This window comes from Myxine glutinosa, chromosome 9, assembly GCF_964187855.1.
Source record: "Myxine glutinosa chromosome 9, kmMyxGlut1.1, whole genome shotgun sequence".
NCBI classification, from domain to species: Eukaryota; Metazoa; Chordata; class Myxini; order Myxiniformes; family Myxinidae; genus Myxine; species Myxine glutinosa.
Genome location: NC_136269.1, coordinates 103,548,799 through 103,620,887, shown reverse-complemented (window position 1 = coordinate 103,620,887; position 72,089 = coordinate 103,548,799). Strand labels below are relative to the sequence as shown.

The following is a 72,089-nucleotide window of genomic DNA, read 5'->3' as shown; positions in this document are numbered from 1 at the left end:
AGTCAGTCAGTCCGTCAGTCCGTCAGTCCGTCAGTCCGTCAGTCCATCAGTCCGTCAGTCCATCAGTCCGTCACGCAAAGAACAGTTTTCCGCACTTTTTTTCTAAACGCTTAATGCTAATGATTTCAAGCTTGGCACATGGTTTCCTCATGATAAGTTACAGATCGGGTTCGAACTTCACGACGTTTCGATCATTTTTGACAAAGTTATGGCACTTTGAACTTTGGGAATTCTGATAATTCTGATGATCCTTAACTCAATGCCATTTTAAGTTTTAATTTCCTTTAAAAAAGATTTTCTCTGCAATAATTGGACCGACTGAGATAAAATTTTCACCGTAGGGGGGAATCGGTCTGTAGAATATTTTAATGGTAATTATGACGTCACAGGTCACGTGGTTCGGCCGCCATATTGTTTTTCGTGAAAACACGAAAACCCCTTTTTCTCGGCAACGGCTGAACAGAGAGGCCAAACTTTGCAGGTAGAATTGCATACCCATAACGAACAAAAAAGTCAGCAAGCATGACGTCATGCGTCACATGGTTTCAGAGTTATAACGTTTTTAAGCATGAACCTTTAAAACCGAGCTCCTCCCTCATTTTTGATCCAATCGAGGGGAAACTTCACAGATCTGTTCAGCATGTCAGTCTACTAAAATGTCCTTTTGGAATTTGCGATAGGGCACGTGGTTTGGCAGATATCATTAATTAAACGAAAATATATTTTAAAAATGGATATCTCTTGAATCGCTAGTACCTCAGACCGTGCGTTGGTAATTATATAATTCACACAGTGCAATACGTGCAGGCCGCTCCACGGAGCGACCTTGGGGGCTTATCAACGAGGCGAGGCGTGACACACATGTGTCTCAGCATACCTCAGATCAAGTTTGAAAACCAGCATCAACCGTGCATAAATTTGCATATTCGATCATTTTTGACAAAGTTATGGCACTTTGAACTTTGGTAGGGGACATGTATTGCAGCGCAATACTCAGAATGCTTGTTTAGTTATGTTTAACCTTAAAAGGATCGACAACGGTTTGGACAATCTCCACCGAGTTTTGCAAAAATGCTTGGGATACCCCAGGGTCAGGTCTAGGGCCCAATGGAATTCCCCTCTCCCCCAGCCCACAAATATGTGGAGACATGTGTTTTTCACTTGTACACAGGGAAAAGTGTCCCTGCTGAAAAGCCCCAACTGAATAGCGAAAGTGAAAAAAAAACTCAAAAGGAAGGAAATTAAAGCCATTTAAAAAGGATAGACATGGCCATGTAGCAGGGTAAAGATAGGGGGAAGATGGGGGTGGGGGTGAGGGAGAGTGAGGGGGGAATGGAGAGTGGAGTGCAGGAGAGGGAGTTGCGAGGGAGAGTGGAGTGGAGTGGGGGGAGAGAGAATTGGGAGGGAGAGAGGAGTGGGGGAGGTAGCGAGGTGGGGAGAGAGGGAGGGGTGGGGTAGGGAGAAGGTGGGATGGGGGAAGAAGAGGAGAGTGGGGGAGCAAGAAGGGATTAGGGGAGGGGTGGGGGAGGGAGAAGAGAATGGAGTGGGGGAGAGAGTGGGGTGGGAGAGGAGAAGGGGGAGGGTGCGGGACGTGAGGGGAGCGTGAGGGGAGTGAGGGAGGGAGCAGGATGTTAGGGAAGGGAGAGGGGAGTGGGATGTGAGTTGAGGGAGGGGGAGTGGGGGGGGGAGGCAGGATGTGAGGGGTGAGGGAGGGAGCGGGATGTGAGGGGAGGGATAGGGGAGTGGGGGGGAGACAAGGGAGTGGGAGAGGGATGTGAGGAGAGGGAAAGGGGGTAGGGGAGGGAGCGGGATGTGGAGGGAAGGGGAGTGGGGGAGGGTGTGGAATGTGAGGGGAAAAAGAGGGGAGTGGGGGAGGGAGCGGGGGAAGGGGGTAGGTAGGGGATATAGATGCAACATTTCTCTCCTGGAGGGCACAGGTATTGCTAGTAAATTAAGTTCCAAAAAGTAAAGGTCAAGCTCATACTTTCAAAAAAAATCGCAAATCTGCAAAAGAAGAAGTTTTCACAATTGACAAATGCACGAAGTCTTTCACAAAACACAAATCGGAGATTTCATTGGAAAATGTGTAACAAAACAATTGTTTGGGAGGATGCCATGCAATAATCTCAATTGCAGGTTACCTGAGCATTTGGGAATCAGAGTAGCATATCAACCTTTCCATAATGGACCGGAAGCAGCCGTTTGAACCCAAAGAGGACCTTTTATGGATCGAGTGGAAAGAAATCTAATGCAGAAGGAATATAAGCGATCTTTTCCAACAGAGTTTAAAAGTACGGATATCCAAGTAAGATCCAAAAATAATACAAGAAAAATATCCCATGTGGTCAAAACTGCAACATGGAAAACGTTTCTGCAACAAAATCCAACAAACCTTTAAATACCTCCAGAACGCTGGAAAGAAGTTGACCAATAATGCGAATGACCTAAAACAATGAGCAGACCAGATCTAGTGACCCGACGTTGCCCCTTCCCTTGGACGATCAAGCATACGCCATACTAATCTAATGCATGAATCCACCAAAAAATCTGAACAAAGTTCCTATAGGAAGTTTGAAGAAAAGGAATTCAGCCAGCATCCTGGCCAAATTCCTGCCCCGACTGACTGCTGGGAAGGCAATGGCAAACCACACAGTTTAATACTTGCCAAGAGATTGCATCGGCAGAATTAACGCTCTGTAAATAGTACGGTACGAAGGTATTGCCAGGGTAGAGGTATTCCTCTGACCCAAGAAAAGATGTAAGATCGGAACATGGAATGTTAGAACAATGAGACAGGCGAGAAGAATCACGCAGACTCTCATGATTTGGATATACTTGGGCTGAGTGAAATGTAATGGCAAGGCTTTGGGCAAATAGGGCTATTGCTAAAGAAAGGTGCGGAAGAAGTCACTGAGGATGTGGCAACAAATGAGGGAACGAATCATAATAGCGATGTTCTACTGAAAACACGAGGGGTTTTGGCCTGGACCAAAACACATCTAACCTGTCTAGCCTGGGTTTGAATCCCGACCCGGCTATAAACTGTCATCCCGTTGTTTCACAGGCAGTTTGGTTCATCAATGTGTGTGCCCAGGTGGTCCATTAGTTCGCGGATGTTAAAGATTCAATGAGATGTCCTTCGTGAAGAGTAGGTAAGCTAACGCTGGCACCATGGTCAAATTCCAAAGGCCTGACCTACAGAGGGCATTGCAGCAGTGGCACAGCCATGCCCTCAACCAATGGTGTGACTGTGCAATCTTGTGCTGCATATGAAAAAAGAAGAAGACTCAATACACTCCAAGAGGCCATGTTGTATACAAAACAAAGACAAAGCTGTCGAGGAAACACCGCACCATGATGTTCTCTTGTCAATGGTAGATGTGAATGCAAAAGTTGGAGAGGACAATACTGAACATGAATGCACCATAGCGAAACATGGAATAAGATTGCTGGAATTCTGCAAAATGTATGGGCTTTGTATAGGAGGAACGCTGTTTCCAACCAGGAACATTTACAAAACAACATGGACATCACAGGATGGCAGAACCAAGAACAGACGGAACATTTAATGAAAAGTGGACAGTGGAGAAGGTCTCTGACTGACATGAGGGTTGATCTACCACCATTTGCTAATTGCATATCTAGAACTCAAACACTGAAGGCATAAAGAAGGCAGGGGCTCCTTCAGAAAGGGGAAATACATTTGATATTGATATATAGAAGGACAAAGAAACACGGGACCAATACAATGTTTGTATACAAAACAGATTTGCAGTATCGTGTGTCTGCCCTGTAGTGAACACTGCAGGGCAACACGGATGACCAAACGAGCTTTAACTCCAAGGCATTAAATCCAATGATGACGGTATTCTTTACATGCGAGGGAAAGGAGGATGACAAACTTACCTGGATGGCTTCCACCCGAAGTCTTCGCACCTGGATTATTTTCTTTGTTTTTGTATACAAGATCGAGGCTCGTGTAAGCGCTAACATTAATCACAAAAAAAAAAAACCGAACACAAAACATACAATAAAGGGAGCGGGAGACAAGATGGGGAGAGAGAGGGAAGCACACAAGTATAACAGCAGAGAACAGGGACATGGGGAGATCTGTGGGAGGGAGAGGGCTTGGGAAGGGGGGGGGGGGGGGGAGATGTGAGAGGTAGAAAACACATGGACACTGCAAGAACTTCCAGGAAAGAAGTTGGTATTTAAAAAAAGTGGATCTGGGGTGAATTAACGGTGGTAGAAAAGATCAAGGTTTTGGAAGATAAGAGATGGTGGTAAACAGCTGTTTTAAAGACCTGGAGGGAGGAGTGGGATTGAAGGGAGTGAGGGAGTTTGTTCCAGAGGCGGGAGAAAAGAGGAATGAAAGAGTGAAGGTGAGCAGAGAGTCATGATTTTGGTAGTTTCACCAGAAGAAGGTTGCTGGCAGATCTTGTGCGACCTGTAGGGATATTTGGGGGACAGAGCACAGATAGAGCTGGGGGAGCTAGGCCGGATAGAAGTCGGTAGAAGACAGAAAGACCACCAACCTGCCTGCGGTGAGTAAGTGAAAGGCCCTTGGAGGTAGCTTCATCGCGGAAGATTCCAATGATTCTGAAAGCTTTGGTTTCAACAGCGTGAAGACGAGCTAGGTGTGAGGCAGGAGCACCAGCCCAGAGGGGAGAGCAGTATTCCATTGAGCTGCGGATGAAAGCCTTGTATGTGGTGAGGAGCTCAGGTGTGCCAAGGAAGGACTTCGCACGACGGAGGATGCCCAGTCGGCGACTGGCTTTGGAGGCCAGATTTGAAATGTGGTTTTCCCAGGAAAGATCATGGCAGATAGTGAGACCCAAAAGCTTGAGTGACAGAACTTCTTGGAGAAGATTGTTGAGAAAGTAGATGGGAGGGTTGTCCAGTTGGTCTAAATCAATAAGTCGGATAATCAATCAACTCAAACCGACACGGAATTTAAATGTGCAAATAAACAGGTTTAATGAAAATAAATGCCAGCAAACAAGCAAATGCACGATAAGACTAATATCCTAAATGAGACGTCCACATACAGACCCAAATACAGACAAAGGGAAACATAAAAGAACGAAAATAAATGTATTATTTTGGTGGGCACTTACCTCCGAGCTGCTCTGGAACCTCGTCAGGAATCGTCCCGGTTCATCACAGGCCTCTACGTCCTTGCGTGGGAAACCGCAGGCTGCACTGCCCGTGGGTGGAAACTAGGCCTCGCTGCATGGTCTGCTCACTCATGACTCCGTGCGCGAAGTGAACAGCCCACGCCCGCTCGGTCGCTCCAGCCGTGCTCTTCCTCACGATCTCGGTCACCAACACCGATGCGCTAAGGAAAGGAAAATGCGGCCGTACCTTCAATCCGAACCCTGCGCAAACAGAGCACCACGAAATGTTCATGTGCTCGTCAATGAATTCCCCTCACGCAGGAGCGCTATGAACTCCGTCCGCTCACCGTAAAATCCTGAAGCAGAGCAAGATACAAAATCGTGACCGTTCACCACCAAAGCCAGAAGATGCGAGGAAGTCAAGAGCCTCAACCGTTCTCTATCAAGTCCGGACCCAAGAGACTGAATTTCCGCCCTCCAACTCCTTTGTACTCCAGACTCTGACGTCATCCGTGCCTACTCCACCAATCCCATAGTCCCATCTTAGCAGTCCTTGCTTGAACCAAATTCCGGACCAATCACTGCTCTTTGGGGCATGGCCTCCTGGGCCTGCCTGCTTGTGTTGTGATGTGATGTGATGGCTGTGTTGTGATCAGTGGTAGTTGAATGTCCCGGTTCCAGTTGGATTTTATTTAGTGTTATAAATGTGCGAATTCCTGTCTAGGTGTGTGTGCTGCTGGTGTCATAAGGAACAGAGGAAATATAACAGAGGCCATTACATACAGGGGATTAATTACCCATAATCCCTAACTAATTAACATAACCCCACCCCTCGTGATGGGAACAAAGATACACTCTTCCACGACATACGGTCTACCGGATCCCTACTTATGATACATGGAGTTTCTTCTTCTTCATGACAGTTGTAGCACACTACCTATGCAATTCTACCTGGACTAAGGTATTGCCTACCCCCCCGCAAACGTAACAATATCGATATACAAGGACAAAGAAATACGGGACCAATACAATGTTTGTATACAAAACAGATTTTCAGTTCTGGAGGAAAGCAATGGACTCGACTTTCAAGTATTGATGAAGCATGTAGGAAAATAGATGATGTATACTGAAACTGTTGGAAAAGTTATTGAAAACATTGAATGTAAGAATAAAAAAGGATCTCAACTCAAACTTGGAAACGTATACAGGAACAACAGGTTAAAAACTAGAAATTTTCAAAACACAGGTCCAGAAAGAGGAATTTCAGAAAAGGATACAGATACCACCGTCATGCTGAACATTTTACGTTTTGTATCCACCGATGGGCCGCATCTGCACCCAGACCTGAACAAACATCTAATCAGCTGGTTCTCATCAACTACCCAAATTATCCACCAGGTTTTGTTATAATCCGTCCACAACTTTTTGAGATATCGTGCTATATATCGTTTTTGGCCCCACCTCTCAATGGTGAAGAATCACTTTAAAATCACCTCTCAATGGTGAAGAATCACTGATCCGGATCTGGAACTTCGCCAAAATTCAATCAATTCGTCCTCGTCACACACCAAACCTGTACACCACATTTCGTCCAAATCTGTTCACAACTTTTTGAGACATCCTGCTCACAGACAGGGGTGAAAAGATAATGTCCGTCCACCTTTGGTGGCAGAGGAAACCAAGCAGTTACAAAGAGGTCTGCAAGGAAGATAAGCGAAATTACTTTGAGGAATTCGCAGAAAAGGCACAAACAGCATCCGAGTAAAATATAAATATGGCAATGGTTTATAAAATTACCAGACAGTGGACGACAGATCGAAGGATGGGAGAGAAAACAGTGAAACACAAAAAAGGACATGTGTTCACATCAAAGAAAGAATACATAGCAAGGTGTGAATGTTCGTTTTAAGGCCATTTTCCCCGCTAGAGTGGGGGTTAGCCTTGCGGGCCCCATGACAATCATGGTTCCCTGTTTGAGGCAATGTTTTTATGGCCGGATGCCCTTCCTGACGCCAACCCTTGGTCATGCTCTTACGATGCGCAGGGATACGCTGTACCTATTCTAAACCGGGGTACACACCGGGATCATTCATCCCAGCAAGCTGGTACTCAATCTGCCGACCTCGGAAGGATGACAGGCTGAGTCAACCCCCCTGGCGTTAATTCAGCGATTGATCGGGATTCGAACCCAGGATCCTAGGATCCCAAGCCGACACACTAACCACTAAGCCAACACCACTAAGCCAACACCACTAAGCCAACACCACTAAGCCAACACCACTAAGCCAATACATAGCAAGGTGTGCTGAACGATTTCAGTTTCCTTCTAGAAACAGATTGCAAGCAAGGTGTTCCACAAGATAATGCTAAATATTATGCAGAAAGCTGTGGATGGAGTATTGAGAAAGAGCAGGTTGGATTTAGAGGAAACAGAGGGTAGAGAGACCAAATTTATACTCGACTAGCTGAAAGCACCCGGCGTTACCCGGGTTATTTTTGAATGAATTTACTACTATTATTCAGCTTTTACTCGCGGCCATAGAAGATTGACTACTATAATTCAGCTCAGCTTTTAATTGCGAAATGGGCCCAGCCCGGCCGATGCGGCCTCGCCACCTAGCCTATAACCTTCCCGGGGCCCGTCCCGACATTTTTGGTTATTTTTGAATGCATTTACTACTATAATTCAGCTTTTACTCGCGGCCATAGACGATTGTCTACTATAATTCAGCTCAGCTTTTAATTGTGAAATGGGCCCGGCCCGGCCGAAGCAGCCTCAACCGGCCTCGCCACCTAGCCTAAAACCTTCCCGCCTGTCCCGACATTTTTGGTTCTTTTTGAATGCATTTACTACTATAATTCAGCTTTTACTCGCGGCCATAGACGATTGTCTACTATGATTCAGCTCAGCTTTTAATTGTGAAATGGGCCCGGCCCGGCCGAAGCAGCCTCAACCGGCCTCGCCACCTAGCCTAAAACCTTCCCGGGGCCCGTCCCGACATTTTTGTATTGGAGGTTTCCTCCTATCTTTCACCGTTCAGGAGATTAGCTTGCGCAGACAAACAAACAAAACTTTCTTTTATAATATAGAGAGATAACAACAATATTAGAACAATGTAATGAATGGAATTCAAGTCTGGTGATGACTTCCATCGACTTCGACAAAAGTATTTGACGGTATGAACAGGGATGAGATGTGGAAGAAATTTAATCATAAGGAAATGGAATACCTGGAAAGTTCCAATCAGAATGATAAAGGAATGATTACACAGTGGAAGTCGCCAGAATTTGAAGTGACAACACGAGCCAGACAGGGATATACGCTGTTTCTACTTGTATTGGACTGGGTATTAAAGAGGACCACAGAACATGGCAGATATTGAATAGACTGGATTCAAGGTGATCATCTTTTTTTTGTATACTTAGTCGAGGCTCATATAAGAGCTAAAACAGAACATATAATAAAGTGAGGGGGACAGAGAGGGAAGCACAACAACAGTAGAGAACAGGGACATCAGTAGATCTATGGAAGAGAGAGGGCTGGGGTGGGGTACGTGGGATAAACAATATGGACACTAGGGTTGCTAGGAACATATTGTTGCGGTTCTGAGAAAGTGTACATATTTGATTAATAAAGGTTAAAGGTTTTGCCCCCATAGTTAGTCCACATGCAACACGTAGGGCACCTTAGAACGTTAGTTATTTCTTAGTATATGTGAGATAAGGCCATTTCCAATAGTAATACCTGCGTTGTGTAAAACAAATAAGAATAGGCTCCTTCCATTGTGCCTCCACCCTCCAAATTCCACCTCGTTGGGCAGAATCCATCCCGCACCCCATTTGACAACTCGCAGTTTGTTACGCTTGGGATGCTCGCAGTTTGTTACACTTTGGCTACCAGCAGCGTTTGCTGCTCTTGGTTTGCTGGAACTAGCCCAGTGACACGAGGTAGGCCCAAAAAGGGGGTGGAGCGGCAGCGAGGCTGAGATCGGATCGGCAGCAGGGGGACGGTAAGGGCCACCAGCCAATCAGGGCTGAGGCGACATTGCCTGACAGGGTGTGGCTAGAGGTTCCAGAGGGTTCGCTGGGCAGCGCTATATAAGCGCGCACACAAAGCCCTTAACAGGACTATTGGGAAAGGCGCTTTGTTGGAAGGACTGGCTGGCGTTGCGAATTGCGAGGACTCGCGTGATAAGGACTCGCGTGATAAGGACTCGCGTGATAAGGACTCGCGTGATAAGGACTCGCGTGATAAGGACTCGCGTGATAAGGACTCGCGTGATAAGGACTCGCGTGATAAGGACTCGCGTGATAAGGACTCGCGTGATAAGGACTCGCGTGATAAGGACTCGCGTGATAAGGACTCGCGTGATAAGGACTGTGGAAGGACTCGCGTGATAAGGACTCGCGTGATAAGGACTCGCGTGATAAGGACTCGCGTGATAAGGACTCGCGTGATAAGGACTCGCGTGATAAGGACTCGCGTGATAAGGACTCGCGTGATAAGGACTCGCGTGATAAGGACTCGCGTGATAAGGACTCACGTGATAAGGACTCGCGTGATAAGGACTCGCGTGATAAGGACTCGCGTGATAAGGACTGTGGAAGGACTATTGAAAGAGGCCTGATTGGAGAGCGCCCTGTGTTAAAAGACTTGTCGTTGTGAAAGCATTGCTGGAGCGGCGCATTGCAGAGGACTTGGGAAAGCGGCGCATTGTATTGAACTATACTGGGAACGCGTATAAAGCGCCGGTATATCTATTACGTACGCGGCCACGCCAGTGTAATCGCCCAGCTTACCAATCCCCCCGATAATTGTCCGATCCGCGCCAACGACACGCGGAGGGCTTGCCTGCCGTCTACCATCGCCTTCGTGGCACGAGACGGGGACCGGAGCGAGCTGTGGACACCATCCCTGGACCTTCAACCCCGACCATCTACAACCCCCGTGTGAGTCTGAGTGCGAACGGGCCCGTGTCTGGAATTTTTACGTGCAAGACTGTTTAAGGCTGCCCTGTGTATCTGCTTCTTCTTCTTCACTGTACATTGCTTCTTCTTCTTCTTCTTCATTGTACAAAGTGTGTAATAAATTACTTGTTCTTCCTGTTTCCTCTTAATTCGACCGTCTTAGTGATTTCTCCATTGGGTAAACGTGGCACGATTAGGAATCGCTCAATCGAGTTAGTACCTGTTAACGGCCCGAATCATGGCTCGCTATCGCTCGGCGTGTCCACTAAAACTGTGGTCTGGGTGTGGTTATTTCCTTGCTTCCCGGGAGGCGCTGGTACTTAAGTAATAGGACTAATTCGACCTACCACCCTATTCAGCGCTGACCGGAAGGAACGTGATAGCCACGGATCACGTCGGCTAGATAAAAGACAAGGGGATTCATCCCCCCTTGGTAAGGGGAAGACCGACGTTTGGAGATCCGCAACAATATAATTGCTCAGGTGGATCTCCTGATGGAGTTGTAATATAACGTGTATTCCATTGAGCTCAGGCTCAGGTGGAGCAGTATTCCATTTAGCTGCGGATGAAAGCCTTTTATGTGATTAGGAGCTCAGGTGTGCCAAGGAAGGACTTCACACGACGGAGGATGCCCAGTCGGCGACTGGCTTTGGAGGCCAGCTTGGAAATGTGGTTTTCCCAGGAAAGATCATGGCAGATAATGAGACCCCAAAGCTTTAGTGACAGAACTTCTTGGAGAGGATTATTCAGCAAGTAGATGGGAGGGTTGTCCAGTCGGTCTTTTCGGAGAGACATAGTAAGAGTGTGGGATTTGTCAGGATTGAAAGACATGTTCCACTTGTTTGACCAGTCTGTGATTTTGTCCAGGTCTGCATAGACTGAAGTGGCTGCTATCTGCCGATCTGTGGGTTGGAGCAGCAGAAGGTGGAGTCATCAACAAAATTCACTTCACTAAAAATCTGTTGAAGCTCAACTTCCCATAGCAAGGTGCACTGTATGATATATGATAACAATGAAATGTACGTATGTTTGCTATATTATGATAACAATAAAAGTAGCGTATAAAAGAGAAAGTAAACAGGCTCCAGGAAATAGGATTACGCTCTGCAAGTGCAATTGAAAATCAACACGAAGAAAACAGAGAGTGTGATAAATACATGCATCAGAAAACTAGAGTTCATAGAACACCTTACCCCATGCAGTCGTGAGAAAGGGACATGGGAAGAGTCTTTTAAGCTCCTGCTTTTCGTTTCTGTGTGCGATCGATGCTCCTTTTGTTTGTGAGCCTTGCGTAAGAAGCGTTATGGTAACCATGTGAAGCCGATGGGTCAAACGGAACAGTTCATAACTGACGATGATCTGCTGAGATGCGTTTTTCATCACCATCTAGGTTTGTCCATGCATTTGTTCAATTACAAACATATTGCCAACTCTTCTTGGAGAAAATGATGGTTTTGGAACAATCTTTGAGAAAAGGATGCACCCAACAAACAGCGCTAGGTGCCGCCATATATATATAATAGGCTAATGCTGTCTGTCCCACCCGGAAACACAGAAATACTCCTCAGAGGAAAAAAAAATTGAAGAAGGGAGGTGTATAAGGCAACAGACCACTGTTGCAATCTCTCCCACTTCAATTTATTTGCTGTTAATAAAATTTGATAATTTGGGAATTTCTCAATACTCTGTACAGTATATTTAATAGGTTAATCCTTTTATTTTTCTCCCGTGGTATTTTTTTCTTCCAGCTAGTTTGGCTGAATGCAGAATCTCAGATAGTTACTCTGCCCTTAGGGCATGAGACTTTTAAAAATATATATTTCCAAGTACTGTGAAACAGAAGGTTTTGAAAGTGCCAACAAGGTGATTTGTGTTCTACAGTGTTCAAGTATTGTATGTAATTCAATTCAAATAAAACTAGAACGGGCACTCGGTAGAGCGCATACCTTCGCCGCAGCTACTGTTCTGTACTTGGTAAAAATACGATTTTGACCTTTTCGTGACCTTGACCTTTGACCCGATTGCTCCCAAAATCTAATCAAATGTGTCCCGTATAATAACCAATCATCCCACCAAATTTCATGCAATTCGGTTGAATACTTTTTGAGTTATGCGAATAACATACACACACACACACAGACATACAAATAAATACACAGCGATCAAAACATAACCTTCCGCTTTTGCGAAGGTAATGAAGACTTTAAAGGTTGCAGAAAAACTTTTTGATGCAGCGTGTTTAGACCACCTTATTTAACACATTATATTACAACTATTGGGGACGCCTCTTCATGGTGGTTGTACGCCCCAATGCAAGTCAGGGGCCCAATCTTCCCCATTATTCTCTGCTATCCAGATTTGTCAGGGCAGCGCGGTCCCCATTGACCGGCCCTTTCCCTCGTGTGTGTGTGTCTCTGTCTGTGTCTGTCTCTGTCTGTCTCTGTCTGTCTGTCTGTCTGTCTCTCTCTCTCTCTCTCTCTCTCTCTCTCTCTCTCTCTCTCGACGATGGGGGTACACCATCCTGGATTTGAGGAATCTCTGGGTTGTTCCGGCGAGATCGATCAGCTATCTCCGTGCCGCCGGCTTGGTCAAGAGAACTGTCTGGGGTTATACAACAATATCACGTTATATTAGTTATTCGTGCATGCCATTTGTGTCCTTTATGACATCCCTAAAAACAATAAGTTTCCTATTTGGAATGCTTTTCAATTTTCTTTGACTGCCAGACTAAAATAATTACATTCATCCTGTCTGCGCATGTGCGATTGGGTCAAATTCCGAGCCAAAGTAATGTTAAACTGCAGGTTTGTGTTCCTGTTTACGTTCAAAATATAACGATCAATTGAAATCATGTTGTTCCTCAATCATAAACCGACGTTTGTAAACAGACAGACACAGATAGACAAAGTGAACCAATTGCTTTTTGCTTTGTGTGCATGGGGGTAACTATACCATCATTTGCAATGACTTGGCCACACGACATGTCGACACGTTTACGTATTAAATTACCAAGACTTATCACCCTTTCGATGGAGTACGAGCTGGAGTGTTTAAGCCACATAGTGAGCACTCTTCAAGGTGATTGGTATTGGAACATACCGCTGGAAATCAGAAAATACAACACAAGAATGAAGTTTCAGATTTCTGACAGTCATGTAAAATCCGTTTTACTACCTATTTTGTCTGTGAAGCATGGAAAGCCACCAAAGTCATTGCACAGAAGCGATAATCCTTTATTTATCGATGTTACAATAAGATTTTGTGAATCTACTGGCCAGATCGAGTGAGCAAGAAGAAGGTAGAAAGAAGAACTGCAAAGAAAAACATCATGGAGGAAATTAAAATGGGCAGGTGGAGATGGATTGAGCATGTACTGCAACATCACAAAAAGAGTGATACACTGAAGACCCGAAGGTCAAAGGAGGGTTAGACGACCTAATGAGACCTGATGAGACGACCTAATGAGGACGGTTAGACGACCTAATGAGACCTGTTGGCATATGGTGGAAACGTAGCCGGGGGAATGAGAAACCACCTGGACGGTGATCAATCAGTGGGCCAAAGATGTACAAAAAGGGTATGGGTTCCTCAAGAGACTTCCGTTTGGTTCGCGCAAGCTGAGACCCAGTTCGCCATTCGGAGCATTTCTGCCGACAAAACGAAGTATTATAATGTCGTGTCTGCGCTCAGCGGCTCCACTGCGACCAGGGTGGTGAGCCTTCTCCAGAGTCCTCCAGAGGGCGGCAAGTATGAGACGCTAAAAGCGCTGCTGCTCGAAACCTTCAAGCTCACTGAGGCCGAGCGCGCCCGCCAGCTACTTTCTCTACCCGGGCTGGGTGACTCAAAGCCGTCGGAGCTGATGGACCACATGTTGTCTCTCCTGGGCAGCCACCGGCCATGTTTCCTCTTCAGGGAGCTGTTCCTGCAGCAGCTGCCAGGACAGATACGGTCAGCCTTGGCCAACTCGCCCATTATGGATTTCCGCGCCCTGGCCAGGGAAGCAGAGAAGTTTTTCTCCGCCAGACAGCAATGTAGTGCGGCTGCATGGGACACCGGCCCCGTCGAGCAGGCGGACACCATGGTGGCCGCCATTGCGGCCCAGCGGCGGAAGGCCCCAGGTTTGTGCTATTACCACGCAAGGTTTGGGCCCAAGGCCAAGTCATGCCGACCACCCTGCAGCTTCAGTGAGTCGGGAAACGGGGTGGCCGGCGCTCGTTAACAGCCATGAGCGTCGGCCGCGCGGGCAGTTTGCTGTTCATTTTGGACACCGACTCCGGATGTCGTTTCCTCTGCGACACGGGTGCCCAGGTGAGCGTTCTACCTGCGTCAGCATCGGACCGGGAGGCCGGGAGTCATGGCCCCGCCCTGGAAGCCGCCAATGGCAATGCTATTCAGACCTTTGGCAAACGGCCCGTGGCAATGTGCTTTGGCGGGCAGCGGTTTACATGGGATTTTGTCACAGCGAGGGTATCCACCCCCTTGCTGGGCGCCGATTTCCTCTGCGCCAACGGCCTATTGGTGGATGTGAAAAATCGCCGGCTCATTAATGCGGAGACATTCAGTTCTTTTCCATGCTCGCCAAGCGGGTCCGCCTCGACGCAGCTTGCGTGCACGCTCTCGACCTCTGATGAGTTTGCCCACCTCCTCACCGAGTTCCCGGCCCTTACACGGCCCACCTTTTCGGCCGTAGCCGTCAAGCACGGTGTGGAGCATCACATTCCGACCACCATCCCACCTGTCTACACCCGGGCTCGACTGCTCGACCCAGCGAAACTCGCTATCCCAAAGGCAGAGTTCGACACATTGGAGCGTCTTGGCATCGTGCGACGTTCCGACAGCCCTTGGGCCTCGCCTCTCCACATTGCGCCGAAGCCGGGTGGCAGTTGGCGCCCGTGTGGGGATTATCACCACCTGAACGATGCCACTACCCCCCGACCACTAACCAATTCCGCACATCCAGGATTTTCCGCCCACTTGGCCGGTAAAGTTTTTTTTTCTAAGGTGGACCTAAGGCGTCCAATATGGCCGCCATGTCACGTGACCTATGACGTCATACTTAGGATATGCATCAAGTCATGTGGTGTCCCATACATGGTCAAAGTTTCAAATTCCTACGATGAACGGTGTGACCTGTAGGTCGCCAACAAATTTCATGGAATCAGAATAATAATGATCTAGCAATTTCAAAAGGGTACCTATGGTCCCCGCACGGGGATTCTACAGCGGAGTAGGTGTTTGTTCGCCAGGACACACACCAGGTGCCGCTTCGGCCGCCTTACGACGGGCCTTTCCACGTTCTGGAGGCCGGGGACAAGTCCTTCGTGGTCGACATCGGCGGCAAACCGGACCACCTTTCGTTGGACCGCCGCAAGCCGGCCCACTTGGACCTAGGCCAGCCCCCTCGGTTGGCTCAACCCCCACGGCGGGGCATTCCCCCGTCGGGTAAGTCCCCGGTTGGCCCGCCTACCGCTAAGCTGCTAATAGTCCCTGCTCGGGTCCTCAGTCGTTTCGGCCGGGTGGATAAGGCCCCCTGAAAACTGACATTGCCAGTGCGAGTGAATTCTGGGGGGGGCGCATGTAGTGGCTATCCCATTGGGACATAATCCACAGGCACGGGACCAGTGGGGCTATTGATGGTATGGGCGTGGCGTGTGCTCGAAGGTTGGAGCCCCGCCCCCTTAAGAGGGTTTTTGCGTGTTATAAAAGATGCATGAGTTCCGGTCGAGACTTTGAACAAGCTAAGAAGTGTCTCGCATCTCGTTGTCCGCAACTCCTTCAATATATTATTAATTGTGAAACCAAGTAGGTTTTCCTCCCAAAAGGTCACAAGTGAACTATGTCGGGTTTATCGGCAATGTAACTGTGCCAAGGACAGTTTTAAGTATCAGATTGGTTTAAGAACAAACCATACAGAAGCTGTGGCAATTTTGTAACCATGGCCTTGGTAATTCCAGAACAACCACAACATGAAAATATGGGCATCTCGGTTTACAATGTAATTTTAGATTGGCTGGGATATCTTCAGTTTCAACACTACAGTAGACGATTAAACTATGAATAACTCGGGGCAATCAAAAATAGGTTCACATCACCAACGCCAGACAATCAAGTGCCAAACTAGTAACAATATTACACCATCCAAAGTCTAGAAACATGGCGTTGAAGCAACTACAAGTTGATTTCGGAAGACTTCAGTTGGTATATCAATCTGAAAGTCAGCTTTGAAACTTAATCTCGTTCCACGAGTGTGTTCAATATGTGCAAAGCAAACACTGTGCTTGAAAGTTCAATAACATGTCTGTTTGGGCATTTTCCAACATAAGCCACTCTCTGTGTAAGTTACGTGACGGGAAGGTCAGACATGGAACTCGGGTCAACTGGGTTACTGATCACTCAGTAAAGCAACGCAGAACAAAAGAATGAGCCGGAAGTTCAAACCCTTATAGGTGTCGTACACCAAATACGTGAGGCTTTGGGGGGGGGGGAGGGGGGATGAGGGGGGGGGTGAGTATTTCCCCGAGCGTCACAGTCACGTGATGCCATCAAACAATAGTGTCGAATATGGAACTCCCATTTACACTTTGAAATACCGTGGAGCATTCTGGGAAAATATCTGGGTATGACCTCTACCTTTATCTATATATTGGTCGCCATATTATGCAGTCGAAAATGGCTTTTATTTAGAAATATATATATATTGTGCATTGTAAACTCCCAGCCCCAGAATTTATGCCAAGTAGACTCGTGTCTAACACAAGGAGCGCAACTCTGTCTTCTCAATGTGAACAGTTTTCACAATTTGCTTCTCCTTCTCCTCCTCTTCCTTTATAAGGGGTGAGGGTCCAATGGCACCAAGCTCCGACCTTACCTTGACCACAATACTCCTCCACTCCCCTCTGTCCTCAAACAACTTTCTCCACCCTCCAACCACCCCCGCCGTACTGATATCCCTCTTCCCACAAGCCTCCCGTCTCAACCGTGGTCTACCTCTTTTCCTCCTACCTTGCTCCTTCAATCTATCCGCTCTATTTGCCACTACAACTCCGAGGGCCTTTCACTCACTCACGGCAGGCAGGTTGGTGGTCTTTCTGTCTTCTACCGACTCCTCTCCTGCCTTGCCCCCCCAGCTCTCTCTGGGCTCTGTCCCCCCAATATTCCTTCAGGTCGCACAAGATCTGCCAGAAACCCTCTTATGGTTAAACTGCCGAAATCAAGGCTCTCTGCTCACCTTCACTCCTCTTTACTCCCTCCCGCCTCTGGAACAAACTCCCTCACTCTCTTCAATCCCACTCCTCCCTCCAGGTCTTTAAAACACCTGTTCACCACCATCTCTTATCTTCCCCTATCCAAAACGTTGTTTTTTTCTACCCCCGCTAATTCACCCCAGATCCACTTTTCTGAAATACCAACTTCTTTCCTGGAAGTCCTAGCTGTGTCCCTGTGTTTTGTTTTTTACCTCCACCACCCACCTTCCCACGCCTCCTCCCCCCAAGCCCTCTCCCTCCCACAGATCTCCCGACGTCCCTGCATGCTTCCCCATCTTGTCTCCCGCTCCCTTTATTTTCGTCTTATGGGTCCATTTGTTTTTTGTCATTGATGTTAGCTCTTACACGAGGCTGCCCGTAGCTTGTTAGCTTAGCCCCCTGCCCCCACTCACCCCCCTCACCCCCCCCCGGCTTCCTACGCCATTGTTAAAATGTCACAGCTACATGCTAGCTTGTAATAACCAAGTGACAAATTGAACACAGGATTCAACTATAGTTTGTTATCTTTACAAACATTGCAGTTCCTCAACTTTCCTCGTTAACAACGTTTTGCTTCATAGACATCACATCAGTGCAAAAAGGGTCCATCACTTGCACATGTATCAAGTGGAAGATCAGACCAGACCAATTGTCTACAGACTTGAAATCTTAAGCTTCATCGTTTGTCTTTTTCCTGCAATGTTAACAGTTTATGAAGGAGCTTGGTATCACGTGCATGACTGAGACATGAGGAGTTGTCTGTGTATTTCTACTCGAATCATGAGGACATTAGGACACCATGGACAAATACAACCGGTACATGGTATCCCCACATCAAGAGCGGTCTTCAGATAGGAACACCAACAAACAGGTGAACCCAGACACAGAGGATGAGCCAGGTACGATTCTCAACGGTTGATGCAAAGTGGCTTAAGTAATGCAACCACAAATCAAGCACAGTGCAACCACAAATCAAGCACAGTGCAACCACAAATCAAGCACAGTGCAACCACAAATCAAGCACAGTGCAACCACAAATCAAGCACAGTGCAACCACAAATCAAGCACAGTGCAACCACAAATCAAGCACAGTGGAACCACAAATTAAGCACAGTGCAACCACAAATCAAGCACAGTGCAACCACAAATCAAGCACAGTGCAACCACAAATCAAGCACAGTGCAACCACAAAACAAGCACAGTGGAACCACAAATCAAGCACAGTGGAACCACAAATCAAGCACAGTGCAACCACAAATCAAGCACAGTGCAACCACAAATCAAGCACAGTGCAACCACAAATCAAGCACTGTGCAACCACAAATCAAGCACAGTGCAACCACAAATCAAGCACAGTGCAACCACAAATCAAGCACAGTGGAACCACAAATTAAGCACAGTGCAACCACAAATCAAGCACAGTGCAACCACAAATCAAGCACAGTGGAACCACAAATCAAGCACAGTGGAACCACAAATCAAGCACAGTGGAACCACAAATCAAGCACAGTGGAACCACAAATCAAGCACAGTGGAACCACAAATCAAACACAGTGCAACCACAAATCAAGCACAGTGGAACCACAAATCAAGCACTGTGCAACCACAAATCAAGCACAGTGCAACCACAAATCAAGCACAGTGCAACCACAAATCAAGCACTGTGCAACCACAAATCAAGCACTGTGCAACCACAAATCAAGCACTGTGCAACCACAAATCAAGCACAGTGCAACCACAAATCAAGCACAGTGCAACCACAAATCAAGCACTGTGCAACCACAAATCAAGCACTGTGCAACCACAAATCAAGCACAGTGCAACCACAAATCAAGCACAGTGCAACCACAAATCAAGCACAGTGCAACCACAAATCAAGCACAGTGGACCCACAAATCAAGCACAATGCAACCACAAATCAAGCACAGTGCAACCACAAATCAAGCACAGTGCAATCACAAATCAAACACAGTGCAACCACAAATCAAGCACAGTGCAACCACAAATCAAGCACAGTGGAACCACAAATCAAGCACAGTGGAACCACAAATCAAGCACAGTGCAATCACAAATCAAACACAGTGGAACCACAAATCAAGCACAGTGCAACCACAAATCAAGCACAGTGGAACCACAAATCAAGCACAGTGGAACCACAAATCAAGCACAGTGGAACCACAAATCAAGCACAGTGCAACCACAAATCAAGCACAGTGCAACCACAAAACAAGCACAGTGCAACCACAAATCAAACACAGTGCAATCACAAATCAAGCACAGTGGAACCACAAATCAAGCACAGTGGAACCACAAATCAAGCACAGTGCAACCACAAATCAAGCACAGTGCAACCACAAATCAAGCACTGTGCAACCACAAATCAAGCACAGTGGAACCACAAATCAAGCACAGTGCAACCACAAATCAAGCACAGTGGAACCACAAATCAAGCACAGTGGAACCACAAATCAAGCACAGTGCAACCACAAATCAAGCACAGTGCAACCACAAATCAAGCACAGTGCAACCACAAATCAAGCACAGTGCAATCACAAATCAAGCACAGTGCAACCACAAATCAAGCACAGTGCAACCACAAATCAAGCACAGTGCAACCACAAATCAAGCACAGTGCAACAACAAATCAAGCACAGTGCAACCACAAAACAAGCACAGTGCAACCACAAAACAAGCACAGTGCAACCACAAATCAAGCACAGTGCAACCACAAATCAAGCACAGTGCAACCACAAATCAAGCACAGTGCAATCACAAATCAAGCACAGTGCAACCACAAAACAAGCACAGTGCAACCACAAAACAAGCACAGTGCAATGACAAAACAAGCACAGTCCAACCACAGATTAAGCACACTGCAACCACAAATCAAGCACAGTGCAACCACAAATCAAGCACAGTACAATCACAAATAAAGCACAGTGCAACCACAAATCAAGCACAGTCCAACCACAGATCAAGCACAGTGCAACCACAAATCAAGCACAGTGCAACCACAAATCAAGCACAGTGCAATTACAAAACAAGCACAGTGCAACCACAAATCAAGCACAGTGCAACCACAAATCAAGCACAGTGCAACCACAAATCAAGCACGGTGCAACCACAAATAAAGCACAGTGCAACCACAAATCAAGCACAGTGCAACCACAAATCAAGCACAGTGCAACCACAAATCAAGCACAGTGCAACCACAAATCAAGCACAGTGCAACCACAAAACAAGCACAGTGCAACCACAAAACAAGCACAGTGCAACCACAAATCAAGCACAGTGCAACCACAAAACAAGCACAGTGCAACCACAAAACAAGCACAGTGCAACCACAAAACAAGCACAGTGCAACCACAAATCAAGCACAGTGCAACCACAAATCAAGCACAGTGCAACCACAAAACAAGCACAGTGCAATCACAAAACAAGCACAGTGCAACCACAAATCAAGCACAGTGCAATCACAAAACAAGCACAGTGCAACCACAAATCAAGCACAGTGCAACCACAAATCAAGCACAGTGCAACCACAAATCAAGCACAGTGCAACCACAAATCAAGCACAGTGCAACCACAAATCAAGCACAGTGCAACCACAAATCAAGCACAGTGCAACCACAAAACAAGCACAGTGCAACCACAAAACAAGCACAAATTATTGGGAGGGGTGGGGTGGATAGTTTGTTATCGTTACTTGAAGATAGCCTGCTTTTTAACAAATTCATCAAACAGTTTGAAGAAAAGTTTTCCCAAAACATTTCATTTTGTTGGAAAAGTATGGACATGGACAGACACTGCACTCAGTCTAGTTTGAACAAAATTGGTATGAACACTAATATCGGAATAGGACGGCTGTAAATGAAACAGACAATGTTAAAATGAGAGAAACAAAATATATTGGGCACAGACCTGAAAAGCACTGTTGCTGCACCACATTACCAGAAAAGGGTGCAGGTCGTTCAGTGGTAATGCCAGATTCCGTGGCATAGTGGTTAGAGCACCCATTTTGGGTCTGAGAGGTTGCCGATTTGATTCCGACATTGGTCGAGTCATACCAAATACTTGAAAAAAAAGGTACCTGCTGCTTCCTCAGTTGGCGTTCAGCACTTAAGGGATAGCGCACGAACAAGCCCCACAGGTTGGCATTCATGGGAAGGAGCAAATTCCTCTTTAATTGCACCAGGAAGTGCGGAGACAAAAGTGAGGTCGTGAATATGGCATTGCTGGTATCCAGAGTGCTATGGGATGTGACGTCACCTCTCCCCCCTCAAGCTCAGTTGTTTGTTGTCTCATATATGTTGCACAATGAACCACCGGTACTTCGGATTGTCGTACAAATGGAACAAGACAAAGAAATAGTGAAGTGGGCATACATGTGCTTGTCCTGTGTGCAATACACCATTCGAGGAAAGATGAATATTCGTTAATTTAACGACTCTGAGTAAATCTATTCACCTTAACGAGACTCCACCAAAAGTTTATTTTGTTCACCACTTTGTGAAACAAGATGCATTCCTGAAATGGTACCTAATCATCCACTCTTCCGTTTACCATGCTCACAACCCTCCGTCAATCCTGAACAGTACAAAAAGAAACCTTAACAAAAATATTAAAATTCTTAAATAGCCCTTTTGCTGTAAAATGTGGAAAGCACACATTTGGTGAAAAAAATTGTGATAAATAAAATTAAAAGTAAATAGTAGAGAGCAAGCAGGAATGCACACTATTAGACTTGGTGGGTTTGATTTGAAACTCCAGGCCCAGGTTGCTGTAAGCCTCCCTTTTGCACTTCTCGTTCCTCCATTTCGAAAACATCCGCTTTGATTGCGTCTAACCAGAAAACCAGGTGCACCAGTTCGATACAAACCTGCTCACATAATGGAAATACTTCAAATGCACAAATTTAAGAAAACCTTGCGTTGTGGTTACAACTCGAGAGGAGAAATTAAAGGTCACGTAGGGAGCGACAAGGTTAAAAACCCGAAGAATGCACCGAAAGATGCGCAACCTGCATCAAACAGTTTGGCCGGACACGTCTCTTCAACAGAGAATTTGAATCCCACGTCTCGAATAGACATTTTGGTCATTCCTGTAAATGTATAAACCTTTACACCAAGATTTATGTTGGTAACTACAATATTACTCGACATGAAGACTTCACCAAACTTAAAGGAAATTTACACCACGTTCCAGTCATGTTCTTTACTTCCTCCAACAATCACCGTATGTTTCCTTTCATGGATTCATAAAGGCTCAATGACACTGCAGTCCATGTTTCACTCTGCCCGGAGGGATTTGATCAGGATATTAGACCACAGAGGCCAAGAGAAGGCAAACAAGCATCACCAGCAACATAGTCATGATGATGGACTGAGACCACCTTTGTGACGACGACCACGACAACTGCAGAGCTCGTCTCGCTGGAGGATCTACAGACACAGTGGGTAAATGCAAATACTGACAATTAACAATAGTCATTAAATGAGGGTTGTGGTAAAAGTCACAAAAGTTAACTCCAGATCAGATTTAAACTGATGAAGTTAAAAAATATGTCAAGCTCAATTTTGAGTGGGTATGTGCAGGTTGTGGGAGGATTTCAATTTGTCGACATGTAAAATAATGGGACAACAGTCACTCAAACCCCCTGCAGACTCCCTTAGACCTTGATATTTTTTCATACTGTGAACAAACCTTGGTGCATCATGGGTGATGAAGGTTGTCGTCAAGTTTTGTCAAAAGTGTGTGTGTGTAGTTTTGGAGAAGAGAGCAAATACCAATTTTTGGGTCAAGCCCCCACAGATCCTCCTAGACACTGATTTTCTGCATCGTATGAAACTTTTTTTTAATGCCAATTCCTCTAGGTGGTGTCTTTCCGCTGCCGGGCCACAATGGCGTCACGCTACTTTGAATGCCCTATCGGCCCATTTGGTTGTGCTGTGAATTCTGCATGTCTCACCGCACTCGACCTCTAGTTGTGAGATGCAGCGTATTTCTCCGTAAACACAACGACAGAATGAGCACCCTCGCCACAGCCAGGAACCGTGAGGCACCTGACCCTCACAGGCCCTACAATGACATTCACAATAAACGTCGATCAAAATTCAATGATTAGGTTGGAAGTTATGAACAGACTCAGCCAAAGTATAGATGAAGGTGCTATTTTGAACCTCATGACATTAAGTGGTACAGTAGTGATATGGATTACTCCTCTTTATTCAGTTAGGCATTCCTGAGTATTTTTTTCTTTTGAAAGGTCTCATGTAGGCCGAAAGGAGTGCTTAGACTACAAAACAAAGCAAACTAGAACTAGAACGGCACTTGATAGAGCACATACCTCCGCCAGGCCGAACAGCTCGTTTTGTATCCCACTGATAGGCCGGATCTGGATTCAGACCTGAACCAGGATCTCGCGAGATCACGGCGAGGTCACGTCTTTTCGAAGCTGTTCCATGCGCTCACGCTTTCGAAGCTAAGTGATTTTTCTCAATTGTGTTTTTGTCGAGACTGTATCTATCTTTCAGTGTATGTACCTTCAGCGTATCTTTTGGAAAATTTTCGGTGCTAATTTTTCGTACATGTATACACAATCGTTGGTTAATGCGTATCGAGTATTCTGCGGCCTAGTAGTAGTACTCGTACTCGTAGGCTTCGGCTACCGTACCGTCTCCGACCTTGTGGTTTTGTTTTTCTCTCAGCGATTTGTCGAATCCGCTGCAATTATTTTCGTTCTCTGTTTCGTCCCAGTCGTTCACCCCATACCTCCTTGTTTAATATCTCTACTCAAAAAAAAAAAAAAAACCCCAAAAAAATATATTTCCTTCCCAGGTCTTATTCGTTTATTTGTTGTTCTTATATGTTCGTTCGTTCTTCGTATGCGATCACGTGGTTAGAAATGTATAATCTCTCCCCTGAACAACTATTTTCTCTCATATATTATAACACCCTTTTTTTATTTTCCTACAAAAGGATGCTTTCGTCTTGCTCACCAAATCTATTCATTCCAAAAAATATATATAATACTGTTACAGACACGACTTTGATGTTAAAGTGGGCCGAGCGGAATGGCCGTCGTGTCCGCACAAATTACCCGACTATACTCGACGTTGACGAAGTCGCGTTACGCTGGCTCAATAAGAAAAAGAAGACACCCGGCTGGGTTATAAAATGACGACACCAGGGATACGGTTCTCAAGACCTCCGGAGGAGATTATATTCGTTACGGAAGGGTCAGATTACAGGGACGAGAGGTACAACATAGAAAGACAAGCAATTAGACACAATCTTATATTATTCCCAACAGACGACAGATAAACGGGACAAAGCTGACTCACACGGGGATTGATGGCTAGGAAAGGCAAGGTAGCGATGGCTCCAGGTGCACCTGGGCTCGGGGCAGGATCAACACGGTTCGGTCCAGAGATGCGGGGAGGTCTCGTCGCAGCGCTCAGAGGTGACGTTCTTTCTCAGGCGGGTCTTTCTCAGGCCTCTCCAAACTCAGGCGCATCTGTTTCAGCGCTCGCAGGTCCGTCTTTCTCCAGCTGGGGGCGCATCTGACGTCACATCCGGCGCGGGGCCGCGTATATCCGGCGGGGAGTGACACGCCCTCGGCTCGCTAGCGCCGCCCCAGATGGAATCGGTCCGCCCTTCTGATTGGGTGCGGGGGGTTACCAGGCTCCGCCCTTGAGGAGGAGCTGACAGCCAGCCCCTCCGTGGTAACCCCGTGGAGCGCGTGGTCAATGGCGCTAATCGAGCCGGTGTGAGGACGCATCCTCCCCCGCGCCGCCGCCATCTCCTCTGTTGTTGTTGTAATTGTTGGGGAAGAAGATGGAAGGAGGTATGGGAAAGGTCCTAAACTCACTACTGATGCCATATAATCACATTCTGGTGCAACGAAGAGTCATAATTAATGGAGACGAGGCCTTAACTGACATAGACTAAGAATAACTAGGAAGATGTCCGAAAGTTGTCTACGTGTGGTGCGGTGGACCTGGGCACGACATTTAATGGGGGAATAAGGGGAAGGTCGGCTCTACTGATTGTTATTTACATGCAATGGGACTAGGGAATGGGGGATTGGGGAAAGTTGGGGAGTATTGGAGAAAATAGGGGAATATTTACAAGCGGATATGGAGGCCAAATTCCATATTCGCAACATTGCACCCTTCTCTACCCTCGGGGCGTCCCGACCCGATAAATTTTTACCTACTTTAGTGTGGCACGCAATGTAGTTCCCTCTACTATTAACTCTACCCTGAGTGCGACAGTTTTTACAGATATTCACGAATGAGTAAATATGTCCCCCTGCGACGTTGCACCCTTCTCCTCACAGAAACACACCCACAGGATAACCGAATCCGGAAAGAATTCTCAAACTAAACATACAGCCGGTAGGGAGCATTATTTACAAGATTACGCTGATATCTACACTACGATCCAGGACCTGTTTTTGGAGGAACACATGCAGATGTTATGCATAGAGAGAGCGCGCTTGCCAGCATCGATACACCAACCCACGAGTGCTCTGTGGCCGACGGCCTTTAATAACGTGCAGAGCACCCTTTCCCAGCATCAAAAGCACCACCCCACCACCAATCGGTGCAGTCACCATTGTTCATTGGAATAAAAATAAATTCGACAACCCCTAACCCTGCAGGTGTCTCTTGCTCTTCTTGTGGTGCACTTGGTGTTAACTAAAAGTGGTTCACCTGTATGGCATAGGTGCCACGTTGACCCATAGGTCCATCCCCGGGTGGTGCTTGGCCGCAAACGAACTGCGGTCCATTGTGGGTGGCCACAAACATTGCGGTCCATATGGTGTATCGATCCCGGCAGCAAACAGCGAAAGTGCAGGCCCACAACTGCGCAGCCAGCACCTCTCTCTCCTCTCTCTCTACCCCAAAGCCAGATCCTCGGAGGTGGGAGACAAAAGAAGCAGACAAGTGAGTAAGGTGGTAAGGGCGCAAAAGTGCACGCAATGTAAGGTGATGCACACTGGGGGCACATGGGAACCAGGTGAGACAGGTACGTTCCTATCGTACGCCCCCCCCCCCCCCCACCAGGTAACCTACATGGCCCCTCCCTTACCCCTTACTGTATCCACAAAACACAACACTACCCATAAACATCTACTTTACAAATCAACAAACATCCCTACTGTCTTCCCCGTTCCTCCCATATACCAAATTCGTCTTCTCTCCCTCCTAACCAATCAAATTTGCCATTTTCAACTCTCATCAAAATTTGCCATCTCCAACTCAACATCATAATTTGCCATTACCAATTCATCATCAGTCCCTCCTAGGGAGGGAGAGATGGAATCACCCCAATGTCTCATCCACGTCGTGATGCGTCTCACAAATCCACACAGCGATTCATCTCCTGCAACAAAACAAAGAAAACACAGGTGTGGAGTCATCATCATCACCACAGGTAAGTGGCTGCGTATGGTGCGACAGGTTCTTCAATCCTAACTATTTCCTAAATGACTTTAACAACTTTACACTACCCGGGGTCTTTCTCCGGCCAAACCATTGGCCCTCTTACACTATGGGTTCTAAAAACCAATTCCCATTGGCCAAACTGTGGTGCTTTTCAATTTGGGGTCTCACTCCCCCGATTCATCTCCCGGTGCCCTCGCACAATTTCTGGGCTGTGGCGTGTACCTCTCCCAGTGGGTCTACCCACCTGCACACCTCCACCACTGCGGTTGCCTCCGAGCTTACCTGCTCCTTACCCTAACCTAACTACCTGGGGAAGGCCCTCTGGCACTCTCCCCACTCGGTGCCCTCTCTGGCACTGGGCTACCCGGGTCCATCCTCCGGATCCTCGGGCCCCATCCACAACTCTACCGGCTCCCAGAGCCCACCTGCGGCCTCACCTGGCCGACATCCTCACAGTGGTGGAGTGCCCAACCAACTACACACACTAACAGGCTACACGCCCAGCCATTTCCACAACACTAATGCACCCATCCACAACACCATTCTGCAACCGCACCACAGATGCCAATATCCAACCACAATTTACCTGTACCCTCTACCTAACACTTACACTACCCGCCCCGGGTACTCGTGAAAGGGGTCCACTCTTCCCCCATCCACACCTTCGCACCATGCACACCACTCCGTACCACTTACTCCAACTCTCTCCACACACCTGTATTTGCACACCTGTGCTCTCACACCTGGTGCCACCTGCACCCTTCTCTCCCCAAGCGCATTCGCGCTGATCCACACACTCACTACTCACACACTGCTCCACACACCTGTCCAGTTGCACACCTGTGCAATCACACCTGTTCAATTCTCACACACACGGCATCATCTCAGCTAACTACTCCCTTCTGAAACTTGCGCTTCCCAGTCGCCCCTTTAAACTATTGCGCTCCCTCGTCATTATCATCCATACTAAACTACCTGCGTCCCCACTACAGGTATCAGTCACTAACTAACCTTAACGTTACCTAAGGTCATCTTCTCTAGATCCCTACCGTTATATCCTAACCCTCCCGGGCTAGTTTTCACTGCCATACACCCCATAAGCTATTGCTCCTTTGCCCCCCTATGGGAAGGATGGTGGATTTGCCATCCCACCACATCGGGGGTCTCTCACTATAAATTTTGCACATCAAATTTCCACAAATTAAAAATTTGCCAATCACTGCCCATCATCTGCCAATCACTACTGCCAATCCCTTGCCAATCATCTAATTTTGTTTTTCTCCAATTTTGGGTCCAAAACACTAACCTCATCACCCAGTCGACTCACTAATACCTCTCGGTGCGCCAATCCCTGTCCAAAGCCCGGCTTCGTAAAGCCAAGCAATGGATGCTGGTTGTTTTGTGCCAGCGGCTGGATGCGTCCGGCACTCGGTGCAGGGACGGGGGCTTACCCGGGCCGAGATCCCACGCATCACCTCGGCGTGGAGCCATCCAATGTCCCGATCTCGACCTGCCGGCACGTCTCAACAAAACGTGGTCGCCATAACGACCCTTCCTATCGGGCTGCCAGCTCCGCCTAGTGGAGCACGGACGCGGCCGTCCCACGCGAGGCCCAGCGTGGATCGCGCACGGCGGTCCTTTCGAACCCGCCGTGGCTCGGATCCCCGCTGGTTCTCGCGGCACGCGAAGCCCGGCACGCACCGAGGGCCCGATTCGGCTGTAAGTCGTTCTAAACTCTACCCCGTCTAACGTCGATGCTTCACCTGGACGCTTACACCCCGCAGCCCGTTCCTTGCTCACACATCCAGCCGTGCCCATGCTCCTCGTACCTTTCCTTACACACCCAGGTACCCTCATTCCACTCACAGCCTTGGTCACACACCTGACCACCGAACACTTTGGCACACATTCGTCGCTCGCACACCTCACCAATACACCGCTTCGCACCCCCTCCTCGGTCACCTCCTCTGTGACAATCACAGGTGTGCCCTCATTCGCACACCCAACCACGTGCCTCACCACCAACTCCAGCGTGCATTCCCACTCACGCTCTACCATTCCAGGTGTGCATCCTTCCATCCCAGGTGTACATCCTCGCTCACCTGTCACAACTAACTCACGCTCCATGTCACTCTCACTACTTTCACCTCCATTCCTGACAGCGCACTCACCCTTACTCTTGACAGCGCACTCTTTCCCCATGCACCTGTCCGTTACACACCTTTCTCGCGCACACTCTCCCGTTACACCCTCTGTAACACTCACCACAGGTGTGCATTCTTCCTTGCCTTTGACAGCGCACTCTTTCCCCATGCACCTGTCCGTCACACACCTTTCTCGCGCACACTCTCCCGTTACACCCTCTGTAACACTCACCACACCGCGCTTCCATGTGCCCCCTCGCACACGCGCTACGACCGACTCACTCTCGCCAGCACCCTCACTCCTTGGCACGCACTTTTTCCTCACACACCCCAGAGTCGGACTTTCTTGCACACCTCCTTTTTCGCACACCAGACCTGTCGCACACTTCACCAGTGGCCTCTCACGAACATCCGGGTCTATCTCGACCCCCAAGCTTATTAAATCACCTGGCGCATCATACGCACGACCATATTGGTCACCACTTACACCAGGTCTTCTTCCTCTTCGCTTCTCCTCCATCACCTGCGAATCCCTCATCCGGTTAATGAGCACATCACGATCCAAACACAGACTTTGGACCAATTCTTTCATCTCCTCTTTTATCTCTTTGTTATCCCCTCTCCGTCGCTTCTTAATTTCGCTCACCCCCTCTTCCACTTCTTTCTGTGTCGCTTTCAACCCTCCTAATACCGCAGTGTTCCTTTGAACCTGCTCCACTAACTCCGTCTGTCCCACCGTCAGCTGCTCCACCTCCTGCGTCAGGTCCTCTATGCCCCCTTGTAACTTTACAGTCCCCTTTCTCACCTCCTTCTCCATGTGCTCCTCACAGTGCCTCACCTCCTCGCGCACTCCTCCGACCTCCTCACTCACACCTCTTCTAATCTCCTCTCCCTCTACCCCATTTTTCACTCCCTCTATCTGATTCTCCTGGGCAGCCATTCTATTTTCTACCCCCGTTAACCCATTTTTTACCTCCTTTATCCCGTTGTCTAACCCCTCTCCGGTACCCCTCGCTTCGTCCCTCATTACCCCCATCTGGTTTCCCATTACCCCCAATCGCTCACTCCGAGCCCTCGCTTCGTCCCTCATTACCCCCATTTGGCCCTCCAATCGCTCACCCAATCGCTCAATTTGGCTCCCCATACTCATCTGTACAGCTGCCTGTAGCTGCGCAATGAGGGCCTGTATGTCAATCGGCTGCATGTTAAAGCCCGTTGATACAGCGGGCTCGGCTACCGCGCGCTCTTGCGAGGCGCCATTTTGCGTGCCTGCTACCCTCGCTGTTTCGCTCTCCTCATGTCCCTCAATTTGGTCCTGGACCGACCCTGCTTCACTCTCCCCTACCGGACCCCAGCCGTCTTGATCCGCCATAGCGCGACTTGCAAAATTCGAGTTTCGTAAAACAAATCCAAATTTTTTTTTTTTTTTCGTTATAATTTCGGCGAGCGCAGTAACCGCGCTCCGGATCGATTTCGTCGAGCGCAGTACGCGCTCCGAATCGATTTTCCCTCCCAAAATTTGGGCCTAACTAATTTAGTCCCGGGTCCGAATCTCACTCCTCGACACCAATTGTTACCGTACTAACACAATTGGTGTCCAAAATTTGGGCTAAATAAATTTAGTCCCAGGTTCGAATCCAACTCCTGACAACCAATTGTTACAGACACGACTTTGATGTTAAAGTGGGCCGAGCGGAATGGCCGTCGTGTCCGCACAAATTACCCGACTATACTCGACGTTGACGAAGTCGCGTTACGCTGGCTCAATAAGAAAAAGAAGACACCCGGCTGGGTTATAAAATGACGACACCAGGGATACGGTTCTCAAGACCTCCGGAGGAGATTATATTCGTTACGGAAGGTCAGATTACAGGGACGAGAGGTACAACATAGAAAGACAAGCACTTAGACACAATCTTATATTATTCCCAACAGACGACAGATAAACGGGACAAAGCTGACTCACACGGGGATTGATGGCTAGGAAAGGCAAGGTAGCGATGGCTCCAGGTGCACCTGGGCTCGGGGCAGGATCAACACGGTTCGGTCCAGAGATGCGGGGAGGTCTCGTCGCAGCGCTCAGAGGTGACGTTCTTTCTCAGGCGGGTCTTTCTCAGGCCTCTCCAAACTCAGGCGCATCTGTTTCAGCGCTCGCAGGTCCGTCTTTCTCCAGCTGGGGGCGCATCTGACGTCACATCCGGCGCGGGGCCGCGTATATCCGGCGGGGAGTGACACGCCCTCGGCTCGCTAGCGCCGCCCCAGATGGAATCGGTCCGCCCTTCTGATTGGGTGCGGGGGGTTACCAGGCTCCGCCCTTGAGGAGGAGCTGACAGCCAGCCCCTCCGTGGTAACCCCGTGGAGCGCGTGGTCAATGGCGCTAATCGAGCCGGTGTGAGGACGCATCCTCCCCCGCGCCGCCGCCATCTCCTCTGTTGTTGTTGTAATTGTTGGGGAAGAAGATGGAAGGAGGTATGGGAAAGGTCCTAAACTCACTACTGATGCCATATAATCACATTCTGATGCAACGAAGAGTCATAATTAATGGAGACGAGGCCTTAACTGACATAGACTAAGAATAACTAGGAAGATGTCCGAAAGTTGTCTACGTGTGGTGCGGTGGACCTGGGCACGACATTTAATGGGGGAATAAGGGGAAGGTCGGCTCTACTGATTGTTATTTACATGCAATGGGACTAGGGAATGGGGGATTGGGGAAAGTTGGGGAGTATTGGAGAAAATAGGGGAATATTTACAAGCGGATATGGAGGCCAAATTCCATATTCGCAACAATACCATCTCTTACAGTTCCTCCTTTCTACATTCCCTAAACTATCCAGAACTCCACCCCTCCTTCAGTGTCCTCAAACGTATTTTTGACTCGAAGGTCTCAAACTCATTTTGCAAAAAATGTTCGTTTCCCATGAATCGTACACTTTCTAAAATCCAATCTCACCCCTCCCCTCCAAATCTTCCCCATCACCCCTTCCCTCCAAAACTTCCCCATCATCCCTCCCCTTCAAAACTTGCCCATCACCCCTCCCCTCCAAATCCACCCCCTTGCCCCTCCCCTCCAAATCTTCCCCATCACCCATCTCTTTCAAATATTCCCCCTTGCCCCTCCCCTCCAAATCTTCCCCATCACCCATCCCTTTCAAATCTTCCCCCTTGCCCCTTCACTCCCCTCCCTCCTAAACTCCCCCCACACCCCTCCCCTCCGAGACTCTCCCTCGCTCCTCCCCCCCTAGACTCCCCTCTCACCCCTCCTCAAAGCATCCTCCCTGCTTCTTCCCCCTTCCAACTTTCACCTTCATCTCCCCCAACCTTCTGCCTCGCTCTTCCCCCTCCTCAAATAACACCTCACTGTGCCTCACCCAATCTCCATCAAACCTTTTGTCCGCCCCATTCTTCTCTTTCTCCAAGCTATTCTGAAATCTCTGAAATCTCTGACACACCTTCAACAGCTCTCCCTACCTCTTCCTCCTCTTCCACATCTTACCCTACCCCTCCCCCCCCCCCCTGTTCTGGACCCGATGCTCCCCCTTCCTCTTCATTAACGGTATGGACCTCAAACATCCGGGGCCTCCGCTCAAACTTGACTGATCTCTCCATACAGGTTGCTTCTGACAAACCAGATGTGATCTGCTTAACAGAAACTTTCCTCCTTCATGATGTCTCTGATGCCTTGGTATCTCTCCCAGGTTACTCCCTCCTCCGGTATGATAGACCTGAGCCTCGTCCTGGAGGTGGGGTTGCTATCTTTATAAAAAACTCTTCCTCACTCGCCCTCCACTGCCCTCTCTCCACCTCACCCCCAGGAATACCTTTGGCTACGGCTTCCCCTTCGCTCCCACCTTTTGTTCATATGTGTGTTGTACCGTCCACCAAACAGCGATGACTCCATCTACATCTCGCTGTCTGATAATATGGACCAACTTCTATCTACCCATCCCAACTCTCTCTTCCTCATATGTGGTGATTTCAATTGTCACCATGCCAGTTGGCTGGGTGTGGGTACCTCTCTCACCAGCCATGGCTCTTCAGCAAAGGACTTCTGCGACTCACTGGGACTGACACAATCTGTCAATTTCCCGACCCGGATCTCAGTCAACGGAGCATCTTCTCTTCTGGATTTGGTTATGACAAACTTCCGTGAAAATGTCTGCTGCTCTTCTTCTGCTCCAATCGGCTCATCTGATCATGTGCTTGTCAAAGTGGACATCTCTCTGACCATTCTCAGAGAGCCTCCTCAGCGTCGACGAGTCTGGCATTTCACTCAGGCCAACTGGCACGGTCTTCAAGCAGCCATCAATCATCTGGACTGGTCTCCCATCTCTACCGCCTCTGACATCAACTCATCCTGGGAATTCTTTCAAAGTAAATTGCTCTCTCTCATGCACAGATTTATCCCATCTCGTCTTCAGTTGTCATACCCTTCCTCCCGTCCATGGTACATGGAATCTTGTGGTGAGGCTGTTGCCCTGAAGCAACTTGCTTTCGTCTCCTGGAAAGCAAATCCAACGGAAGGAAATCTCATTTCCTTTCACAAAGCCCGAAACAAGTGTGTGTCCACCCTCAGGAGAGCCAGGAAACAATATCTCACCGTTCTCAAGACCGAACTCTCTTGTCTGTCTCCCTCTTCCAAATCCTGGTGGTGTCTTGTCAAATCTGTTTCTGGTGTTTGTTCCCCCTCCATCCCCTCCCTCACCTCAAACGGCTTAACGGCTGACTCCGCACGTGAAAAAGCTGAATGCCTCAACTCTGTGTTTGCCTCTAAATCTTGTGTCCCAAACCCATCCCTCTCTGTACCCACCGTACCCAGTCGTACCCAGCTGCTCCTGGACTCTGTGTCCTTTCCTCCTGACAAGGTGGAAAAGTTTCTGTCAACCCTCGACTCTGATTCTGCAACGGGTCCTGACGGCATCAGCCCACGGGTCCTAAAATCATGTTCTTCCACTCTTTCACTCCCTCTTTCTGTTCTGTTCACCCTCTCTTTTGCTCAAGGTCATCTGCCATCTGCTTGGAAATCAGCCAACATCACCGCTTTGCACAAAAAAGGTGCAAAAACAGATCCCAGCAACTACAGACCAATCAGCCTTCTCCCAATTATCAGCAAAGTCATGGAATCCATCATTGCTTCAGATATTAAATCTTTCCTCTTCTCCAATGGCTTGATCTCTGATCATCAATTTGGTTTCAGACCTGGTCACTCTACTCTGGACATGCTGCTTCTGCTTTCTCAACAATGGATGGAGGTCCTCAACGCCAAACAGGAAATTAGAGCTGTCTCCCTTGACATTTCACGTGCCTTCGATACGGTCTGGCACCCTGCTCTGCTCACCAAACTCTCCTCCTTTGGTATCCATGGAAATCTCCATGCATGGCTGGCGGACTTCCTCTCTGGTCGTAGTCAACGTGTGGCCCTGAATGGGTTTCTCTCATCTCCTCTTCCTGTTCAGGCTGGAGTTCCCCAAGGTAGTGTTCTGGGCCCTGTGCTTTTTGTGGTCTTCATCAATGATCTCTGTGACTCTCTTGAAAATCCTCTATATCTCTTTGCTGACGACTCTACTCTCTGTCGCTCCATTCCTCATCCCTCAGATCGGCAGTCTGCAGCCTCCTCACTCTCTGCAGACCTGGACAAAATCACAGACTGGGCAAACAAATGGAACATGTCTTTCAATCCTGATAAATCTCACACTCTTACGATGTCTCTCCGAAAAGACCGACTGGAAAACCCTCCCATCCACTTTCTGAATAATCCTCTCCAAGAAGTTCTGTCACTCAAGCTTTTGGGTCTCACTATTTGCCATGATCTTACCTGGGAAAACCACATTTCAAATCTGGCCTCCAAAGCCAGTCGCCGACTGGGCATCCTCCGTCGTGTGAAGTCCTTCCTTGGCACACCTGAGCTCCTCACCACATACAAGGCTTTCATCCGCAGCTCTATGGAATACTGCTCTCCCCTCTGGTCTGGTGCTCCTGCCTCACACCTAGCCCGTCTTCACGCTGTTGAAACCAAAGCGTTCAGAATCATTGGAATCTCCCGCGATGAAGCTAACTCCAAGGGCCTTTCACTCACTCACCGCAGGCAGGTTGGTGGTCTTTCCGTCTTCTACCGACTCCTCTCTGGCCTTGCCCCCCCCAGCCCTCTCTGGGCTCTGTCCCCCAAATATTCCTACAGGTCGCACAAGATCTGCCTGCAACCCTTTATGGTTAAACTGCCAAAATCAAGACTTTCTGCTCACCTTCACTCCTTCATTCCTCTTTTCTCCCACCTCTGGAACAAACTCCCTCACTCTCTTCAATCCCACTCCACCCTCCAGGTCTTTAAAACAGCTGTTCACCACCATCTCTATTCCTCCCCCATCCAAAACCTTGATCTTTTCTACCCCCGCTAATTTCGGTCCCCATGTGTTTTATACCTCTCCCCCCCCCCACCCCCCTCCCCTTCCCACGCCTCCTGCCCCCAAGCCCTCTCCCTCCCACACTTCTCCCTGCTCTCAAATGTTGTGGTTGTGTGCTTCCCCTTCTCTCCCCATCTTGTCTTCCACTCCCTCTTTTGTATATTTTGTTTGTCTGGTTGATTTGTTTGTGAAATAAATGTTAGCTCTTTCACGAGCCTCGATTCAGTATACAAAAAAAAACAAAGAAAAAAAAAATCTAATCGGCTTGTTCTCGTCACCAAACGAACTCGTCCACCAAGTTTAATCATAACGCCTCCCAGGAAGAATATATATCGCTTTTCGCCTAATCTCTCAATGTTGAGGAATCACTGAAAGATCAAATAACTCTCGTATCCGAAACCATATTCAGATCTTCACCAACATCGAATCGATTCGTCCTTGTCACACACTCAATCTATCCAGCTAGTTTCGTCCAAATCCGTCCATAACATTTTGAGATATCCTGTTATATGTCGGTTTTTGCCCCATCTCCCAATTGTGAAGAATAACGAAAAAAAATTATATCCGGATCCGAATCCGGATCTTCACCAAAATCTAATCATTTCGTCATTGTCACATACGCAACATCTCTGCCAAATTTAGTCCGCATCCATCCACAACGTTTTGAGATATTTTGTTCACAGACAGACAAACAAACAATCAAACAGACAGGGGTGAAAACACAACCTCCACCCACCTTTGGTGGCGGAGGTAACGAGCAATCAAAGACTGCATACCTTCGGTCAGACATGTTCCGTGTGGTTTTATAGCACGTGTTCTTTAGTCTCGCATTCTAAATGTACTATACTTAAGAGATGTACTCGCATTCTAAATGCACATACTTTATATATGTACTCACATTCTAATTGTACATATTTTATAGATGTACTCGCATTCTAATTGTACATACTTTACAGACATACTCGCAATATAATTGCACATATTTTATAGACATACTCGAATTTTAATTTATTTTTTATTTTTTTTGTATACAAGATCGAGGCTCATGTAAGAGCTCATATTAATCACAAAAAAACAAAAACGGACCCATAAAACATATAATAAGGGGAGCGGAAGACAAGATGGGGAGAGAGGGGGATGCACACAAGCACAACATTTGAGACCAGGGACATCGGGAGATCTGTGGGAGGGAGAGGGCTTGCGGGGAGGAGGCGTGGGAATGGGGGAACGGGGGGTGGGAGAAGTATAAAACACATGGACACTGCAAGGACTTCCAGGACAGAAGTTGGTATTTCAAAAAAGTGGATTTGGGGTGAAATTAGCGGGGGTAGAAAAGATCAAGGTTTTGGATGGGGGAAGATAAGAGATGGTGGTGAACAGCTGTTTTGAAGACCTGGAGGGAGGAGTGCGATTGAAGAGAGTGAGGGAGTTTATTCCAGAGGCGGGTGTAAAGAGGAATGAAAGAGTGAAGGTGAGCAGAGAGTCTTAATTTTGGCAATTTCACCAGAAGAGGGTTGCTGGCAGATCTTGTCGACCTGTAGGAATATTTAGAGGACAGAGCACAGATAGAGCTGGGGGAGCTAGGCCGGAAATAAGTCGGTAGAAGACAGAAAGACCGCCTACCTGCCTGTGGTGAGTGAGTGAAAGGCCCTCGCAATCACCTTCATCGCGGGAGATTCCAATGATTCTGAAAGCTTTGGTTTCAACAGGGTGAAGCCGAGCTAGATGTGAGACAGGGGCACCAGCCCAGAGGGGACAGCAGTATTCCATTGAGCTGCGGATGAAAGCCTTGAATGTGGTGAGGAGCTCAGGTGTGCCAAGGAAGGACTTCACATGACGGACGATGCCCAGTCGGCGACTGGCTTTGGAGGCCAGCTTGGAAATGTGGTTTTCCCAGGAAAGATCACAGCAGATAGTGAGACCCAAAAGCTTGAGTGACAGAACTTCTTGGAGAGGATTGTTGAGAAAATAGATGGGAGGGTTGTCCATTCGGTCTTTTCAGAGAGACATAGTGAGAGTGTGAGATTTGTCAGGATTGAAAGACATGTTCCACTTGTATGACCAGTCTGTGATTTTGTGCAGGTCTGCAGAGAGTGAGGAGGCTGCAGACTGCTGATCTGAGGGATGAGGAATATAGCAGCAGAGAGTAGAGTCATCAGCAAAGAGATAGAGAGGATTTTCCAGAGAGTAGGAAAGATTATTGATGAACACCAGAAAAAGCACAGGGCCCAGAACAAAAGCACAGGGCCCTTTGGGTACTCCAGCCTGAACAGCAACAAAACTTCTCCACCTTGTCAGGAGAGAAGGACACAGAGTCCACGAGCAGCTGGGTTCGACTGGGTAAGGTGGGTACAGAGAGAGATGTGTTTGGGACACAAGATTTTGAGGCAAACACACAGTTTAGGCATTCGGCTTTGTCACATGCGGTGTCAACTGTGTAGCCATTTGAGGTAAGGGAGGGGATGGAGGGGGAACAAACACCAGAAACGGATTTGACCAGATGCCACCAGGATTTGGAAGGAGACAGGTTTGAGAGTTCATTCTTGAGTGTGGAGAGATAGTGCTTCCTGGCACTCCTGAGGGTAGACACACACTTGTTCCGAGCTTGGTGGAAGGAACTGAGATTGCCTTCAGTTGGATTAGCCTTCCAAGAGGCAAAGGCAAGTTGTTTCAGGGCAACTGCCTCACCACAAGATTCAGTGTACCATGGACGGGAGGAAGGGTATGACAACTGAAGACGAGATGGGATAAATCTGTGCATGAGAGAGAGCAGTTAGCTTTGGGAGAACTCCCAGGAAGAGTTGATGTCAGAGGCAGTAGAGATGGGAGACCAGTCCAGATGATTGATGGCTGCTTGAAGACCGTGCCAGTCGGCCTGAGTGAAATGCCAGACTCGTCGACGCTGAGGAGGCTCTCTGAGAATGGTCAGAGAGATGTCCACTTTGACAAGCACATGATCAGATGAGCCGATTGGAGCAGAAGAAGAGCAGCAGACATTTGCAGGGAAGTTTGTCAAAACCAAGTCCAGAAGAGAAGATACTCCATTGACTGAGATCCAGGTCGGGAAATTGACAGATTGTGTCAGTCCCACTGAGTTGCAGAAGTCCTTTGCTGAGGTGCCATGGCTGGTGTGAGAGGAATTCACACCCAGCCAGTAGGCAAGTTGACAGTTGAAGTCACCAGATATGAGGAAGAGAGAGTTTGGATGAGTTGATAGAAGTTGGTCCATGTTGTCCGACAGCGAAATGTAAATGGAGTCATCACTGTTTGGAGGACGGTACAGAACACATATGAACAAAAGGTGAGAGCGGAGAGGAAGCCATAGCCAGAGGTACTCCTGGGGATGGGGTGGAGAGAGGGCAGTGCAAGGAGAGTGAGGAACAGTTTTTGATAAAGATAGCAACCCCACCACCAGGACGAGGCTCAGGTCTATCATACTGGCGGAGGGAGTAACCAGGAAGATATATTAAGGAATCAGAAACATCTTGAAGGAGGAAAGTTTCTGTTAAGCAGATCAAGTCTGGATTGTCAGAAGCAATCTGAATGGAGAGATCAATCAGGTTTGAGCGAAGGCCCTGGATGTTTGAGGTCCATACCGTTAATGAAGAGGGAGGGGGAGCATCGGGTGCAGGACAGGGAAGGGGAGGGGTAGGGTCAGATGAAGGATGAGAGGGGTAGGTAGGGAGAGCTGTTGATAGTGTGTCAGAGATTGTAAAAGAGTTTGAAGAAAGGGAAGGATGAGGAGGACAAAATGTTTGATGGTGATGGGATGAGGCACAGTGAGGGGTTGTTTGAGGGGGACAGAGGAAAGTAGAAGGTTGGAGGAGGTGGAGGTATGTGATAGAAGTGAGGAGGAGGCAGCTTTGAGGAGGAGGGGGGAGGGGGGTAGAATTGGAGAAAGATGGGTGGGGGGGGGGGGGGAGATTTGAAGGGGAGGGGTTGGGGGGGGGGAGTTTTGAAGCGGAGGGGTGAGTTTTTAAGGGGAGGGGGGAGGAGGGAGATTTGAAGAGGAGGGGCAAAGTGGGAGATTTGGAGGGGAGGGGCGAGGGGGGAGTTTTGGAGGGGAGGGGCGAGGAGGGAGATTTGGAGGGGAGGGGCGAGAATTGAAAGGGAGGGGGGATGGGGGAGTTTAGAAAATGGATGATTCATGAAAAACGAACATTTATAACAACCTGGGTTTGTTGTAATTTTCAAGTCAGAGATCCGTTTAAAAACTAGAGAGGAGGGGTGGAATGAAGGTGAGTTTAGAGCATATAGGGAGGAAGAATTATAAGAGATTGAATATTTTTTTGAAGTGGAATGAATTGAAGAGGAAATTGACAAAAGCCTTTTATGTAGGAAGAAAACAGTGTGTTGTGATATACCACTGAATAAAACATTGCAGGGGAAAGTTTAAACATTTAAATAATATTTAAACAAAACCGTGAAAAACAATCATATTCACAAAATACCGATGGGGGAGAGGGAGCACAGAGGGACAACCACGTGTCACATGAACAGGGCAAAAGGTGGAAGAAAAGGAGATAAAGGGGGTGGGGCGAGACAGCACACGTGGAGAGAAGCATGCGGAGAGAAGCATACAACAGAAGCACACGACGAGACAACAGCACACATGGAGGAAAGAAAATAATTTTTTTTTTGTTTGTATTTAAAACGTTAGACAAAGGGTAGATGTTCGGGAAAGTTCGGGAGAAGAGAAAAATCTAAGAAACAAGCAATACAGCGAAGGAAAGAACGTAAATTAACAAAACACCGATGGGGGAAGCCTCAAGTTACAAGGCCGTGCACACGGAGCAAACAGAAAACAATTAATTAATTACAAGTTACACGAATTACAAACCAAAACTAACTAGAAACACACAATAACACATACACAATAAAATAACGAGTGAAAATTTGACAAAGACACAAATGGAAAAATACTTAAACTGTTGATGCCGTGGAGAGATCAAAGTCGCCACCTCGCTCGAGGAACCGGAAGCAGAAGTCTCAATTGTACATATTTTATCGATGTACTCGCATTCTAATTGCACATATTTTATAGACGTACTTGCATTCTAATTGCACATATTTTATAGACGACTTGCATTCTAATTGTACATACTTTATAGACGTCCTGGCATCACTTTCCTTGTGTTAGAATTCAACCAAAATAAAAGTTCATTTTTACTTACCATAAACCAGCCTCACTGATCGGCATAAGATTTACAACATACATTATATGTTAATCATGAGCAGACGAAAGGAATCATGAGACTTAAAACTAAACAACAGATATATAATTAAATAATCACTTGTGGTTCCCAATCACAAATATATAATAAAATAATTATGCAAGAAAACAAACAACCCCACTCTACACGTCATATCCCATCTATAATGTTCTCTTCTTCCTCCAATCCCCTCCCATGCGGAGGGTTTGCAATTGTCTCTGTGGGCCAGGCTTTTTCCGTAAACAGAAAATGTTAACAATGTTAACCTGAAATCTGGTTATAGTGAGGTAAATCACCTAAGAATAGCCACATGAACCACCTTTAGAGGCCATTTTCCCCCGCAGAGCAGGGGTTGGCCTTTTTTGGGGCAATGTTTTATGGCCGGATGCTCTTCCTGCCACCAACCCTGTTAGTCGCCTCTTGCGACACACAGGGAATTACCAGTGAACTGGTACTCAATTTGCCGACCTCGGAAGGATGACATGCCGAGTCAACTCCCCTGGCATTCATTCAGCGATCGACTGGGATTCTAACTCAGGATCCCAGGATCCCAAGCTGGCACCCTAACCGCTAAGCCAACAAGAATAGCCACATAAGAGAGGTAAATGGAACATTACTGTCATTCTGATTATAACCTGGACATTGAAGAGAACGTGTGTGATTATAGGTTAATGCAAGATTTCCAGAAGCATACCTAGCTGGTGGGTATTCACAATAACGTCCCTTGTAATGAGGCCGACAGGCGCAGAAGCTTCCCAGGATGCAAGTTCCTCCATTGAAACAGCAGATATTCCTGGACTCTGTAGGTGACAGACATTCATCTGCCGATGAAATTGAAACACTGATGCAAGTATCGAGCTTCTTGTCGACGGCAGGTTTTCCAGGTGCAGGGAGAGCACCAGCTGGATGTAAAAAAGGTTTCACAGAGGCTTTTGCCAACCTATTAATTCTTCTAAATAAATGTTTCTAAATTCTAAAGACAAATCTAAATACAACAAAGAATGCTTAAATAGTCTAATACACTAGAAGTATATAAGTTGTATATCTGTGTTAAGATAGTTTATGATGGCGTTTTTCCAAGGACACTTCTAATAACAAAAGCATAATATTCATGTTATTACAAAACAATATTAATACAAATACTATCCCACCTTCCTAAGGGGTGTTTCCTCCTTGACCAAACGCCATGTTAACTTGGTGGCAGCACCGGCCCCTACCAGAAGTAAAAAAAATATTATGAACCACAAACAAGTTTGATTACCTTTTGAATCAGTCGCAACTGCTGTTTGACACGAAACTGAAAGAAATTTGGAGGAATCCCAACATCTGTGAGACAAATTTTACTTATGGAACCGAGTGAAGATCTACCGTAATCTATATACCCCACAAAGGTTAATAACATAACCTTTCCTGGCGCTAATGTGGCGTTTTTGTGGTGTTTTTGCAAGGCTGCTTCTAATAACAAAAGTAAGTAATAACACCTGTGATGATAGCACAATATTAATGTTAAAAACAATATCCCCCCTCCCAAAGGGGTTTTGTAAGTTGCGATGTCAAACACCCGCCCCCCCGCCCCTCCCCATCCTACTCCCTTCTCCCACACACTTATGGAAGTACATTTTATTATATTTTTTTGTCTGGAATTTAGAATGGTGAGGCACAATCTGATCTTTTCAATGATCTGATCTAACATAAGCAATAAGGATAATAACATGACCCGCTGCCGCTCCTTTAGTGAGCGGCTGTACTAGTATCAATGAAAGCAGAAATGGAACCTGGATTTCAGTTACAATTGTGAAGGGCCCCAGTGCTTGTCGGAAATGGCCATGAACATTTTACAAGCATTTCATTTAGACCAGGGTTAATGACCGGCATTATTAGCAACTGTCTTTAATAGTTGCAAATTGTACAGGTATAAATGAAAGTCGTAATTTCATAACTTTAAACTATAAGAACCTGACTGAGATGGCGAATTGAAACTTGTGGTTGTGGGTAAATCACACACCAATATTCCATGGAAAAGGAAACAGAAGAGGAAATGAGTGGGTAATGCTCATCTCTCCCCCCCCCCCCCCCCTTCCCACGCCTCCTCTCCCCAAGCCCTATCCCTCCCACAGATCTCCCGATGTCCCTGCTCTCAAATGTTGTGTTTGTGCTTCCCCTTCTCTCCCCATCTTGTCTAGCACTCCCCTTATTATATGTTTTGTATGTCTGTTTGATAAATGTTAGCTCTTTCACGAGCCTCGATCCTGTATACAAAAAAAAAATTAAAAAAAATGTTTTGGTTATGTTCCAGGTATTCTTTACCTTAGAGCAGTATTTCTAGCCACGGTTGGTCTCAGGAAGCGTCAGATATGCATGAGATATTAGACATTTGATAGCACCTTGCATGTGAGGTCAATATTCGCAAGAGTAATTTCACTAACACTTCAACCATCGTGCAGCTGCGATTTAATTAAAATTGAACTTGGTTGATTTAAGTTTCCAAGGGGCGGCGTTAAGTTTTCCTTAAAACTGTTTACAGAGTGAGCATTCACGGTCGATACCGGTAGTTGGTGCTGCGCATTAACTGCTCGTACACACAAACTATTTGCTTGAAGATTTTGCAGAATATGTGGTTTGCTCAATTTGTAGTTGCCTACGGCTGCTTTTTTGAAGTTTGAACTGCTTTCAATCTTGCGAAGCTTTCTATAGTCTCAGGGTTGAATTGCTCAAAACCATGCATCGTTTTAATCAACTACACTGCATCAGCACGCTCATCCTTATTGACCAATGTTGGTAGGCCCAATGCTCAAAGCCATTCCTCAGTTATTAAATTATTTAACTTCTGCAACTTTATTAACCAGTTCTTTAACTTCTGCAATAAATTAATCAGACTTCCAAGAACAAACCAAAAATAACTGGAAACATTTTCATTCAACCTCAAAATTATAGCAGTGGAACTACAATATGTCATGAAAAGAAAGCCATGGATTATTCCTATGGTTTGTAAACAGGAATTTAAACACCCACGAAATTTCCTGGCCTTTTGTCTGAATCGCAAAACACGTGCAGGAAAAGGGAGCACAGTCCTTCGTCAACCGCAGTGGCTCCAAACCTATTTACAGTCCTTTCCCTTCCTCTCTGTCACCCAACAACTAAAAATAATCAATGCCTCCCAAAAGATGGAAAAAAAATACATTACATAAATAATTATAAAATGCAATTTAATAAAGTGTGTCGCAATCTTGAGGAAAACTATTCCGTGGAAGAATTACCATGGGATGTATTATGCGGTCTTCCCTGTAAAGCAGATATCGATGCTGTACGAGAGTTCCTGATGGGAATACCAGCTCGCATGGCTGTAGGGATAGACAAAGGAAAGCAATTAAAACAAGCATTCTGAGTATTGCGCTGCAATACATGTCCCCTACCGGCGGTCTGTCGTCCGGAAAACTGTTGGGGAAATTACCAAAGTTCAAAGTGCCATAACTTTGTCAAAAATGATCGAAACGTCGTGAAGTTCGAACTTGATCTGTAACTTACCATGAGGAAACCATGTACCAAGTTTGAAATCATTAGCATTAAGAGTTTAGAAAAAAAAGTCCGGAAAACTGTTCTTTGCGTGACGGACTGACAGACTGACAGACGGAGGGACGGAGTGCAAACCTATAGTCCCCTCCGGTGTACACCGGTAGGGGACTAACAACACCTCCGCAAAGTGTTTTACCATTTACTTAGAGAGATTCCTCGAAGGGGAGGTCTCAGGATGTGACTCAGTTGTCTGTTTGTCCGTACAAGACAAAAAACACTTAATCACAAGAAGCTGACATTTTGGACAGCACATTGACCTGAATCAATAAATAAGTGATTAGATTTTGGTGTAATTATACTATTGCTTCCTGAAGTTCTCCAGCTCGACTACAGGTTTTCAACAATAACTCAAGTACAATGAGGAAGAAGAGGAAGGTGATATTTTGCCCGCTGCTTCAGCATGACCTATGGATGAGCTTATTAAATGTTAGTACATTTTCACAATGGTATGTGAATGTCCCAGACAAGTACAGAGGATTCTCACAAGTTGGTCTACAACCAACCTTTCATTTAAATATTTACTCGGTCTGTTACTTTTGGCACAAAACAAAGAGCAAGGTTGTTTGCAAAAATCCTGCACTGTAGGCTGCCAAAGCTGCACCTCGCAGGTGAGATAAGCCACAGAAAGGAGACCGTTTTTTCGGTCAGGTCAGTCGTTTTGGACTGCCACTGGTAACATGCAACGCAGTGCTACCTGCCACATGGTTGGGTTGGTGGCAACTACACCGACACCCCTCACTGGCTTTGCTTGTTGGGAGGGTGACTGTGACACCCTGCCAGGACTAAAAACAACACCTGACAAAGGGCGGATGAGCTCCTGTAGGGAGCCAATGGCCATCCAGTAAGGAGACGGTGTCTCCTGAGAAACATCCATCCCGTTTGGACCAGTTTGAGTGATACCAAAAAATTATACATACTGCGTCCTTGCTTGAAAAGGATAGAACACGGACAATCCCCATCGGTTGGCATCCATGGGGAGGAGGAAATGCCGCACTGAGTGTGGTGAGAAATGTGAAGGTACATGAATGAATATATGAATATGAATGAATGATCGTTTTAAGGCCATTTTCCCCGCTAGAATGGGGGTTAGCCTTGCGGGCCCCTTGACAATCATGGTTCCCTGTTTGAGGCAATGTTTTTATGGCCGGATGCCCTTCCTGACGCCAACCCTTGGTCACGCTCTTACGATGCGCAGGGATATGGTGTACCTAAATCGGGGTACACACCGTGAGAAATGTGAAGGTACAATGTATGTTCATTCATGTGAAGGTATAATGATGTCCAGTGTCCACTACCAATGTCCTTTGGCTGGCTGTGATTTACGTGCGAGCTCCTCCATGAGCCTTGGATCACTGCAAAACAAAAACAGATTTTAAAAAAAACTACCTTTATACACAATGAATCATTGCTGCATATCCCATATTTGAATGCATTTTCATTGTGACCCTTTAAATAATTACTGACAAGATGTAAAAAAAGAATTTAATAATTATAATACAAGTTCCCTTACAAGGAACTTCAATGCAAGAGGAGGCCATCAAGCCCATCAAGCCTGCACCAAGATTGTTTGTCCATGCTCTACCCTTCATAAATGCTGTGCGTAACACAAGGAAGCAGCACGTACAATTTTTAAAGTCTTAAGTATGACTCGGCCCAGCAATCGAACTGCCGACCTCCAAGATTCAGAACGTTTCAGGGTGATTCAGAATGCTCTAACCATTACGCCACTGAGTTTCGTTTAATCGACAACAAAATGTTGCAGCTATGACGTCAAACATTGAAAATTGCATCCCTAACTCATGTCCAACTCCATCACGGACAATTATGGCCATTACCAGCTCGCCTCTAGAGATTCACCGGCTGAAGTTGCCACAGGCAGGCAATTGTTGGGGCGCGGCTGCTGTTTCCGCAAGAAGTTTAATCAAGAACCCATTCGAGGATTTGATCCGCCAGGACAAAGTAGAGCAACCCTGTTATAATACATTCTGGAACAAAAACCACGTTTCACAATCACGACCAAAAGGTACTAGATGGAAGAACGCTGTTGCTGTCCAAACGCAAAACTCGCAGCTGTAACAATGTACATGTTCTCTGCGGAAGTTTGAAAAAGGACAATTCCAATGTGGGAAGTTATGGAAGCTTTAGGTTACTCATAAGAACTGGGCAGCCAAAACTTGCTGATAATAATGTAAGGTTCATAAAAAGGAAGGAAAAAAAAAAAATGGAGGCTGGAGCATTTATCTCGCATAACATCAATTTCCCAGAAACGTATCAGATTCTTGAGGCTAAATAAAACAAATGCACTTTACCTGCATGACTGAATCTGTAAAATGAGCTGGCACGTTCTTAAACCAAGACACGCATTTTGAAACCAGTTTACAAAATAAATAATTATTGACCCAAATATCATAAACATCAATGGGATTGATAAGGAGGATACAGGTTGTGTTCTTGCGTTTTGGTGAAGACATTCAGAAATGACAACAAGACATTCTTCCATTCAGCGATTGAAAGCTCTCAACATTCTTGGCATCTCTCGCAACAACGCCGAACCAAAGTACAAGCCCCTCTGTTTTCTAACCACCTCTCCTCCGGCCTAGCTCCCTCCACTTCCTCAAACCCCTGACCTGCCACATCTCCTTTGGGATGCATGTGTTCTTCCAGTAATCCCCTCCCCCATAAGCTACAAAGTCCAGGTGTCCAAAGTCCAAAGTCCAACCCACCTCAACTCTTTTCTCCCATTTGTAGAACTGCCTTTCGGAGGTAGTTCAATCCATCTCTCCTCCAGATCTTCAAGGAAGTGGTATGCCGCCATCTCATATCATCTCCCAATTTCTACCTGCCCGAGCTCACTCGACTCTCTCGCATGTTACTGTATTTCCTCCCATCTTCTTTTTCTTATTTTAGTTGTTCAATATAAGATATCGTCATGTCAGTGCTGTGGTGAACACCTCAGGGTGACGAATAACCGAACGAGCTATTAACTCCAAGGCGTACAAGCCAAACCTGGCGGGATTATCTCTTTGGCGTCCGCGGGGGAGTATCCGAGGCCTTACCTGAAACGGAAGGCGTAGATTAGCGTAGACGGGGGTTTATCAAAATAATGCCAGGGATCAAGGAAAAGCAGAGTAAACTAAAATTCCTAAATGAGGGTCCCTCTACACGCAGACTTGTAAAACAGACAAGGGAAAACGAAAGTAAAAATAAATGTCGGATGTCATGTAGACACTTAGCTCCGGTTTGGTGGGCGTTACAGGTCCCGCATCACTGAGCAGGAAAACACGCGTTGGCACGAAGTCGCATTCACAGCCAGCCGCCGGTGTGAGGCAAACAGGCAAGAGCTCCTCCCTCGCTCCTTCACGTTCGGCTGCACCGAGCTCCGACCATCTCTTAAGCACACCCAGCACGAACGCGTCGTCCTTCATCAGCGAACAGCCAAGAAGAGACGAAGAGCAAGCGACCAGGCAAGAGACCGCCCCGACCAAAACCAGAACAAAAAGAGAGCGATTCAGACAGAATCTTCCTCCTTATTCTTTCCAGCCCGAGCTGCTTGACGTCACATCACCAATCGCCGAGCACGATTGAATCACCCCATCATTCCTCAACCGTTCACAAAACTTGGGGCATGGTTTCCTTTTACATGTGTCATCGAGGCGCAGCCCAGTCCTTCATCGAGAAGGTTCGCGTGACGTCGGTTGTAGGAGGGGCGGGGTTTAGTCCTATCGAGTAGCTGTGGGATTTTTGCTAGTCCGGACGGTGTTGTGGGTAAATTGAGCATTCGTGGCATGGCTTTTTGATGAATATAAAAACAACGGGAAAAATTACAAGAGGCCTTTACACACAGGGGAATTATTACCCATAAGCCCCACCTAAATAACACAACTCCACTCCTCCGTGTGGACACATAAATACTCTTACCCGGACAGTCGGCCTAACTTAATTACCTTCGCAAAAGCGGAAGGTTATGTTTTGATCGCTGTGTATTTATTTGTATGTCTGTGTGTGTGTGTGTGTGTATGTTATTCGCATAACTCAAAAAGTATTCAACCGAATTGCATGAAATTTGGTGGGATGATTGGTTATTATACGGGACACATTTGATTAGATTTTGGGAGCAATCGGGTCAAAGGTCAAGGTCACGAAAAGGTCAAAATCGTATTTTAGTACAGTACAGAACAGTAGCTGCGGCGAAGGTATGCGCTCTACCGAGTGCCCGTTCTAGTTTACATTGAAGTGGGTTCTTCTTCTTCGTGACACTCGGGGCATGCTAATCTACACATTCTGAATTTCATTAAGGTATTTCATCCATACCCCAAAAAGATAACAATACTTTCCTTAAATCTCAACTGAAGATTCCAAGAGGAACTTTGGTGCAGGAGGAGGTCATTTGGCCCACCATGCCTGTGCTGTACCAACCGCAGACACTTTCACCGACCCACACACAAGCCAAATACAAATCGTGCCAACATCCCCATACACCTGTATCCCCAATGCATCCTGGTACCGATCCAATTCCAATATAAACCTAACTACAGTACCCCTCTACTGCCATTCCCTTTACATGCATTAACCACTCTCCGACTGAAAGACCCCTGCCTTAAAACTGTGCTACCTCTCATCTCCTTTACTCTCAGGCTCTGGCCCCAGATTCTACCACTGTCTGCTCTGCGGAAACACTCCACTACACCTATCTTGTCTACCCCTTTAATTATCTCAAACATCTCTATCAGATGCCCTCGTAATCGCCTCCTTGCTAATGTATAAAGATGAAGATAAAGATGCCAAAGATGATAAAGTTCCAAATCATACCGTTTATGATGCCAATGCAGAAAACACTCAGTATCAGCTTCCTGGAAACAGACAGAAAAAAGGACACGCTTATCTAACTCAATCGTCTTGATATTGCACAGACAAAAGTTCACAGACAAACTCATACAATACTATCGTGCAACGTGTCATTCAAAATCATCATTTTGGGATACAGGATTGTCTTATTTCATATCATGCAAATGCTGTCAAACACGTCGATTGGATAACTAGTTATCACCCAAATTGATTTAATGGCCTTGAAAAATAGTTATCACATTTGCTTAAAAGATAGCTCGCAAGCCAAAAATGAGGAAATTCAATGTTTACGTTTCCAATTCTAAGGATGAGAGGCTGAGCAAACCCAATGAATGATAAGATTTGTAAATTTGAACATGACACTCATGTAACGTTCATAGTAACGGGTAGTGAAGTAGCATATGTAATCTGGGACACAGGTCTGTTGGAACACTTTCATGCACTTCCTGCAACAAACACCTGAAAACCCTACCTACCATTCATTTACAATTGGTCACGAGCTTTGACACCAACACAAAGATACCATTTGCATTTTTTCCACCTTCATCCCGACCCAGTTTAGAATCCTATGCAACAACAACAACAACAACAACAACAACAACAACAACATGCATTTTAAGGCCATTTTCCCTGCCAGAGCGGGGGTTAGCCTTGCGGTCCCCATGACAATCTTCTCCATTTTGCCCTATTTTCTGCATCTCTCCTTGTTAACCCCCTTGCCCGCATTTCTTCTTCCACCATCTTTAGCCAAGTCTTTCTCGGTCTTCCCCGTCCTCTACTTCCTTCTACATTCATTTCCATCACTCTTCTCAACCAGTCACTTTCATCCTTCCTCAACACATGACCAAACCATCTCAACCTGTTCCTCTTCACAGCATCAATCACAGGCTCTATTCCCATCATCTTTCGCATTTCATCATTTGTCTTCCTCTCTCTCAACGATACTCTGCACATCCACCAAACCATTCACATTTCCACCCTTTCCAGCCTTCATTGCTGCTCTACATTCATTACCCATGTCTTGTTCCCATAAATCATAACACTTCTCACACATGCAGCATACACCTTTCCCTTCAGCTTCAACGACACTCCCCTCCTCATCAGCATGCCACTCAGTTCCCGAAACTTCTTCCATGCCCATCTCACTCCAGCAACCATTGCCGAGTCTGATCCACCTTCTCCATTCAGCATGTCTCCGAGGTAGCAAAATGTTTTCACACCTTCCAGCTTCACGCCGTCTCCAAGATCCAACTCAACATTTCCTCCATCTGCAGCTCCCTCTGTGTACACCTTACATTTGAATGTAGCTGCCACACTGGTTAATGACCCTCTCAGACAACGACATTTTTGATGAACCCACTCAGCGCACATTGTACATTGAATGGAGTTCACTCCGACACCCTTCCTACACACAGCACAGGGCCACTTCCCAGTTCTTTCCACCTCCCCACATGGTAGTCCTTTACGTTCCAAACCTTCGTCTTTCCGATATTCACCTTCAGACCTTTTGTCTCCATACATTCCTTCCATTTGTTCATCTTTTCCTTCAGTCCATCAATACTTTCCGCAATCAACACCAGATCATCTGCATACAACAACTCCCACGGTAAACCCTCCTTTACGTTCTGAGCCAGCACCTCCATCACAGCTACAAATAGTAGTGGACTTAGTACCGACCCCTGATGCACTCCCACCTTCACCTCAAACTCACCACTGTTCCCGTCCTTACAGCTGTGCACGCTCTTTTGTACATTGCCATCACTACTCTGATCAACCATTCCTCCACTCCGAACTTCCTCAATGCCCATGTCAATACTTCGCGTGGAACCCTATCGAATGCTTTCTCCAAATCAACAAACCCAAGAAACAATTTCTTCCTCTTCTCCATGTACTTCTCCTGCAACTGCCTCACAATAAAGAGCACGTCTGTCGTTCCTCTTCCTGGCATAAATCCAAACTGCATTTCGTCGATCTTCACCTTCTTCCTTGTCCTCCTCTCCAACACCCTTTCCAATACCTTCATTCCATGCTCCAATAACTTTATCGCTCGGTACAAGCCACATTCCAGAGGGTCACCTTTCCCCTTGTATAGAGGGAAGAAGGTACTCGGTTCCCAATCCACTGGAATACGGCCTTCTTTCACCACCATATTACAGATCTCTGTCATTCTCTTCACACCCCAACTTCCTGCTGCCTTCAACATATCTCCCACAACTCCCGTCGACCCTCCCACTTTTCTACTCTTCATTGCTTTTATCGCTTCCTCAACTTCCTTCTCAGTTATCTTCTCTGCCGGTCTTAAACTGGGTTACTCTCTACGTTGCCATCCCATTCATTCTCTGTATTCAACAGCATTTTTCCATCTTCCTTTAATTCCATCTGGATCCACAACGATTTGTCCTACTTCATCCTTCAAGCAACTCACCCCCATCACATCACACCTCTCTTTCGCTATCTGCTTTGCAATCCTGAATACCGCTCTGTGAACCTCTTCCGAATCCAAGCATTCTCCGAACATTTTCCTACATGACTCCTGTGCCTTTGTTAGCTCTTTCTTTGCAGCCTTCTAACTTCCATGCGCTGCCTCTTCTGCCCCCATACCCTTCGGCTTCTGCCACTCCTTGAACTTCTTCCTCTTCTCGTCAATCTTCTTTCCAACTTCATCCCACCACCATGTTTCCGAGTGCCTCGGTGGTCCTTTTGTCCATCCACATACCTCACCAACGGCTCCCAACAGACTAGCTTTCATTGACATCCAACCACTTTCAAGCTCAACCACATCAACCTCTACCCTACTCAGCCTCTCTTTTAATGCCTCTCTTACTGTCACCTCTTTCAACCTCCACACCTTCATTCTCGGTTGGTACTTCACCGCCGAGCTCTCCTCGCACCTGTCACCCTCATGTCGCAGACAACCAAGTGGTGCTGTGAAACAGCCTCCTCCCCCGGGGATCACCTTTTTGTCCCGGAGGTGCCCCCTATCTCGACTACGCACCAGCAGGTAGTCAACGGTTGTCGTCGACCCACCTGACGTGTATGTAACAAGCTTATTAGCCTCTTTCTGGAACTGAGTGTTACAAATCAACAAATCAGCTCCATCAGCAAACTCCAAAATCCTTTCACCATCTCCATTTCTCACACCATATCCGTAACCCCCATGAACTCCCTCAAAACCGTCCATACTCCTTCCCACATGTCCATTTAGGTCTCCCCCTACCACAAAAACGTCCTCATCTTTCACGTTTTCCATCAGCTTCTCTATCGCACACCAGAACTTGTCCTTCTCTTCATCGCTCCGACCGACCTGCAGAGCATATCCCGAGATGACGTTCACCAAGAGCTTTCCAATCATCATTTTCATCATCATCAACCTATCACTCACTCTAGTCACACTCACCACACTGTCTACAAACTCCTCAGAAAACAGGACACCAACACCATTCACGCCCTCTGGGCACCTTTGCCACACAAACTTGTATTTCTGTCACTGCCTACCCTTCACCATTCTCACACCACTTCCCTTCCATCTCTTTATTTATCCTGTGCGATTTAGAATCCTGTGCGTGTTTAGAAAATGAGAGAAATTCTTCTAATTCTGCCATTTCGCACAAAATCACGCCCATGGTTATAATCTATAAATTAACTAATCAAGGTACAATTCACCAAATTGTATTGTACCTTTAAAAATTAGTATTTATAACGACCTTGCAATTGGTGATGTTGATTTAACAAAAAAATCTTTAAATCTGCAAGTACAACTTTGTAATTTCTCTCAACGTCATACTCATAACGTGAACGCTAGACAGTGACTCATAGCGCCACAGTGACCACACGTCACGCACAGGTACCGTGGCGTCACGCACAGGTACCGTGTCGTCACGCACAGGCACCGCGTCGTCACGCACAGGCAGCGCGTCGTCACGCACAGGTACCGCGTCTTCACGCACAGGCACCGCGTCTTCACGCACAGGCACCGCGTCTTCACGCACAGGCACCGCGTCTTCACGCACAGGTACCATGGAGTCACGCACAGGTACCATGGAGTCACGCACAGGTACCATGGAGTCACACCACCGAGTCACGCACAGGTACCGCGTCGTCACGCACAGGTACCGCGTCGTCACGCACAGGTACCGCGTCGTCACGCACAGGTACTATGGAGTCACGCACAGGCACCACCGAGTCACACACAGGTACCACCGAGTCGCACACAGGTACCACGGCGGCACGCACAGGTACCACGGCGGCACGCACAGGTACCGCGTCGTCACGCACAGGTACCATGGAGTCACGCACAGGCACCACCGAGTCACACACAGGTACCACCGAGTCGCACACAGGTACCACGGCGGCACGCACAGGTACCACGGCGGCACGCACAGGTACCGCGTCGTCACGCACAGGTACCGCGTCGTCACGCACAGGTACTATGGAATCACGCACAGGTACTACTGAGTCACGCACAGGCACCACGGAGTCACACACAGGTACCACGGCGGCACGCACAGGTACGACGGGATCACACACAGGTACCACGGCGGCACGCACAGGTACGGCGTCGTCACGCACAGGTACCACGGAGTCGCGCAGTTCGAATGTGTTTGTGAAGGTGAGGCAAAAGCCTCCGCGTGCCATCTTGTGGGCAAGTCAGAATACTGAATAGCAAACACTATTTCGAATATCGAGACGTCCATTGGTTGAAAGTTTAAAAATCGTATATTTAAAGATGGATAAACAACTGACGGTCGGAACCACCGTGACTGGTTCGTGGTTCTGATCAAAGTAAAACGTCCACACAACAACACGACTCATTTAGTGGTCACGTTCGATCGACACATCCGAATGCAGAGGATTCGAAACAAAAGTTCTCATGGAGTCATGGACCAACTTAGCAACGATCGTTGTACTAATAATAATAATAATAACTTCCTAGTCAATCTGCTTACCTTTTTAAAGGGCGACAACCACCACGAAGTAGCCATACACGTGTACAAACCTCATCACTCACCGGCTTACGTGTGGCGCACCACATCTGGGACCAACCATCGCAACCTCCCATCAATGACCTTATAAACCACTCGAATGACCCGGAAACAAATGGCCGAGCTGGTCAATATGGGCTCGTGACCCCGGTGACCCGAGTCGCCACGGATGTTTGTAGGTGTTGGGGTTTTAAGGTACTCCCATCCAAGTTGAATACACTTAAAAGGTTATGGGTGGGGTTGGGGTTAGAGGTCAAAGGTTAAAAAAAAAAAACTTTTTTTGTTTCACGAAAAGGTATCCAGCCAGGTAGAGTCGTGAAGTTTAATTGTTGCCAAATTCCAGCACCAGCCCATCAGACTCGCACAACTTGCTCATAAATCCAAGATTCGGCCTCACTCACTACAAACTGAGGACCTGAAGATCTTAAACGAACCACCTTAACCGGTAAGCCACGACCACCAAGCACCATCTTCCCCTCCCCATGTACCAATTGTACCATAGAAAACCTGGTCTTGTCTTCACGGTTAACGTGGCTGCCTTGAGATCTTAGGGTCCTGAGTTCGAGCCCGTCAGCCGTTGAATTAACGCCAGGTGGGTTGACTCAGCCAGTCATCCTTCTCAGGTCGGCAAAATGAGTACCAGCTGATTGGTAACAGGGGGCACTGCATCAGCGACACAGCTGCACCTCCAGAAAATGATTGCACACGAACCATCCCGGCCTATTTCAATCAATCGATTTATGCTGGATGAAGCAAGGAGAATTCTACGAAGGGTTAAACCCCAAAACGTCATCTTCTCCATGCTTCCGGGGCAGTTATGACAACACTAGCCTGGTGCTGGCTTAGCGGTTAGGGTGCGGCTTGGGATCCTCGGATCCTGGGTTCGAATCCCGGTCGATTGCTCAATTAACACAAGGGGGTTGACTCAGCCTGTCATCCTTCCAAGTTAGCAAATTGAGTACCAGTTCTCGAGTAATTAGGGCACTGCATCAGCGGCACAAACGCACTTCCAGATTAAATGATGCACCCAGCAGCCACAGGCTGTATACGCTACAACACAAATCAACATTGTCCACGTTGTTTTGCCAAAACCACGCTTCATTTGCACAGTTCATTTGAGGTTCGATAATTAAACGAAATTTCCGTTTTGAATAACTTTCGTTTCTTCGACCCCAAACTCAACACACTATGACAATGCCATACAAGATGGTGGGAATTTTTTTTTTTTTTAAATAATATCGTAATGTATAGAACCAGCCACCTTTAGTGGCCATTTTTTCCCCGCCGAGCGAGGGTTGGCCTTTTTCGGGCACCGTGGTCCCCTTTTTGAAGGGGTTTTATGGCGGGATGCCCTTCCTGCCGCCAACCCTGCTAGTTGCCTCTTGCGACACACAGGGAATCACCAGTGAACTGGTACTCAATTTGCCGACCTCGGAAGGATGACAGGCTGAGTCAACCCCCCTGGTGTTAATTCAACGATAAACCGGGATTCAAACCCAGGATGCTAGGATCCCAAGCCGCACCCTAACCGCGAAGCGAACACCAGGCTTAATATTGTACTGTATGCACATCAATTAAGAGATACTTTCTCAATAATGCCATATGTCCAATCAAAGTTCCACATACTGAAAACTACCTGCCGGGTCCTACTTCAAAATGTCGCAGCATTCAGACAAACAAAATCGACAGAGAAAGATGGTGAGAGTTGTTGCATTAACAAACTTTACAGTCAACACATCATGCTTTTGAAAAATGTTTATTGAGTTCACACAAATATGTACAACAATTTCATCGTTAGGGCTTCACTGGCGTGGAGTCGTGCGTTTGTTTTGCACATGGTGCAAGCGGAAGGCCAATGGCGGCCATGCGAGCACGATGGGCCTTGGACGGCCGCTGGAAGGCACTGGCCTCAACCCTCAAGAAGTGCTGCCTTCCGCTGACGTACAGACGATTGGCAGCATCGGGCAACCACAATCTCGTGGCAGAAGGGAGCGAACCATTCTGGGGAGTTGCTTCATCCGGGAGCTCAGCACCTGGAGAAACCTGCGGCGTCTCTCGTTTGTCGGATGATTTCCGGGAAATGGTCACAGCGTGGGCAAACACAAACGCCGTCATGAAGGCATCAAATCCAGCGCGGTGGCTACCCCCCAAACACGCATCATTACCACTGTGCATGCCAACCGCCTCACAATTCTCTTTACTCGTCTCGTCTTTTTGCATTTTTGGCAAATCAGCTTCAAATTTATCCACTTTCAAATCAAGATCATTCAGATTGTTGTCGTTTCCTTTGCCACCTTCTTGTGGTTCCATTTTATCAACTTCTCCTTCGTGCTCAACAACTTTCTCTGCGCTCAATCCATCCTTATCCACAGGTACCATAACTTCGGTCGGCCCGTCTTCCACATTCGCACCAGGCTCAATTTCATGCTTTCCTATTTTTGCAGTCAGGTGCGCCCCCCCTTCAGAACGGTGACGTTTCTTCCTCACTTGTCGCTCTCGCCGCCGGCCTTTTACCTCGGCCTCGTCCCGGGTGATTGCACGGTCCGTGTCATGGGAGAGCAGGCAAGATGACTCTGGACAGAAGCCGTAATTCTATGCACAACGAGAGCAGAGTATTGGGCATTGTTATTGTCATATTATTGAAAAAATAAAACATTTGTGACGATATTATTTTTGTAAAAACAAACTGAAAAATCTAACATGAAGCACAATTGCTATTACAAACCATATTTATGGAAGCTTTTCCAATAAATCAATTAATACAAATTTAATAAAAACAATGGCAGAGATGAACTAGATGGTATTCATAGAATACTTACCCTGCAGTCAACTTGGTGAGAGCCAACTCTTGTTTTTGAAGGATTTTGTTTTTCTTTGATCTAATATGGCTGCCAGACTAGGTGTTGTCCCTGTCGACTTATGAGGTCATAATGAAGGCACCAATGACGTCATCGTTAACACCACTTATTCTCCATGTGGGGCTATTTACAATGAGCCACGTTTCAATTTTTTTTTTCCCCATGTTGCGGTTTCAGAGATATAGAGGTGCAAAGTTTTTCCAAGATGGTGCCGGTATCACGTGATCTATGACATCATAATTATCACTAAAATTCTGCAGGTGGAGGTGCTCCTATGGTGAAAATTTCGTATCAATCAGACCAACAATTGCGGAGGAAAAAAATTCATACTGATCGGATCAAGCATTGTACTTGTCGAATTTGACGTCATAATTAAGGTACCGTAGACATCATCATTAACATATCTTATTCCCCATGTGGAGTACTTGACAATGCACCATGTTTCAATTCTTTTCCATTGAGTGGTTTCAGAGATACAGAGGTGCGAAATTTTTCCAACATGGTGCTGGTATCACGTGACCGAAGACATCATAATTATCACTAAAATTCTGCAGGCGGAGGCGCTCCTATGGTGCAAATTTCGTATCAACCGGACTAAGAATTGCGGAGAAAAAAAAATCATACTGATCGGATCAAGCGTTGTACTTGTCGAATTTTGACGTCATAATTAAGGTACTGATGACATCATCATTAATATATCTTATTCCCCATATGGAGTACTTGACAATGCACCATGTTTCAATTATTTTTCATAGAGCGGTTTCAGAGATATAGAGGTGCAAATTTTTTCCAAGATGGTGCCGTTATCACGTGACCTATGCCACCATAATTATCACTAAAATTCTGCAGGCGGGGGCGCTCCTATGGTGAAAATTTCGTATCAACCGGACCAACAATTGCGGAGAAAAAAAAATCATACTGATCGGATCAAGCGTTGTACTTGTCGAATTTTGACGTCATAATTAAGGTACCGATGACATCATTAACATATCTTATTCCCCATGTGGAGTACTTCACAATGCACCATGGTTAATTTTTTTTTCCCATGGAGTGGTTTTGGAGATAGAGGTGCAACGTTTTTCGATTTTTCCAAGATGGCCCTGCTATAACATCATACAACACACACAACAACATGCATTTTAAGGCCATGTTCCCTGCTAGAGCGGGGGTTAGCCTCATGATGATGTATGATGATGATGCTATAATATGATGGAGGATGCTATAATATGCTATAATAATAATATAATATTATAATATAATATAATATAATATAATATAATATAATAATATAATATAATATGATGCTATAATAATATAATATGATGCTATAATATAATCCTCATATGATGCTATAACATCATAATTATCATTAAAAAAATTCTACAGGTGGAGTTGCACCTATGGTGAAAATTTCCTGTCAATCAGACCAACGGTTGCAGAGAAAATCATATATATTCTGTGCGGACAAACAGACAGACAAAGAAACGGACTCAAATGCAATACCCTCTCCTCAGGCGAGGGTAACAATGGCATCCTGTGCACAACATTCTCTAGGCTGGTGCTAATAGATTTCAAAACGGTGTGTAGGAATAAAAACTCATGCTCCACTGGATTCCTTACAGCAAATCGCTTGCAGAGTGCAGGCATCTCCGGTCCCTCTGGTTCTCCATTTAAGGGAGGTGGTGAGCAGAAGCGAAAATCGATGTTCGGTGAAAGTGCTTGGGGGAAGTTTCCAAACTCTACGTTCAGCTTTTGGATATCTCGTTCATCATGCCCTGCAGTCCCGTTGGCCTTGGCGTTACGCCGAACATTGTCACGCTTACTGAGCAGAGGCCGTAAGATGGTCGACGAGAGGGCAAGGAGAATGAAAAGAAATTAAATAAAGTGAGAAACTTGATTACGAAACAACAAACAGTAGCTGTAGCACAACTTCATCAAATAAGAAAAAAAATAATCCTCCAAATTACCAGCCTTACCACTTCCTGTAGGCATATGCCAAATAGGAGGCAGACAGGCCGAGTGTCGTCTCTGCAATGAACTTGGTATCGTAGATACCAGCGGGGAAAAGGCTGACGAGGTCACACATGAAGGCCTGAAAGGGCAGAGTGAATAAGCAATCTTAGTGACGACACTGTATCTTATACAGCCGAAGCGCCAAGCTCCTGCAATGCATGACAGACTAGTGGTTAGTTTTTAGCTCACCTGCAACGAAGTTCAGGGGAGCTTATGCAATGGCGCGTCGTTGGTCCGTCAGTCCGTCCGTAAATACTCGCAACTTCTCCGAAACCGCTGAAGTGATTGTGACAAAACTTGGCACAAATGATATTTGTTGTGTTGTGACTAAAGTTTGCTTGCTTTTTCCTCTGAAACTACACACACTATTTTGATGAAACTTGCCCACAACCTTCATCCCCCATGATGTACTGAAGTTTGTTCACGGCACAAAGAAAATCGAAGTCTAAGGGAGTCTACGGGGGGGAGGTCAAAGTGGGTCCAAATTTGACCCCCTCAAAATAGGTATTTGCTTTATTCTCAGAAACTACACACGCAATTTCGATGAAACTTCACCGCAACCTTAATCACCCGTGATCTACCAACGTTTGTTCAAGGCATTAGAAACATTGGCGTCTGAGGAGGTATATGGGGTTGGGGGAGGAGCTGGAGGGGTTGCCCCCCAAAATAGGTATTTTTTTGTTTGTTTGTTTAAAGTCTTATGATTACGTTAGTATGATTCTACATGCTGCCCTGTGTTCTAGCAACCATTGAAATTGGTTTAAAATACCTTTAGTCAGTGCAGTATACTGTTTATTCTACCAGGTGAGCGCCAGGGGTACTGCCCCCTATGTTTCATCGTTGCATTCCACATGTCCAGCCGAGTGCTTTCTGGTGGTTGCGGTTGTTGTTCTTGTTGTTTTGTATGCAGCTTGTGGCTGCTGGTTGTATCATTTTCTGGAAGCATGGTCATGCCACTGATGCCGTACCCCTATTACCAGTAAAGCAAGCTGGTACTCATTTTTCCAACCTCGGAAGGATGCTAGGCCGAGTCAACACACCTGGTGCTATTTCAATGGCACAACAGGGGCTCAAACTCAAGACCCTAAGATCTCAAGTCGGAGCCACCTTATCCATGAAGCCAACACCAGGCTTAGTGGTTGCGGTGATAGGATGTTGCAAATAGAGTTGAAGAGGGTGTCGTCATAACAGATCATCCGCGTACCTGTAATGTGGGTGGCAGTGGTGCATGGAAGGCGTGGTACGCGTAAGCCAGGTCGATAAGGCCATTGTGCACAACAAGTGGCCTTTGGGCACGCACTAGCTCCATGAAGAGTGCACGTGCCGAGGGGCCTTCCTTTTCCTGGAGACAAAAATAAAGCATAGATGAAATAGCAATATTATGAGGGAGAAGAGGCATCTTTCATAAACCCTAAGAGGAGATGGGTTTGTATAAAGGCAGGCAGGAAAAATCAAAAATCATAAATCTATTGATGGCATGCAGGTGTTGTTGCATCCTGGTGTTGGCTTAGCGGCTCGGGTGCCAGCTTAGGATCCTTGGATCCTGGGTTCGACCGGTCGATCGCTGAATTAACGCCAGGGGGGTTGACTCAGCCTGTCATCCTTCCGAGGTCAGCTAATTGAGTACCAGTTCACTGGTAATTCCCTGTTTGTCGTAAAAGGCGACAAACAGGGTTGACGGCAGGAAGGGCATCCGGCCGTAAAACATTGCTTCAAAAAGGGGACCAACAAAAACAACAACAACCACGGTGCCCGAAAAAGGCCAACCCCCGCTTTGCGGGGAAAAATGGCCTCTAAAGGTGGGGTTTTAAAAATTTTTTATTGATGGCATGCAGATTAAATTCTGTCAAACTCGAGTCAAAAATTCAGGTGAGTACTGTTTTTTTAGTTCACCAGGAACGAAGTTCAGGGGAGCTTATGCGATGGCGCGTAGTCGGTCAGTCCGTCAGTCCGTCAGTCCGTCAGTCCGTCAGTCCGTCAGTCCGTCAGTCAACATTTGAAACTTCTTCTCCGAAAACGCTGAAGCGATTGTGACCAAATTTGGCACAAATTATATTTGTTGTGTGGTGATAGAGTTGGTTCACGGCATTTAAAAAAAATCAGGGTCTAAGGGTGTTTACCAGGGTCAAAGTGGGCCCAGGTTTGACCCCCCAAAATAGGTATTTGCTCTCTTTTCTGAAACTACACACACAATTTTGATGAAACGTGACCACAACCTTCACCGCTCGTGATGTACCAGAGTATGTTCACGGCATTAAAAAAAATCTGCTCCTTTGGGGGTTTACGGGGGGGGGGGGGGGGGGGAGGGGAGGGTTGCCCCCCAAATTAGGTATTTGCTTTCTTCCCAGAAACTACACACACAATTTCGATGAAACCTTTTTCTTTGTTTGTTTAAAGTCTTATGATTATGTTAGTATGAGTCTACATGCTGCCCTGTCTTCTAGCAACCACTGAAATTGGTTTAAAATACCTTTAGTCAGTGCAGTATACTGTTTATTCTACCAGGTGAGCACCAGGGGTATTGCCCCTTTGTTTTTATTTCTGTTGGACTCAGATGATAAAGACTTTGCTTTGAAGGACAATGACATCACTTGTTGATTAAAGTAAATTATTTGTGATGGTATGAAAAGTTCCCATTAGCAATATTTAGGAGCAAGAAGAGCCAGTGTGACATGGTAAATCTTGCTTGGATGGACAATATTGACGACGCCCAGTAGACTCGTAAGATGGTAAGAAGCCGCAAGGTCACACCCTCTAGTAAAATAAGGTCGATAAGACCCAGACTCCTAATACAGGCTGTTTGAGTACAACCTTGTCCTCTTTGATTAAAGAGCTGGAAAAAGAGGCAGGGATTATTGATGTGGTAACTTGTAACAGCACAAGGATCATAGATCCTCCGTCATGCAAAGTCATAGACCCCCCCGACTGTACATCTTCCGTCGTACAAAGTCCTTCTTTGTCACACCTGAACTCCTATTCACCTACAAGGCTTTCATCTGCAGCTTGATGGAGTACTGCTTTCCCTTCTGGGCTGGCTCCCCTGCCTCACACATCTTGCTCAGCTTGACGCTGTGAAAACCAAGAAACCTTCAAGATTAATGGAATCGCCTGCGATGCTGTCGATACTATGGGTCTAACACATCGCCATCACAAACAGGCCGATATTCTCTCTGTGTTCTACTGCCTCCTTTCTGGTCTTGCACCCTTTGCTATTTCAGTGCTTTGATCCCTCTCCACTTCCCCAGGATTCCACAGGGTTTGCATGGTCCACCATCAACCCATACTGGTGAAACGTCCTAAATCCAGGATTACGGCTCACCTCCACTCATTTGTTCCTCTTTTTTCCCCACCCATGGAACCAACTTCCACATCCTCTTCAATCTCATTCTTCCCTCCAGGTCGTCAAGACAGCTGTTCACCACCATCTCAGATCATCCACAATCCAAAACCATGATCTGTAGTACCCTAGTTAACCTCCGCTCCTCCACCCCATTCCTGCTCCTTCCAAATTTCCAGTTTTTCATCCTGAGAGTTCCCTTCTGTATCCACCCTGTCTACCCCATGTATCCTTTCCTGCTCCCCAACCCCCTCAAATTCCTCCTCACACCCACTTTTGTCCACCTCCCCCTGGCTTGGCCTTCGGCTCTGCAATTTGTTTCCCCCCTCTCTGCTGTTCCTTTTGTCCCGAGTTGGTCAGTGCACGAGTACGAGCTCTTCCAAGAATCTCGACTATGTATACAAAAAAAGATGTAATGGCAAATGCTCTTGAGATGTGGGGGCAGCAGACAGAGTAGCATGGAGGGGGCTAACAGATGAGTACATACTTTCCAAACAATAGTACACTTATGGATATATTTTCACAAGCAAAAGGTTTTTGATAGGTGATAAAAACATTGTGCTGTCCGACTGGTGGAAATGTGGGGTTTTTTTGGTGACATGATGTAGAAGTGATGAGAAGGAAATATTGGTTGGTGTGCAGGTGACGGTGTACAATTAACCCATCATAAATTGGTGTACAAGAGATGAGAAGGAAAAGCTGCTTTTTCAACATGCACAGGATAAATACCTTTGGGGTTGGGGGGAAGGGGGGGGGGGGGAAGGTATGGCACTACAGTCATGTTCTTGGGGTGAAAATGACATCATAAGCTGAAATTTTGAGCACCAGCATTAGATGTGGCAAAAAGAGGTTTTTGGTGGCTGACTAGTGCATGACATTTATTTACCCACTTGACACCGTTACTTGATGTTTTATTACATTGAATCAGCCATGCATCCACCATGGAAACTATAGGGCTAGAAGCTCACCACTCCACACCCCCCCTACATTTTTGGAAGTGAGGCTAAATTAGCAACCCTACTTTGTGAAATTACTGCATTAGCCTGGGGGAAAGTGGACCCGTCCGTAATCCCGGGGGAAAGGGGGAGGGAGGGTGAACCCGTCCGTAATTCCAGGGGATGAGGGGGGGGGTGGATCCATCCATAATCCCGGGGTGGGGGAGGGGGTGGACCCATCCGTAATCCCGGGGCGCGGAGGGGGGGGGGGGAGTGGACCCGTCCGTAATCCCCGGGGGGGGGGGGGGGGGATGAACCCGTCTGTAATCCCTGGGGGGGGGGATGAGCCCATCCGTAATTCCGGGGGGGGGGGGGAGGATGAACCCCTCCGTAATCCTGGGGGGATGAACCCGTCCGTAATCCAGGGTGGGATGAACCCTTCCGTAATCCTGGGGGGGATGAACACGTCCGTAATCCTGGGGGGATAAACCCATCCAAAAGGATGTGTTCTTTGCTGGTGATAAATAAATGTGATTTTCTGGAAATTGGTATACAGGTACAGTAATGGAATATATTTCACCTCCTACTGGCAAATGGAACTGTTCTGGAAAGAGGAGAATACAAAGAGAAAAGAACAACTGCCCTGAAAAGATGTAATGGCAGAAAAATGTGAAACAAATCCATGTGTTTTCCCTTGAAATAAAAAAGGAGGTGTGGGTGGGTGTATGTGCTGGTTGTGTCACATGAAGGAAGGAGCTCCAAGTGGCAGGTCACACACACAAGACAAGAAGGTTATCCAGGAAGGTAGCATTGAGATAGTCTCACGTACTGTTGGATGCAAAGGCGGCCGATACGGGATCCCCCGACAGAACTGCTGGTTGAAGCTGAAGCCATGGTGTGCAAGAAATGTGGCAGCAGATGGGTCCATCATGTAGGGCTCAGAGCAGAGGAGGGTTACATCACACACAAGTGCACGAAATGTGTTCTCCTGGTAACACATGTTACAAACAACCAAATTGTTTAATTAGCCATGCGCTTCCTGCTGGTTACAAATAAAAGCAATTTTCAAATCTCACAACAAATGGTTCGCACTTGCAATCATAAATGTCTCTGACGTATTGAACATGGAGGCTACTCACTTCACTTGCAGATTGACTAAAGCAAGTAAGGCCCAATGCTACAACAGAGCGAGTCTGAGCAGCGATCTTCAATGCATTGTAGCGCTCCTCTAGACATCTGCAATGGAAAAGCAAGGGTCAAAGTTCAAGGTATTAGAGTTACTGTCTGAGTTAGAGTGGTTTCTACAACTACGTATAATCTAAAACAATCTTGTCAGTCTGTGATGGAAAGACTCACCAAAAATACAAAACGATAAAATTGAAAAAAAAAGAAAAAAAGATTTGTTTTGTGTACGTACAAGGCCACAGAGTAGTCTACATTACACCATGATGTTGGTGTCAGAAAATCCAATATGGCAGTATATAGGATGAATTGCACATTTCCTTGGACAGGTGGTGCACGTTGGAACGATCCAGCCATCGTTCTGACCCAGCCAAAACCAGGATTTATCTCAAAACGCTTTTGAGAGCCATTTCGGTGTCATATTTCACCAAATCACTGCAACCTTATGGTCACATACAATGAAGTGAGGCGTAATCTGAGACGCGAGCACACCAACAAAGCAAACACCAAGGGAATGTCCCTTACACGATCAGTGGCATGCAATTTGGTGCAGCAAAGCAACCAACCCATCTATGACATATGATGATCATACTTGACTGGTGTTTTTATTTCTTTTTACTTCCTCACCCCCATTCCCAGGGCCTGCACACTTAGATGCATGCATAATTACACTCACCAAAAACCCCACAAACCACAACTAGAAGAAAAGAGGCCGTGAACAGGAGGGTATCTTACTGGGAGGATGCAAGTCGTGGGTACCCAAGGGATCAGTTTGAAGACCGATATTATTCATAATTTACAAGAAACATTTTGATTGTGGGGTTATGAGAAGGTTTTTCAAATTTGCACATGGCACAAAGCTTGGAGGTGTAGGGAGATTATCAGATTCAGGAAAGTCTGGATACTTTCATGGAATAGGTAAATTATTGGCAGATTTAGTTTAACACAAGGAAATGTAGGGTGCTGAGGATGGGAAAGAATATTTAAAATTGAGATAACATGATGCAAAGAGAAAACTTGGAGTGTGTCACATGGGAGAAGGGTCTGAGGGTGGTGCTACACATGGTGGTGGGGGGGGGGGGGGGGGGCGAGGGGGTAGGAGAGCTGACAGGCCAATTCCAGGCAGCTACGGGTGAAGCTAATCAGGTTTTAGGTTGTGTTCATTGGGGGGATAAGTTATAAATCAGAAGAGATGGTTTTATCACTATCCAAATTTAGTGAGGCCACATCTGGAATAGTTACCTCCGCCACCAAAGGTGGATGGAGGTTATGTTTTCACCCCTGTCTGTCTGTTTGTGAACAAAATATCTCAAAAAGTTGTGAACAGATTCGGACGAAATTTGGCAGAGATGCAGCGTATGTGATAACGACGAAATGATTAGATTTTGGTGAAGGTCCGGATTCGTATCCGGCTACTAGAGGTTTTTAAGCGATTCTTCACCATTGGGAGATAGGGCCAAAAACGATACATAGCAGGAGGATATCTCAAAAAGTTGTGGACGGATTTGGACCAAACTTGGTCGACATGTTATGTGTGTGACAAGGAAGAAACGATTAAATTTTGGTGAAGATCCAGATCCGGATCCAGCTAGTAGAATTTTTTAAGTGATTCTTCACCATTGAGTGATATGGTCAACCAGGCGGAGGTGTGCTCTCTACTGAGTGGCATTGTAGTGTGTTCAGTTTTAGTCACCACGTCTGAGGAAGGACACAACTGTCAGAGAGAGGGTACAGCATAGCTCTACTAGATTGATTCTGGGCCTAGCTAGACTCAGCTAAGAGGAGCGGCTGAAAGACAACTTTTTACATTAGAGAGGCAACAATTGCGAGAGGATTTGATAGACATGTTCAAGATAATGAAGGATGTTGACAAGACAGGTGCAGTGGAGATTTTCACCAGAATGGACACTGACAAGACAAGGGGGCACAGTTTAAGAGTAAAGAGGTGGGAAGAGGAGAGTTAGGATGGTAGGAAGGCAGGGGGGTCTTCATGGTAGGAAGGCAGTGGTGGTGAATGCATGGAAAGGGCTGCCTGCAATAGTTGTGGCAGTAGCATTGGATAGTTTTTAAATGGAGTTTGATCAGTATCTGGAAATAGTGGGGATGGAAGGAAATATGAAGAAGTTGGCATGATTGTGCAGGTTTGATGGGCCTAATGGTCTCCTTTTGCATTGAAGTTACTTTTATTTCCTTGTACTTCCCATGTTTATTTTGATGCTGCCATTTACACGAGTCGAAAATTGTTCGCCGGAATGACGTACGATGACGTAATTAGTCTGAAGCCCTTCGGAACTGATCGTACAAGCCCAACGTTCACTGAAGTCTGGAAACGCAGTTACTGGCGTTGTGGCATTCTTATGGAGCAAATATATGCAACTCCATGCCGTTTGTGTTGCTGCGTTGTGGCAAAAACATTTTGTGTGGGGCTTTTGCACATTTTTTACAGATGTCTCAAAAGTTGTAGTTTGTTGGTTATTTTATGAAACGAAATAGAGGATCATCAAGTGAGTTTGAAACTAGAACAGCACTCTCCGACATCATGACATCGACCAATATGCCTCCACCCACATTATTACATAATTTTACATACTTGTACTAAGTTTGATTTAAATCCCTTCAGTTGTTCTGAAGTATCACATTTTTACCTAACATGACCTCTGACCCTTGACCTTTGACATCGAAATTGAATCAGTTCATCTTTGCATCATTATACATACTTGTGCCAAGTTTGCCTTACATCCTTTCAGCTGTTCTTAAGTTATCGAGGTAACAAAAATATATCGCGGACAACCGGAAGAACAGACAGCTGGACAACTCAAAAACCTAAAGCCTTCGGGGATTTGGTGGCTGCTTAAGTAATATTTTGTCCGCCTCATTTTAGTTTTAGACCCAATTCCTTACAAAAAGGCAGTCTCCTATTAAAATAGGCCATCTCAAAGATGGAGACAGGTATTACTAGCTAAAAGCCTGGTTTTAAATATGAAAGATTGGTGACCAACCAACGCATTAAAAAAAAAAGAAAGAAAATTACCAATCTTGCACTGTGGGAGGGGAAAGGGGAGGTGGCAGCATCACACATTATTAATTAGCCAAATAGTGGGTAACAAAGCCCTCCGTCACTATGAGATGTCCAAAAGGGATTTGATTGCTCAGTCAGTGTTCTGGCCTGGCCACTGCTTATTTAAGCAGTCCCAGACATAGCAATAAGACAAACAAACATACTACAAAATGATTTGCAATTGGGGGCATTGATGATGTCGTTGCCAAGCAGCAGTACAAATCAAGCAGCAGTACAAATCTTTGGAGTGCCCCTTTTCCATTACACGAGGTCAAATTTATTATAACTGTACACAACTTTTGAATAATTTATATTTCCTAGAAGCAAGTGAAAGTATTGCGTTGTGGGGTCATGACGCAAATTCATACAAAAGACCACGATGCCTTTTTGCTCAACCTTGTCATGTACACCACAAATACAACCACCAGTTTTCAACTCATTCCATGAACATAGGTCCCAAGTTTATTAATTACTAGCCGAAACCCATGGAACATCCACGGAAGGGAGGATGTGGTGTATGGATAGAGTGTACCATTATGGATGGCATAGGCGATTTGCTTGTCCGAGTAAGAGTTAGGAAGAAAGATGAGAATGAAGAGTGCGTATATGAACAACGTATTTATTGCAATCTACTTAAATGACAACGCTACGATATACTTTTGAAAAACGAATGGATTCGTAATAGGAATCGGCATAGCACCACTCTGGGATTGTCCACTCAGTGGACGGCTTGCTGTCGCCTTCGACTGTCCAATCAGTGGACGGCTTGCTTCGCCTTCACCCAGCAGACGCCAAAGAGATGGCGTCGTATCGGCAGTTAAACGGATGCTTTTGGGCCCCAACGTCGGCTAATTCAGATTTTTCGAGTATGGCTGTACGTGATAAACAAAGAGCGCCGTTCGTAGATCGTAAATCCATTAGTGCCGTGGGCATCGGGTCACTGGGTGCGGCGTAAAAGGGATAACAAAGTCGAGTCCTTACGCTATTATTATATAGATAAATGAGGGTCCACCCAATGGCATGGAGTTGCATCGATTGAACACGTGACGTGCCTTTGGCACAGGGGTGATCACGGGAGAGCAAGTCATAATGTGTGGGGCTCGGGGCCACCTGAGGGTCCTGAAAGCCTGAGGGTTTTAGGTGCTCTCTGGTGCGTTCTCAGCTGTTTTGAGGCAATTATGTCATCATTGTTTAAGTATTATTTAATAAATAAAATTGTTTAAGTCGTAAACATAAGTCGACGTATGTGCACTATGACTACAGTGTTAGTTGATCCTTTAATCCTTAGAAGTAGAGGAATCTGACTAGCACAAGGCATTTACACAATTGATCTTAGTCAGCAGTGCCAATGTGGACAGAGTTGTATGCACTTGAAGACTTTGCCTTCTGGAGAAGAGGCTTGCTGGAAACAAAAGCATGGTAGGAAATTTGTCCAAATAAAATTGTTAAGTTAGGATTGATGGTAGAGTACCATAGTCTTGTTAGAACAGCTTGCTTCGAATTTCTTTTCTTTTTGACACAGTCGAGAAGATCCTCTCTTCTTCCGCATTGCTGAGAGACAAAACCAGTATGTGCTTGGCCACCTCAAACAACACGTCAAACTTGGCAATCCCATCTTCCTGTTTCAGCTGACCTAAGTAACGAACACCAAGTCTTATCAATTCGCTGGTGGCTGTCAACCATATTGTTAGGCAGCAGCCGATAGGTTGTTGACTTGTCATGAAACTGATCATTCTTGCAAATTAACTTAGCTTTCAACATAGAGAACCTCCTGACAAAGTAGTATGCTGTTTCTCTGTTTTTGACATGTAGGACTTCAACATGAGAAAAGGGTCATACTGCGATGTGCTGCAACAAAGAAGCTTCGACAAGCTTTAGCAATAACCACTTCCTCTCATTGCGTACTTTAAGATTGCTGCTCCTTTTGTGGCACCACATCCATATTTCTTGGTGATGGCACTATATTGAAACATTTTCCTGAATAAAGGCCTTGCATGACTTACTGCTTTAAGTGGCAGATTGTGTTCCAAGATGTAATCTGTGAATAGCACCTCAGAATGAGTCACTTTGGCCATAAAGGTATCTGCATCGATGAATGAAATCATGACCTGGCACTGCTTGACCATCTATGACACCTTTAAATGTCCATTAATATCGAGGTGCCTTTCTACATCTCTTTCCTTGGTGGACTACCCTAGAGCTTGTGTTACACAACAGTAAGAATCAAAACAAGAATAGCAATAAAATAATTTAAGAGCAAATCAAAAAAATGTTACATGAGACCATCATGTGAAATTAATGAAAAACAGGTGAACATGAAAGGTACTTTTCCGCTCATTAGAGTGCAATTTTAAACATGTAATGTCCTACTTGAAGAGAAATATCCTAACTCAGTCCAAAACAAAAGTGGTATATTTACCAAAAAAAAGAGCCTTATTGTTATATCGTCAATCACCGGTTTAATGCAAGGTCATCATTGTGACCATTCTTGCTGGAATGCAGTGAATGAATGAAGCTTTTTCCGTTTTTTTTGTTGGAGTCGCCAGAAAATTGGATCCTTCGTCACTCAAAATTGAAGCCATTACCTAACATAACCTCTGACCTCTGACATCGAAATTGAATAAGTTCATCTTTGCATCATTATACATACTTGTACCAAGTTTCCGCACACCACCATACAATTTCTCACGCAAAATTGAAGCCATTACGATAGGAAAAACAGAATAAAGAAGTCACGGAATGAGAAGTACAGAGTCCATCTTACTGTGGTATTACGGCTTGCATTCACTGTTGCAAGATTCTGAAAAGCCTCATTCTGATTGGCTGCTTCACTACTTTTGAAAGAATGATTCTGATTGGCTGTTGCACGATGCATACGTTTTGCTTGGAAAAACAAGGTTCATTGGAAATCAAAATAGAGGTTTATTACAGCCTCGGCGGGTCAGCAGGGTTGGAGCTGAAAATACCACCAGATGTGGGCTGCTTGAGACAATTGCCACAAAGCTGTTCATGAGTGCAGAGGGGCAAGCCGCACATGCAAATAACTTACTGGGCCTGCAGTGCTTTCCGCGGTCCAAGTCCACTCAGCTCCTGAAAAGAAAAACATCGCATATGTTCATGGGCCAGCGGAGTTAATGAAAACAAGACCGAAAGTCTAACAGTGGCGTAGCCGGGCTTGTTTGATACTTTAGTTGAAGATAGACATATAATAATAACGTAGCATGACACAAAACTGCCTGTACTTTAATATACGAGTATAGTAGATATATTTTAACCTCTAGTATCTTTGCAGTCACTACGAAGGGATTAGTATTAACATTGCATTTATTATAATATTAACGTTACGTTATCATTATTACGAAAATGATATTACACGACTGTATTAAGAAACCTGGGCTTAATTTGTCCGAAGCAGCCCAAAGGTGAGGCATGAAGCCTAAGGCCTATACGTACCGTATTGTTGGAAGACCCGTAACGTCTCTGCTTTCGATATTTCATGGTAATTTTAACAATCGGTTTGTTTGAGTTTCACACTGAATGAAAAACGTAAAGGTAGAGCATGGCGATTGTGATACGATATGTTCGGCCTGAACGAAATTGGAATTAAAATGGCGGTGTGCGGAGACAGCCGTTGTAATGACATCAGACGTAATCATATCACCCTGTCATGTGACCAGATCCTCAGCTCTGATTGGTATGTTTGAGGGGACATACATACAGACGGACAAACACTGAATTCGAGACGGCTTTGCCCTATGCGCTACGCCGTAAAAACATGAGTTTCCTTCCCTTACATCGAGATGCCCAAGGTTCCTGCAACAATTTTTTCCCCATCAACCACATCATCCACCAAACCACGGTTCCCTCAACCCACTTGCCCGCCAGTGGTTTCCAATGACATACTCACCCACCCGCCCACTTGCATTCACCTCAAGACCCAACCACACGTAGTTCTCACTCAACCGACACACACGTAGTTCTCACTCAACCGACACACTCGTGGTTCGCTCACCCAACCCACCCACGTGCCAGCACCGTGGTTCCCACACCAGACCCGTTCACAACTCACCACCAGCACGTCCTTCACCCGACATGCCCCCAGCCTGCCCACGCTTCCCTCACCCGACCCGCCCGTCCACCCTTCCCTCATCTGGGCCATTCACATACTGTTTCCTCACCCGATCCGCTGCACACCTTTCCTTCACCCAACACGCCCGCCTTTCTCTGACCTTCCCTTCCCTCCCACCAGCGTTCCACTCACTCGATCCGCCCGCGCTTTCCTCGCCAGACCCGCCAGCGCTTCCCTCGCCAGACCCGCCCGCGCTTCCCTTGCCAGACCCGCCTGCGTTTCCCGTGCCTGATCCGCCCGCCCCTTCCCCGAACCGCCCGTCCCTTCCCCGACCTACCATTCCCTTCCATGACCCAGAGTGCTTCCTTCACCCGACCACCCTTCCCTCACCAACCCACACATACCCGTGAATTCCCTCACCCGACCCACCACCCCTCCACCCGCCTTTCCCCCACCCAACCTGCCCATCCACAATTCCCCCCCACAACCAGCCCACGTTATACCTGCCCGTCCACTTTTGACTTACCCCACCCACCCGTGGTTCCATCACCCGACCCATTTACGGTTCCTCACTCAAGCCAACCCCCAACTCCCCTCCACTGCCACCCACCCTGATCCTCGCCCACAGTTTTCTCACGCATCCCCCCCCCCCCCCCATCACACAGTTCCCTCACGCACCGCCCGCGCTTCCCTCGCCT

At 46.5% G+C, this 72,089-nt stretch overlaps 2 protein-coding genes across 4 annotated transcripts; both read right to left on the bottom strand.

The window, feature by feature from the left end:
• Positions 1-21,793: 21,793 nt before the first annotated feature.
• LOC137435151 (cryptic protein) lies at positions 21,794-54,132 on the bottom strand. Of its 3 annotated transcripts, XM_068128680.2 has the most exons (7): positions 53,966-54,132; positions 48,922-48,962; positions 45,339-45,464; positions 43,797-43,880; positions 41,234-41,339; positions 23,298-23,407; positions 21,800-22,770 (listed from the first exon to the last, which is right to left on the bottom strand). In XM_068128680.2, exons 1-7 carry the CDS (start codon positions 54,001-54,003, stop codon positions 22,649-22,651), a joined length of 627 nt encoding a protein of 208 aa, XP_067984781.1. In that variant the 5' UTR covers positions 54,004-54,132; the 3' UTR covers positions 21,800-22,648. The 3 variants fall into 3 exon arrangements, with proteins under 3 accessions (XP_067984782.1, XP_067984783.1, XP_067984781.1); XM_068128681.2 differs by lacking the exon at positions 45,339-45,464 and having other exon boundaries at positions 21,794-22,770; XM_068128682.2 differs by lacking the exons at positions 45,339-45,464; positions 53,966-54,132 and adding an exon at positions 52,175-52,261 and having other exon boundaries at positions 21,794-22,770.
• A 1,547-nt stretch (positions 54,133-55,679) lies between these two features.
• On the bottom strand, positions 55,680-70,522 carry TOE1 (target of EGR1, exonuclease). Its single transcript, XM_078784621.1, has 7 exons — positions 70,372-70,522; positions 64,222-64,318; positions 63,912-64,070; positions 60,015-60,152; positions 58,774-58,889; positions 58,418-58,619; positions 55,680-56,531 (listed from the first exon to the last, which is right to left on the bottom strand). The coding sequence occupies exons 1-7, from the start codon at positions 70,431-70,433 to the stop codon at positions 55,734-55,736; spliced, it is 1,572 nt and encodes a 523-aa protein (XP_078640747.1). The 5' UTR covers positions 70,434-70,522; the 3' UTR covers positions 55,680-55,733.
• Between the last annotated feature and the right edge of the window lie 1,567 nt (positions 70,523-72,089).

Coding starts and splice junctions, on each gene's coding strand:
- LOC137435151 (XM_068128680.2), bottom strand. CDS start 54,003: ATGGTTGGTCCCAGATGTGGTGCGCCACACGTAAGCCG. Junction 48,963..53,965: donor GGTGCGCCACACGTAAGCCG/GTGAGTGATGAG, acceptor GTCTGTTTCCAG/GAAGCTGATACTGAGTGTTT. Junction 43,881..45,338: donor GTACCTTCACATTTCTCACG/GTGTGTACCCCG, acceptor CTATCCCTACAG/CCATGCGAGCTGGTATTCCC.
- TOE1 (XM_078784621.1), bottom strand. CDS start 70,433: ATGCGATGTTTTTCTTTTCAGGAGCTGAGTGGACTTGGACCGCGGAAA. Junction 64,319..70,371: donor CGGAAAGCACTGCAGGCCCA/GTAAGTTATTTG, acceptor TTTCCATTGCAG/ATGTCTAGAGGAGCGCTACA. Junction 56,532..58,417: donor CACTCTGCAAGCGATTTGCT/GTAAGGAATCCA, acceptor CGTTGTGCATAG/AATTACGGCTTCTGTCCAGA.